The sequence below is a fragment of the Macadamia integrifolia genome, unplaced genomic scaffold (assembly GCF_013358625.1).
Source record: "Macadamia integrifolia cultivar HAES 741 unplaced genomic scaffold, SCU_Mint_v3 scaffold1351, whole genome shotgun sequence".
In the NCBI taxonomy this organism is placed as follows: Eukaryota; Viridiplantae; Streptophyta; class Magnoliopsida; order Proteales; family Proteaceae; genus Macadamia; species Macadamia integrifolia.
This window is the reverse complement of record NW_024868174.1, coordinates 86,004-158,092: the sequence shown is the minus strand read 5'-3', so window position 1 is coordinate 158,092 and position 72,089 is coordinate 86,004. Positions and strand designations below refer to the sequence as shown.

General features: G+C 39.3%; 2 protein-coding genes and 1 long non-coding RNA gene across 6 annotated transcripts in view; 2 read left to right on the top strand and 1 right to left on the bottom strand.

The window, feature by feature from the left end:
- LOC122063559 (N-acetylglucosaminyl-phosphatidylinositol biosynthetic protein gpi1) overlaps positions 1-12,530 on the bottom strand; it is a 20,081-nt gene extending 7,551 nt beyond the window's left edge. The window contains exons 1-8 of one of the 3 annotated variants that reach the window (XM_042627264.1): positions 12,174-12,530; positions 11,634-12,071; positions 8,905-9,297; positions 8,672-8,812; positions 8,466-8,551; positions 8,142-8,363; positions 7,457-7,698; positions 7,204-7,238 (exon numbers count right to left, since the gene is read on the bottom strand). In XM_042627264.1, the coding sequence (XP_042483198.1) occupies positions 7,204-7,238; positions 7,457-7,698; positions 8,142-8,363; positions 8,466-8,551; positions 8,672-8,812; positions 8,905-9,297; positions 11,634-11,807 (1,293 nt within the window). In that variant the 5' untranslated portion in view covers positions 11,808-12,071; positions 12,174-12,530. Of the gene's footprint in view, positions 1-7,203; positions 7,699-8,141; positions 8,364-8,465; positions 8,552-8,671; positions 8,813-8,904; positions 9,298-11,633; positions 12,072-12,173 lie in introns of all 3 variants that reach the window. The other 2 variants (XM_042627262.1, XM_042627263.1) reach the window with 2 other exon arrangements.
- An 8,854-nt stretch (positions 12,531-21,384) lies between these two features.
- LOC122063551 (DDT domain-containing protein PTM-like) lies at positions 21,385-51,265 on the top strand. 2 transcript variants are annotated; one of them, XM_042627256.1, is made up of 10 exons: positions 21,385-23,114; positions 23,213-23,261; positions 23,352-23,830; positions 33,717-34,779; positions 34,891-35,179; positions 35,270-35,394; positions 35,496-35,956; positions 48,064-48,092; positions 49,325-50,065; positions 50,262-51,265. In XM_042627256.1, exons 1-10 carry the CDS (start codon positions 21,592-21,594, stop codon positions 51,200-51,202), a joined length of 5,700 nt encoding a protein of 1,899 aa, XP_042483190.1. In that variant the 5' UTR covers positions 21,385-21,591; the 3' UTR covers positions 51,203-51,265. The 2 variants fall into 2 exon arrangements, with proteins under 2 accessions (XP_042483190.1, XP_042483189.1); XM_042627255.1 differs by having other exon boundaries at positions 23,213-23,830.
- A 4,315-nt stretch (positions 51,266-55,580) lies between these two features.
- LOC122063553 lies at positions 55,581-63,416 on the top strand. The gene is made up of 2 exons (XR_006135386.1): positions 55,581-61,137; positions 61,244-63,416. It is a non-coding gene; the product is annotated as an uncharacterized LOC122063553 (long non-coding RNA).
- The last annotated feature ends 8,673 nt before the right edge of the window (positions 63,417-72,089 follow it).

Below are 72,089 nucleotides of genomic sequence, written 5' to 3'. Positions count from 1 at the left end.
CTGCATAAGAAATGTCTGGGGAGTCAGAGACAAATAAATCAACTTCCCCTACTAACCTCTGGTATTTCCCTGCATCAACAAGGGAATGGCCACAATCCTCTCCTAGCTTATGATTCTGCTCAATAGGAGAACTTGCTAGTTTAGAACCCAGCATTCATGTTTCTTTCAATAGATCTAGAACAAATTTTCTTTGGCATACCTTGATTCCCTTCTTAGACCTTTACATTTTAATACCCAAGAAATATTTCAAGTGTCCTAGATCCTTGATCTCAAACTGTTTCGCCAGATAAGCTTTCAACCTAGTTATCTCCTCATTATCATCTCCAATTACCACAATATCATCAGCATACACAATCAATGTTGTGATGGTGTCATTACCCCTCCGGGTAAATAATGTGTGGTTTGCTTGACTCTAGGAATATCCATTTTTCATAATGGCCTGTCTGAACCTCTCAAACTAAGCCTTTGGTGACTGCTTCAGACCATAAAGTGCCTTCTTGAGGAGACACCTTACCATCGGCTGTCGGAAACTTTAATCCAGGAGGGTGCTGCATATACACTTCCTCCTCTAAATCTCCATTGAGGAAGGCATTATTCACATCTAAACTGATATAAGGGTCAATCTCTGTTTGTTGCCACAGATAAAAGAACTATTATAGAGTTATGTTTGGCCACAGGAGCAAAGGTCTTCTGATAATTAATTCCATACACCTGACTGTACCCTTTGGCCACCAATCTTACATTGTACCTCTCAATAGCACCCTCTGATCGGTACTTGATCGTATAGACCCATCTGCATCCAACTGGGGTTCTCCCCCTGGGAAGGTCAACCAGTTTCCAGGTACAGTTCTTCTCCACCATTTCCTCTGACATGGCTTGTTTCCACTTAGGGTCTGACATAGCCTCAATAAAAGTTTTGGGAATGGAAGCAGAAGAAAGAACAACTGTAAAAGCAACACCTAAAGGAGAGAGAGCATAATAGGGAACAAACTGGGCTATACGATTAGTACAAGCTCTCTTACCCTTACAAGCAGCAATAGGGAGGTCCAACTCCAAATGAGAGGAGATGTTACCTGACTGAGGAGGGAATAGCTCAGGATGTGGATCCAAAGAGGACTCTTGGCAGGTCTTTTTCGTCCTTCTTATGTACACTATAATAGGTGCCTTCTCTGTACAAGGTTCATCCACAATATCAACATCATCCACCTCTTTATGTTTACCAATATCAAAAGAAAAAGGAGTAAGAGGCAATGGGGTAAGAAACAGAATGGCATCAGCAGCCTTTTCACTTTCAGTTCTATTCTCGCCCTGAAGAGGATGCTGATGAGGGGCAAAGTAAGGCACAGACTCGAAGAAGGTGACATCTTTTAAAAGAAATCCCCTGCGAGATGAAGGGTGGTAACACTTGTAGCCTTTGGTGGTGGAAGAATACCCAAGGAAGAGGCATTTGAGAGCCTTAGGATCAAGTTTGGCACGGGCAGATTTGTTAACATGCACAGAAAAAACACAACCAAACACCCTGGGAGGAAAAGTAGAAGCAGAAGACTAAGACAAGACTGCAACTGGGTTTTGAGACCCACAAATTTTGGTAGGCATGCGATTGATGAGGAAAAAGTCTAAGGAACATGTATACCAAATAAAAGACTTCGACCGACTTCTAACAAAGGGCGATTTTTCCTCTCAGCTACCCCATTTTGTTGGGGTGTATCAACACAAGCAAACTGATGGATAATACCATTGTCAGTAAAAAAAGTCTTTCAGACCACCATACATATACTTCCCTCTTTATCAAATCGGACTATCTTGATCTTGGTTTCAAAATGGGTATAGACCATTTGATAGAAGTTTTTGAAGGCATCATAAACATCACTCTTATGTTTCATAAGAATGGTTCAAGTACAACGAGAAAAATCATCAACAAAAGAAACAAAATAACGATAGCCAAACAGGGAGGTAGTGGGACAAGGTCCCCAAACATCAGTATGCACAATATGAAAAGGAACAACAGATCGACTACCATGATAGGGATAAGATGAACGACAATGTTTAGCAAAAGTACATGGTTCACAATATTTGTTATTTCATTTACTTAAGATATTATTCATAAATAAACAAATACCCCCTATTTGAATCCAATAAAAATAGTTTAAAAATCAAATTCCAAAAGGATAAAAAATCAACCCCCCAGTCCAAGAACAAAAACTGGATTTTGGTTATAGGGACGATTTTCAACTTTTAAATGCTAGGGTTTTTTTCAATTATGAAAATTTTATAAATTCTATCATGTTAAAACATTGCTAAAAACCAAAAGTTCGGTAAAATAATATTTTGTTTTGATATTCATAAAATTATTTTCATTCAGGAGATTTTAACAGTATTTGCGCACTTAAAAATAAGTTTGACTAAAGCATAACTTTGTCATTACAACTCAAATTTAAGTAATCTTAGACTTGTTAGAAAACTGATTTTATATTATAACTAATACAAAAAGTCTCATGTAAAAATAAAATCATTTGACCAGTCAAACTTATTATAGAATAAGAGCATTTCTCTAAATGTTGATTTTTTATAACTTAATATGACTTAATGTTAATTTTTTATGATCTGATATGGCTAAATGTTGATTTTTAATGACTTGATGTGGCTTAATCTTGATTTTTTATGATACAAGTTATATATATAACTTACTAAATAATGTTAGAAAATAGGAAAAATAAAAAATAACACTTGTTCGCCTTATTCGCCTTAAGGCGGTCGCCTAAGCGCTTCGACAACCCTCCACCGCCTTGGTTCAACTTGGCGCCGTGACAACTATGATTGGTACTACTCAACCCACCTGATGTAGCTTCCAGAGGTTCCGTGAGATCAGACATAATGTAAGGATACTCCTCAAACAACACCAATGGAGATCCAAACCACGGGGGATACACAAGTCCCAAATATATTATCTTCTCAGAACCCCAAAAAAAAATTCCAACGACTAGTAAACCATGGAAATCTTATAGAAAGACAAGAGAGTCCACTTATAACTATGGGGCTTCATCCGAAAAGCACATACAATCATCATAGAACAAAACACATCCAAACTAATGAAACCAAAAACTCCACTACCAGCTATTTCAGACCCAAAAGAACCAAAATAGAAAAAACGGTGACACCTGGCAACATGCAGTAAATGGAGTTGTGTTCCCACAACACAACTACTCAACAAATGAAACATGGAGGGGTCATACAAGACCCTTGGGTGATTCTATCCAGCTAGGCCACATCCTCAACCAATGTCGAAGGAGAGAGAAAGAGAAGCTAGAAGCTATGGCTGGCGGTAAAGCTTAGAACGGTCCTTCTTCTCTTTGTGAGCTTCAATCAGTCCATGTAGCCCTCAAATCTTCCTTTAAGTGTCTTTAACTTGTTTCTACAACTCCATTAGGTCACCTTCTATACTCTTCTTACATAGTATAGCCTCTAATGGATCCCTTTTCTTCTACGGTTCCAAGAGAGACTCAAAGAATGGAACAAGAGGGCTTAATCAACTCTCAAACCCTTGTATAACCTATGATACCAAGTTAGAAATAAGGACTAGGGTTAGAGATGAAGGAAGAAGAGAGAAGAGAGTAAGGAAGAAGAGGGAGAGGCAATGAGAGAAGAAGAAGAAGAGTGAGAGAAAAACGTGAGGGATTCCTCTTCTCATCTCACCTATATTAGATGCAAATAATACTTTAGGGAATTACATTGATGCAGTACCGACAAGGGTTTACACAAGGAGAACCAAGACCAAGGTCAACCCAAGTGGCTGACTGGGTCGACCCAGATCTGGTCCAAGTCAGCCCAACGATTTGGGTTGCTGATGGGGTTACTAATTAGTTATTTAGTTTCTATTTTGAAGTCCTAAATTAGTTTTTAATTTCAAGCCATTGTTAGTTTCTAATTTTTGTCAAGACTAGTTTCTATTTTTATTCGATTTCAATTTCCAGTTTTTAGTAACTTCTTGTAATCAGTTTTTAGTAACTCAGATTTAGTAACTCTGAGTTACTATTATTTGTAAACCCTCCCCATCATTATAAATAAAGGATATGGCTCTTTTATGAGCCACGATTGTTGACTAATAAGAAACAACTCTCTTATTGCTGCCTCTGGTACCCCTGGCTGTTCCTTGTGTTTGATCAAGGCCTAGGGATTGGTGTTTGATCCAATCGACACTCTGCTGCGAGAAGTCCGAGTGGGTTGCTATTATTTTCTGGTTTTCTTTATTGGATTATCTTCTCCAGCAGAACAGGTAAGTAACTGAACCATTCTGCAGAATTTTTCTGGGTTCTGAATCTCTGTTTTTCCCTATTCTGTTGGGAGTTCTAGCCACCCGATGGCCTTGTGATTCTGGTCGGTTGTTAGGATCAACCAGAGGAGGACTCGAACCAATTTTGGTGCTGATCAGACCAGGGGTTTGTCTGGTTCTGAGTTTTCTTCAATTCTGGCCAATAGTGTTCTCTGCCCAGAATTGATTTCTGTTTTTTTAATGTGTTGAAGTTGACTGCTGCTTTTATTCTCCACTGAACTGGACCTTCTAATCAGTAATTAGATTTGTTATTAGTTCCTTAATAATACTCTACTGAAGTTCCAGAAATTACTGTCAGATCTCAGGACCTGCTGTCAGAATCAAGTTCTGATTTGGTTATCTATTCCTGTGATATTTTGATTCTAATTGGACCTTATTCAAATACTCTATTTCTGTTGCTGAAATTCTATTTGTTGGTGCAAACTCTGCTACCTGAAATTCTAGATTCTGGATCTGATAATTCTGGTTTTTCAAGGGCTGTCGACTGGTTTAAGTTGGACTGTTGTTGTTGTCTACCATTGGGTGGTTATTGGTTGTTCTTTGGTTTAACTTTCCTGCAGTCTTGGGTCTGGTTTGGTTGTCAAATCCATTCCTACATTATACATATTCCTCCCCAAGGGAGGTGAAAGAGAAATAAAAGAAAATAAATATAAGGACAACTTAACATAAGACAGTTCCTAAAGTACCCCTATTACATACATTCTAACATACAGATGCCGATGTCATTAATGGGCCCTGATAGTAACTCAAGTTAAGGGTAACTTCTGGAATAGGCCAGACCTTTAAGAATATGGTAACAAAGTACGGGACAAATCAAACAATCGAGCAGCAGGCCCTCGCCTTAGCACACCACGACAAACAACTTCTTAATTCATTCCATTCAAAATTTCATTTATTTTCTACTCAACTCTAATCTTCCATTGTATTACATAGTCAATATAAAGAAAAAAATCCCTTGCTTAATAATAGGCAACATCTCAAATAAAGAAACTACCAAAACAACTCATATGTGATTCTACCCACCCATATGAAATAAAACAAACTAAAGATTAGTCTATCAGCCCCCCTTGGACTAAAAAACCGGGTTGGGCTGGTTGTGTCTTGGCTTAGGCATCCAAGGAGGGTCGTTCCGGTCAGCTAGGCCATAGCCTCTACATCACTGGATTTTCAGAACGGGTCAGGCTGCTCCAACCACAATAATGCCACTGCATCAACCTCTTCAATTTTTTGGCAGGAAAAATATGATAATAAAACAATTAACCTAAATGTGATTAATGTAGGAGTGAGTTCCAGATAAGAACCAACCCTGCAGTAGGTTCGATATTCCAATAACTGATAGAATCTCCAAGAAACTTGCTCTCCAGAAATTCAGATTTGATGGTGTTGCAGGAAACTAGTAACAGAAATTATAGATGAAAAAATAAACTGAAGAGTAGAGGAGAGGAAGAAGATAGATGGGGAAGGGGCATAGGTTGGGTCAAGTATCTCACTCTTCCCTAGGGCATCTCACCCAAGCTGTCTCTCACAGCACTGCATCTCACAGTTTTCCAGCACAAAGCTTTCCTTTTTTTTTTTTCATTCAATCGTGGGTTGTAGATCAGCCTTCTTCCTTTATTTATAAACTTTAAATTGATTACAAAATTGGGTCCTTCCTTGCATGAAAAGGAAAGTAATGGCTTTACAACTAGATATTATCATATTTGGAAACTAATTACAGATCAAATCAAATCAAATCAAATCAAATCCCACCCTTTTACAAAGATAGAAACCCAATAAATTAGAATTCCTACTTTCTAAAAGTAAAAACTAAAATTAGAAACTAGCTAGATAATATCTTCCTAAATCCTAACTATTATAAGAAAATATGAAAATAGAAACTATACCAATCAAGGATTTCCTAAATCTTTCATCCTAACTCCTCCATTCGAGCTGGCCATGGGGCCCATGAATCAAAAGGGAATCCTCTTCAAGTCTTCTCCACATTAGGAGCTGGCAGTGAGACCCATATTGGTTACTGTCCACATGAACAGTAACTCGTGAACAGCAAAATAAAATCTTTTTTTCCTAAAGTTGATTCTCAGCCCTCTTCTTCTCAGGCTTTGATCTGCATCACTGATCCCACACTAACAATCATTAAAGCCATAACCAACTAACCATCAGCTTCCAAATGATGAAAGTTCAGCAAGGAATCAGTATCCACAAAGAAGACTTCTGATCCCAAGCTTAATTAAACTACAGCACTACTGCCCACAACCACCGGACCTCTTCAAACTGTAGATGAATGGAATACTATACTTACTGTCCTTAATTTCAATATGCTTCTATTCTATGCTTCAGCCAATCATGAAGCTTCTAATGTAGTCACTGCCATGGATTTACTTCAAGTGGTACCTGGAAAGTATAATGCCACTTCACACTTGTGGTGTCACACATGAAGCAGATGATGCTCCTGTATCACAGGTGCATAAAGCATGAGCATATCCACACCCTTTTTTATCCTCTACAAGAATAAAATACAAAAAGGAAAGGGAAAAAAGGGTACCATTGCAAGGAGTATATTGAAACTTTTGGGGTTACACAACCATAGTTTCTAAGGCAGAAATTAAGATGTAACTAAGTGTCTAAATCAAATACAAACCATGATGCTTATGGATGAATTGAGTCTACATGATTAGAATTCCTACCCACTGTGTTTTGCATTCGACGGAAAGTAACATAAATGTGCATTTAATACTTATTGTCAGGATCAGGGCTTGCTAGTTTGAATGGAAGTGCTAAATTTTCATATAAGCAATGGAACAGGATTTCACATAATTATCACTTGGAGCCTTCTGATTTCAACAATCGGCACCAAAAGGAGGAACAAGTGGTACCTGAAAAGGCGCCACAAAGCTGCTAAAGCCTGAATCTGTTTCAAATATAGAAGAGAGATCAGCCAATGAAGAGTTAAAATATGCAATGTTGCAAGCACAATTGTGTCTATAACCAGTGCAGCGGGTATAGTGGCCCCCAAAATGATTCCAGATATAGCAAGTGCTCTGATGAAATAGCTCAAGAAGAAACCCAAAAAGAACCATAGGGTAGACCAAATTTGAATTGTATTAAGTGAAGTCATGCCAAGAACACCTGCTAGCTCCATATTCAGTTTGAAACCTGCTGGGACACCCATCAGCCACACACAACCTGAACGCAACAAATTGTCCGTGATGTCATGTGTAAGGTTTGAAATCCATATGCACATAGCCTCAGCATGGACCAACAACATATAGCCAACCAGATTTCCCAAAAGAATATCAACAACTACACTTGACCACATTGAGTGTTTATGTATAGAAGCTCTCTCTGCACATTCCACATTTGCCTGAGACCTACAAATAAGATTAAATTGGAAGAATGAGGTAAGTCATAAAGCGACCCCTTCACAAAATTAAAGACAGAGTAATATGTGATTAGATCATTACTATCCCACCTACGCCACAAAGGAAGAAGGATCAGCCACGATGCACCATTTAATGCATCATATCAAGGGTATCTCCTAGGCCAAAATTCAACCCAGTCAGATGATTATAATCTCCTGAATTATAAATCCTCTAGCCGCACATAAAGTATTTCAAATCATCTGGCTACTTGAGACATTAATTGGTCATGAACATTTGACAATCCAATCAAATTTTGGCCCAGAAAATTCCATTAACAATGGTAAATATACCACAGTAAGGGATGACTCTATACCATGCAAGTCATGGACCTCATGGTACGTGTTCAACTGGATCATTATGAAACTATATTATGAGAAAAGTTGTGAGATTACCTGAAATCACCAGATTGACCAAAGGTTGACCAATACAGAAGCTGACAGCTGCGGACATGGACATTCTTCTGTGTATGGCTGAATACCCTTGCTAAGATCTTGTAAAGCAATGAATCTGACCCGTAACTCAGAAGGCCATGAAAGAACTGAAGAACTATATAAAATAAAGTGCAGAAAGAAGCTACAAACATGGCTCCAATTTTCCACACAATAGAAACCAGCCTGGACAAGCAAAGGTCAAAGGATAGAGTCTCATCAATACATAAAGGTCAGAAGCAAGAAAAGATAAAAATAAGAAAAATAACGAAGAATGTAATAGAGTACCAGTGGGGTGAAATTTTGCGTCCCATGCATCTCTCAAACAATATTTGTGCAGCATATGCACTATTAATTGCCGAGATAACTGTATCCTGTATTTGAGATTTTTTAAGCTATATAAATAAGTAAATTGGTGGAGAAAGATCAAAAGAATTAGAAACAATAAATTTGGACTTTGCAATCAGAGATGTGTGTCTATAAAATAATTTTACCAAGTCAGTGAGTGGCTGCTTTTGATTTAGTTTGCTGGCCCACTCCGGTCTCTTGAGGGGCAATTTCACTTCCTCCAGTGAACCCCCAGAAGTCAGAGAGAAATTATGCGAGCCAAATGTGGGTGGGTCATAAATTATTATCTGGATTAATTAAAACAAAAGAGAATAGTTCAAACAGAATGAACAATGAAGTTAGAAATGGAGAAGCAGAAGGGCAACTCTGACTTACATACGTGAAGATCAGTGGTAGACACTATTTCCCCCATCCAGTGTATGTGATGCAACTTGGGAATCCAGCAGATATTTTTACAATACAATCCATGGGAGTCAAAAGATAACTGGATCCAATTACCATGTCTAACAGAATGCTGCCTACACTTTTCTAAGAATCCATCCAATTTGTGGCATTGACAGTGCCAGTTTTCAAGCTTTTCTCCACTTAAATCCTGATTCACCTGTGTATCCACTTTTCTGTAATTGGTGGGGTTTGTGTTTTCCTCTGCATCTGTTTGAACACTTCTCAGTGGCACATTTAAGCAACTGGCAGCAGAGTGCCCTAAAATAGTAAATGTTGATTTGTCATGTAGAAATAGAGGCATTTTTGTATTTATCTTCTGGAGAATCCCCTATTTTAAAAAAGCAAAGGAACAAAAAAAAAAAAAAAAGTCAGCAACTACAAGCAACTTTGAAAATGATAAATTCTTTCCAATAGCAGTAGCACACAGACCAAGATACCAGCATTCATATTGAGAAGTTGAAATTCACAAAAGAAGGAAATAAACCAATTTCAAAGGCAGTGAGCGATAGGTTAAGAAGGTGACGAAATCAGATTTGAAACCATTATGGAACTCATTATAAAGAGATTCTATTATAGTAAAACTCTAACAACTCTCTGACCACGCCTTCCTTATTCCATGGAACAGTTCAAACATGAGCAGGATGCCAACATAGAATAATGAGATGGATCCCCCATAAAATGAAGGATGCTTAGGGGCATGAGAGGGGGAACAATGGCTTGGTGGATATTCGGTAGGTTTTCCATGGTTCCATGCTTACATTTTTCGGGGGGCCCAGTGGGTTGTAAACATGCTAACAAAGCTCAAACAGTAGCTCTTCAGAAGGCTTATAGAAATATCAACTGCACTTGGTATTAATCATTAAGACGGAAGATATTCGGATCTCATCCTCTGGATTTTGTGCAGATTGATGAGAACAGAGAGATTGTTAACACTAGACCATATTAGGATGTTGCAGGGGAATTTTTCTTTCCCTGATAATCAAAGAACTTATTGATAGTCTAGGGAAAAGGCTTTTTGTATAATAAACAGGGGTATGAAGCTGAATTTATACATTCTACCTGGTACAGTGAGAAATAGAATTCTCTGCCTGCCGAGGGCATTAAACAAACTCTGAGCACAACCAATCCAAACCAACATGTGGGGTCAGGTAAGAGAATCTCATTTAGTCACTCCATTATATTGACTTATTACCATCCTTTTGCTTAATCTTGAGAGATTGTCTTCATCCATCAAATAAACAATGGAATAGAAACTTTGTTTCACAAACCAGGTTCATGCGCAAACTGCACATCAAGGTGACCTGAGCTTTTAGCGACAATAATCCAGCTAAACCTTCATTGTTTTAACTGTTATAGTTTTCTTGCCAGGTTCTAGGGGGGCTACTCTTCTTTTTTGTCGATCGAGCTGCTCTCCCTCATTCCACTTGTCCAGCCCTCTTCACGAACTTGTACAATTGATGCCACAGAGATGGCCAACTCTATTATTGAAGAAATAGAGAGTTTATTTGCTCTCTGTGGCTCACCATTTTGATCAGCATACATTAACATTCAATATGCACTATACTGGATTACATCTCCAGAGAGGGGACATTGCCTGAGTTGATATGACAAGGAGGGGAGGCAACTTGCAACCACATTGAAGATCTCTTTCAGAGCCAACCAAGGTCCTGAAACACTCTCGCAGATAACTAAGCATAGGAAATAACCAAGTGGGCAGCAAAGTACTAAGGGCCTTTCTCAATAATGTAATAGTGCCTCTGTTCTGTACCTTGTCATTTATATGTTTGTATAGGATAGAAGTAGCTCAGTTTGAGTGTCATTTGAATAAGATAGGTTAAGTTTCATGGGTCCTACGAAACCCATCTAGCTTCCTTACAAATTTTAGTTGTTTCTTTAAGATGAGTTTCTTAATAGGTCAGATTGGTGTTTATGAGTCAATGAGCTTCTTCAGTTCAAGGAGTTAATATATGAAGGCAAACAAAACCCAAAAGAGTTTTCGAAGTTAAAAAAGGATGAACATAAAATAAGGAACTTATGAAAATGCCACATACTTGGGATCAAGCTGTAGGTGTAGATGTTTACTCTTTAAAATATGCATTAAGAAGATGCATATAGATGAGAAATGATGACATTGAAAACAATCACAAGACCCAGTTTTTAATATCCTGGAACTAATATTGACCAATAAAGAAATAAACAACAAAGAACAGGCTTCTAACAACTAGTATTTGAAATCTACCAGCACTAGGCCATCGTACATGAGTGAATTTAGAGAAATTATTCCACTCATCACATTGACTAACAGCAATAAAGGGCAACTTGTTCCTAATTTTCAGTCTTCAATCATAATACCTACAGCATCAACATTAAAATTTACCAACAAAATAAGCTGACATTAAATACTTTGAACTAACTATATTTCACTAACCATTATGGCTTGACATTTGTTATTTTCACCCATCACCTGAAACCATTCGTATCCAATTTCTTCAGATTCTTATACAGTGTGAAGAACAGAAGCACCCATACACATGAAGATGCCAAGCTGAGGCTTGACCAAAGCAATAGCAAAGCATTGGGGAAAGGTGGAATTGAACTCAATTCACCCATCAAGACAATGGAAAGTACAACATAAGCAGAAAAATTCAAATACAGGTTTTGTACCTGAAGACCAGATTGAGGGAAAGAAACTGAAATCTCATCTGGGGAAGCTGCAACGGCTACAACAATGTCGAGAGAAGAGTGTGAAGAATGAAAGAACCACCCGAACAATATGGCGGGATCTGGGTTAGAAGATGAGAGCTGCTTAGGCCACCAAATCCTACATTGCCTTCTCATCTTCACCTCACGACCATTGGCGGTGTCTTATTCCACATTCGAGTCTTGAATTGGGGGAATTCGGAAACAACAATCTCTTTGCAGAGCTTTGTGATCTTTGGACCAATTTCCTATTCTTCATCCATCCAGATCCCATGCCTGAACATTACATCATCTTCTTCTTCAGAAAAAGGATAGTGAGATGAAAGAGGAACAGTTGGGTGACTTGATGAAAACCTCCAAGCGAGGAGAACCACTGCAGTGATCTGCTGAAATCGATGACACCTGCAAGAGAAGTAAATACCAACTAAGAGGTTGCGTGAGAACACAAAACCAATCAGAAGAGAACGGACGTAAGGAAGCAGCCGGAGAATGATCTTATAAGACCTCGAATGGAGGGAGGAACTTGTGCAGAATCCCCAATGGTGATTGATGGTTGTAGAGAGGTACAAAATGTCTCGCTCGCTAGAGAGGCCACCGAGGCGATTTACTCCCTCATCCTTAAACCAATGGAGGCTGTTCTCACTTCTGCAGGTGGTGATTCAGCCGTACCAGAAGAAGCGAAGGATAAAACTTCTGCAAGAGGCCGGAAGGGGCTTTGGGGTCAGGCGTAGGACTTGGGAAGGCAGCTGAAGGAGGGGTAATTTAGGGATTTAAAAGTAAAGGGAAGAGTGGAGAAGCTTTGCGTTTTTTGAGGGAATCAATCTTTTTGAGTACGAAAAATTATGGTTTTCATACGAAGCGTCTTTTCTGGAATAGAATGACTATCAAATGCAGCGTAATAAACTGCCAATTAATACCTAATTGCATGGCCCTTGCATTGCATTGGGGCATTGAGAGTATGCAAAAGGGCATGAACAGGTATGGGATTTTGTATTTCATGTAGGATAGATAATTTCGCAAAAGTCATGCGACCAGGCAGGATCCGTTTTCTTATAAAAAAAAAGTGCAAGAAAACTATATATGTCTAGCGTTCCCACACCAAGGCACAACCAAGTATGAAAATACATAGTGTGCATGAGGGCAATTGGGTCTATTCACACCCCATTGTGTTGGGGCGTGGGGAATGCTAATGGTTTGGATTCTTTTCTCCAGAGCTAAACGGTTTGGATTCTTTTCTCCAAAAAAATTAAATAAATAAATAGTGTGGTGAGTCTAACGACAAAAGGAAGCTATCCATTTGCTTAGGAAACCCTCTTTTCTTTTCTTTTTTGGATGACAGTATAGTTTATTATTTGTATGTGTCATTTTTTTTTTTTGTTGGTACAAGTATGTGTCATATGGAGGCAGGTGGGGAAAAAAATATGGCTACATTGCAAGTATTAAAATCTCCCCCTCACCTTTATTTTATTAGGGCAAGAGAACGCCCCCCTTGGCGTAGATACACATCAGTAGGTGCAACCAATTGGGACGACGCAGAAGAACATCTTCAGCAAGGGGCAGTGCAGTCTTTTCATACCTTTTGTGTTTTGGTGCAATCACATGCTAGATGGTAGCATTCTTTCTTCCTTTTTATTATTTCCCTAATTTATTCTAAAAATATAGGTTCCCACATAGATGATACATATTTTTCTAAACACCTATTTAGTGTGGTGTACATATTCTTCTCCACACTAGCAATATGGGAAAACCTTTGTCATCGAGAAATTTGTTTGGTTTGTTTCTACCTTCTATTGGTTGGTGCTGTTTTTTATTTTATTTTTTAGGAGGGGGGAGTTGAGCGGTTTCCCACAACGCAATTTTACTATTACCCTCTCATATGAGTTTTGTTAATTACTTTCTCTCTCTTACTTGACCATGTGAGCTTCATGTGAATTATACTATACTCCACACCACCATAAAGAACTTCCGAAACGAAGGGGACTAAACAGGAACAAGAGGGATCCACCGAAGAAGACTCTTACCCTTCCCTTTGTTCGGAAGAAAAGGAGGATCCGGTGTGGTGTGGGAGATTTCCTACAATGACTTTGTGGGAGAATCCTCTCCCTTCTTCTTCTCCTCTTTTTTCATGTGAGTAAACAAGGGGAATTTTATATTTCCTAAATTTTCACATTAATACTTCTTTTAAATCACTAATAAGAGCAAACTTCTAAGATTTCCAATTTAAGGTAAAATATGTAAATATTATAGTTACAATGGGGAAGGGGGAGATTAAAGTTTGCTTTATTAAGAGATTTTCAAAAGAAATACTCTTTTTTTTTTTTTAATAGAAAAGAAACATTACTTCATAATAAAGAGAGTACATCTATGTTAGGAGATGGGAGAGTGGGTAGTCATAGAGATCCATGCTAAATGTTTCACAAAAAGCACCACATCTTTGTTAGGCCTGGGCTTGAATAAGATAGAGGGAGGTTCAAAATAAACATTCAAAAAATAGAGGGAGGTTCAAAATAAACATTCAAAAAATAGGAATCATGCTATAAGAACTACTCGATTGAGTATTTAAACAAATAGATTAAGGGATCAACATAAATCTTTTCCAAAAAACAAAAAAGGGATAAAGTTCTCTAAGTATCAAGGCAAGGCACACTCAAACCTCTATGCTTGTCTTTCTAATTTTCACATGAAATGATCTTGTTGCTCTTCTGTATGATACCGTTTTGTTATACCTCATTGGTGTGCTCCTCAAAGCCACTTGCTTAGAGAAACCTCTCCCATAAAAAACGAGAAACTTTGTGTTGGATATATGTGTCAAACAAACCATAATTAGGCATATTAATTTATATTATCATTTTATATGTGATTTGTTGTTCTACAGGTTACACCTTAAAGTGTCTACAATCAGGGACATTGTTGGGGTGTTCATAGGGTTGTAACATTGTATATTTATCAGAATGTGATATGATCATTCATATTGTATGTGTGTTGGGCATGAACGTTTGGAGAGTGTTGAGTGGATCATTGTTAGTTGTGTACATGTAACAATGTTATCTGGTTGTTATTTTTGTCCCCGTATCTAAAAGGTCTCTACCACTGTAGTATACTTTGTACGCATTAATGGTTGATGCATACACAAGCTATATATGTGGGCAAGTGTTTCTGTCTAGGAGTGCCCCTTGTGCCTCGACACAGGGGTCCACAAACCCAAGAGGGCACAATGGTCATTTTGTGCCCCCATGTTTGTGGCGCAGGGGCCGGACAAAAACTTTGTCCATATATATTGACAAACCAAATTCATGATTTGTATATGTGAGTAGAGAAGATACTCAACATGGAATCCACTTTTTGATTAGAAAAAATATTTCAAAACAATTTATAGGCAATGATAGGATTAAATCCAAACTCATAGACAACTATGTAAATTTTTTGCAAGTATCTTTAAATATTATTATTAGAATAATTATATTTTAAACATATTTTATAAAAAAATTAGAGGGAAAATAACTTTGTGAGAGAGTGTGGCTCCTACGCCCAGACACAAAGGACCCCCTTAAAATGTGGAAATGGAACCCATGTTGATGATTCCATGTGCGCACCCATTGGCTCTTGTGTATGTGTTAGAGCCACACTCCCCCATAGGAAATATTTTTCATTTTTGTTGTCCTATCAATGGTTGATATTCTCTATAGTGGCTATTCGACGAATTATGGTTTTTGATGGATGTATACCCAAAATCTGGTATGCCATGTTAAAGCGGAAAGACTTAAATGTAATGTTTTTATCCTAGTCAGAGATTTACATGTTATTTCCAACTATTGTTGTTTTTGTAGTAAATAACACTAATTACTATAGATGAGTTAGACTCACCTTGTGTGAGACAAACTACATCACTGATTCACTATTAGCTAATGGGAAATCCCTCTCTCTCTCTCTCCCCTCTCTCTCTCTCTCTCTCCATTTATTCTCTCTCTTCTCTCATCAAATTTGAGAGCTAGTGATTGTGAAGTTCTAATTCATGAAGAACATCTATGCTACATTGATTTTTTGTCCCTCGTGCAGAATAGCACGTTCAAGTGTTGCAATGCTTTGAAGAACCTATAATTAATGGGTTTTGAGGTAACTCCAACCCTCCACTATATGTATTTGTTCAAATGTGTATTTTACATTCCCTGATATATGGATAAAAATTTATTTTATTGAACATTCTCCACTGACAATTCTTATCATGATTTATGAAAGTTCAATAAATCATTTATTTTAAAGGAAATAAAAATTATGTCACAATTTTAAGTGGATTTGTTTTTTTAATTTGGGAGGAGAGAATTTGATCACATCAAAAAATCAATTTCTAAATAGATATATTGTCTTACAACAATGTATGAAACAAAAATTTTTTTTTTTTATTTTCTCTTTTCTGAAAAAGAGTAGTGAAGTTACTTAGCATTTCCCCTTGTTTTGATTTTTGTTAAACTTAATAATCTAGAAACTGGTATAATACATTTTTAGTGATCATAAGCAATTTTTTGGCTTCAAATTTGAGTTGCCTATTTTCACTCAACTGGATTGACACAGCACATATGACTAATGTTAGGGAAAATGAATTGTACTATTTGGTGAGAGGAGAAAGAGGGAGAGGGATTGAGGGAATGATTGGGTGAAAAACAATGTGAGAGGAGTAATAAAAATATTAGGTTGCTACCTCACAAGCCATGTTTGGTTTGAAGGAGGTTGTTTAGATATTAGGCTAATAAATATAATAAAATTCTCAACTTAACTAACTTAAAAAAAAAAATCAAGTGTGAAAAAGATACCACATAAGGCAGGTAAGATTCATACTTCATCCTCCAACTAGTCCATCTTATACATGAAAAAAAATGGTTTAATTTGTTATCACCATGTTGGTGATAATTTATTTTTGTAATCTTGTATCATTTTTGTCATGTGACAATTTAGAAGGGGATGGGATTTTATGAATGAGAATACCCCACCCAACCTTCTTTATTCATGTACATGCCAAGTTTCGGGTCTAATCATAGACTGCAAAATAAACCATTATAAATTAAAGACTACAAAATTGTGCGCAAGGATTAAAGTATCGGTATCGGTCGCCGTATTGGTCGGTCAAAATTAAGATACGTATCGGAGGGTATCGTATCGTATCGGAGATACGCTAAGATACGCTAAAGATACGCATATAAATGGATAGGGAACACATTTTTATACACTTTTGCATAAAAAAACAGTTAAAAAAAGTTATATATAACATGTAGAATGCATAAATACTTAAGTAGAGGGTATCGTATTGATAGACAAATATATTGAGTTGAAAATGTTCAAAATGATGGGGTATGGTATTGATAGACAAATATATTTTTTTGAGAAAAATCATATTGATAGACAAATATATTAAACCCTCATTTTCTCTTGAAAAAAGTTTGTAAATCCTTATAAATCCAATGATTTCATGTAATAATGATGCACAAAATGTGATTCTAAGTATGTTGAACTAGAGGTGTCAATCAATTCGTGGCCCGAACTGACTAAACCGATCGGGACCGACCGTTTATAGACCGGCCCGGCCCGGACCGTCTATTAAACGTGTCGGGCTTGAGCCCGGCCCGTTTATAAACGGTCGGTCTTGGTTTTGCCACTTGGACCGTCGGGCGCCCGATCGAGATCGACCGTTTAACACCCGATCGAGACCGGCCTATTGTGCACTGGCCTAGCCCGACCCTTTAATGATTGTAGAATACCTATTTTAACCCCCAAATTATAAAGTAAAAACTAAAAAGTAAAAACATGTTCACATTTTAAATAATGGTTATATTTGGTATCATTTATTAATTTATTGTCATTTTTTTGGGCTTGCATGAGTGGGCCGAAATATAAGAGCACATTTTAAGGAGGGCCCGTTTAAAAATTGGTTAAAACCCATTTAACATTAAACATGTCCGTAGCCCAATTAAGGCCCAACTAAAGCCCGATTAAGGTGGCCCGATTATAGCCCGAGGCCGACCGACCGAATATAAAGTGTACCATGCCCTCAATAACTAAGCCCGATTAGTTAAATGGGCGGACACGGTGTAGCCTTTGAAAGTCTTCAAGCCCGATTAAGCCCGACCGAAACCGAACCGACCCGACCGGTTGACACCCCTATGATGAACCTTAGATTTGTAAAAAAACTTGAAAATCTAAGGTTAAAGTTGAAAAAAGTGAGTAAAGATTCAAGAACTTACTATTCAAAATTTTCAACTTTCAAGTTCAAGGTTCTTCTTGGACTATGTTTTTCTCATTCTTTGAACCATTCACTTCGACAATGTTTCTTTCAATCTACCATTTGAGTCTCCAAAAAGGTGTGTGAATCAAAGGGGAAGAAATAAGAGAAATATAGAAAACTATTGGTGAGAGTTTGAAGTGTTTGTTTCAAACAACAAAAGGCACATTCACGGGAATTTTCATATTTTCAGTCGATACATACCGATACGGTACCGATACAGTACGATACGGCTCGATACTGCACGATACGGTCGATACATACCTACCGATACTCTCGGGAATTTCCAGATTTTCAAAAGTTCGTATCGCAGAGTATCGTACGTATCGACACCGATACGATACGGCACGATACGATACGTACGATACGGCGATACGCAAAAGGGGGTCTAAAATTCTATGTAGCGTATCGGTATATATCGTGCCGATGCCTACCGATACGGATATGTATCGGCCGATACGGCACGATACGCACCGATACTTAAAACCATGATTGTGCGTACATAGAATGAGAGACATGGTTTAAATGCATTTATCATCATTTGTGCTTACAACAAGATTTTCTCAAAAAAATGATTTATGTTATGATTTATATCAATTATTTTGTTTCTCATCACTCATAGTAATTGACTTATTATTGAAGTCTTGAAAAGTAAAAGTCATCGTACACTCGTCATTGTTCAAAGTCTAAAACTCCCTTTTCCAATCAGAGAGTCAAATTTGGTTGAAAAAAGATTCTCTCTCACCATGGGATAAGACTATAAGAGAAAAATGGATCTAATGATCTGTTAGTTTTCTTTCATTTTCAAAGTTGATGCATTTTTTTTGGGTGGGTGGGTGGGTGGAGGTGTTACTCTCTCTCACACACCCACACCCACACCCACACCCACACCCACTATAGATGCATGGGATTGTCTAAACTTGCCATGCGATCTCCTCTTGAAATATTTAAACATTTTCATTTATTTAGTAAGAACTAAGAACAATACTTTGCAATAATAATAATAACGAAAAAAGCAATGTTATCCCTTAGTATTTCAGATATTATAAAAAAGAGTATCTTATTTTTTTTGGCAAAAAAAAATATTATCTGATGGAAGACCCAAGAATTTGCAATATGGGAAAAGAGTGACTTGCCAATTGGATACAAACCCTTTTCAGCTCCCCAATTACTGCCATGTGTACAATTCCATTTGATTATATACAACTACTCCTTATCTACGATATTTATGTGGAGTGGGAGTGTGCCCTCTGCCATACACATTGGAGAATGGGAAGGTGAAAATGATCGGTTCACTCTTATGAAATAGAAAATATGAATGTCTTCTCATATATTCTCATTGATCCTCACACACTGAAGAGGAACGCGCAAACTCCCTCCTGCGAAATAAATTTTTTTTTTTTCCCTTAGTAAAGACTTTCATACTTACAAAAGATTCAATTCCAACACCTTTGATCCAAGGATGACTACAACAGTTGATATCCTTTGGCCAAAACCATCACAACCCATAAGCTTAATTTTAATTAAGCATGTCATGGCTATTAGCATTTTTTTAACGTAGGTCAGTAACATTAATCCAATAAGGGAAGCCTATCTTAGAATGCATGATAGTTAAAGTTCATTATTATTTATACACACTTCTGTACACATGCAAGTTCTCAATCTTATCTCAACTAAATGAGATCGACTAGATGTTTATATGCATAGATCTATTTTTTCCAATCAACTTTGTTAAAAGTCATAGTTATTACTAATTCTTAGCCTATACGTGTCTGTCATTGTCATTTCTTGTGTAGTTATTTTAGGCCGCCCCACGTATCACCCTCTTCCTTTTTAATTTTTGTGCAAAACCCACACTAGCCAAATAAAGACCTAGGGACACTTATCCATCTTAACATGACTGTGGGAGATCCAATAGACCTGCACTCTCACATAGCTATTCATTAAAAGCCCTTACTGGTCTATTCGATTTCCCATATTAATTGTGCTTGAAAACCCTAATAATAAATATAATTGACCACATGACAAAATAAATCTAAAAAATATAATAAATGTTAAAGCCTTCTTCAAAACAAATGGACTTATGAAGTACTGGGGACAATAATAATATATTAGAGTTAAATAAAATTGAAATTAACTCTATTATTTGACCAGAGGACATCTCAAATTATTCCCCATCTATCTATTTAATGGGGATGTGCCTCTCGGTTTGGTGCTGGGCTGCTGGCTGTTAATCACGGTACAACATTGGCCTAAATCTTAGGGTGTGGCCAATTGTTTGACTCTTCCCCCATCGAATACTTGACATCATATAGTTATACCCTTGTCCCTTTAATATCGAAACCCTTTGACGCCCTCCTCTTGGGAGTTGGACGCCACCCCATGGCTGTCCTCTTAGATTGCCATCCTAATAACCTATGAGATCTCGATAGGAGTGACCATAATTTTTTTTTTGATATACATTTAATGACTAGAATCATTGTATCATCATTTCACACACACAATGAGAATAAGTATATAGGAAAGTTTTCTATCATACATTGTGCAGTGAACTTTGTCTCTCTTAAAAAAGAAAAGGAAAAATGAATGCTCGCTGGTTGTGTACTCGTGTGGTCCTTGCGCCCAAGCATAGAGGTGGGTGAAATGATGCCTCATCCATGTGAAATCAAAAAAATCCACTATATTGATGCCTATATGAGCCCCCTTATTGGCCCTTGATGGCTCAATAATTTCAATTCAAAATCTTCCAAATATCTATCTCAACGGTAATGAACAGACTACATATAACCATAGATAACTACCATTCTCTTATCCTGCGCACTCCTCCTTCATACCATAATCCATAAATTGGTTTGGTTCATCTTTTCAATATTTCATTAACTCAGAAAATTTATCAAAAAATAAAAAATAGAAAACCTAGAAAAGATCCAAATCTCAGCCTTTTCATTGGCTTTTAGAAAACCAAACCAGAATTTCAAGTTTGGAAAAGATTTGGCTATAAATTGGGTGGATCATATCTGGTTGATCTTACCCGGTTTGACCAGATTCATGTTTATGGAAAGCTAGAAAACATCTTTGGACATCTCCATGCATTTACTCTCTCCTTACCCAAAAATAAAAAGTATTTACTCTCTCCTCCATTTGATTTATTTCCTCCTTTTCTTACAATATGCCAATATGGTTCACACACCCATGAGGCCATGACCCAGCCCAACACCCCCACCAACAACGGTTAATTTTTTCTTATCCTACGCACTCCATGGTCCCCAATAACCCTTTATTTTTTTTTATTTTTAAATAAAGTCCCAATAACCCATATCCTCCAATCAGAAAAGAGGAAATAACCCATATCCTCCAATCAGAAAAGAGGAAAAAAACAGAGCTGACCAGTACCATCAGTACTAGCCCACTCCTTACATTTTCCCTAATTTCCATCTTCTCTAATTCAGGCGGTACGGGTTTCTTACTCTTAATCATGCACACCCCCTGACACCCCCATCTCTCTCCCTTGTCAGAATTTTCCTTCCAAAACTGTAACGGCATAATCCTCTCACAGATTTCACTCCTCATGTCATAAGCGTTATTTTGCAGAGGTGAATCAGTTACCACTCTGTGTCAGAAGGATCACGCTTTTGGATCATCACATGAGGAATGGAGTTCGTGGGTAGGACTTTGAAGAAACGATTTCAAGGGTTTGGGACTTTCTCTGGTGTTGTGGAGTCATATGATTCTGCTTCTGGGCTTTTCAGAATTATTTATGAAGATGGTGATTCTGAGGAGTTAGAGCTTGGTGAGGTTGATTTGATTTTGAAGGGAATCGATGTCGATGAAGCTGATAAACCTGTAGAGAAGAGAAGACGTGGGCGGCCCAAGAAACGGCGTCGGAAAGAGGCTGGAGCTGTAGTTCGTGAAGGTTCAGGTAATTCTGTTGATAGTTTAGTGAATGATCGTTGTTCTAGGGAGGGTTCTGAAGATAACGAGCGTGGGGGATTTTCAGGAATCTTAGATAAGGAATGTGGGTTGAGTGGGAATTTGAAGGAGAGTGTCTCTGCCAACGGTAACCTAAGCGAGAGTGTTTCTGGTTACGGGGTTTTAAGGGAAAGTTTTAATTCTGATGGGTTGAATCCAAATGTTTCTTCTGATGAATTTTTGAAGAAATTTTTTTATTCTGATGAGAATTTAGAGGTAAATGATTCTGTTGGATCTGGGAAAGGAACTCAGAAGGTAAGATTTGCTTTTGATTTGAATAGTGTCTCTCTTGAAGAAACGGAGGTGGAGAATAATATTTCTGAAGGTGATTTGTTAAATAGTACTTCTGTTGAGACAATTGAAGAAAACCAGAGGAAGAAATATTTTGTTGACGGGAATCCTAAAGAAATGACTTCGCATGGAAGTTTGAAGGACGAAGTTTGTGGAGCTACGGAAGAAACCCAAGTGAATTATAGTACTGGCCTTGCGGACCAAGTGATGGGCAATACCTGTTTAGGGATGGATGATGGAGTTCAGAAGGAAGATGCTGGTCTTGGTAGAGAACTGGAGAGGGAGGCTGTTCGAGGTTTAGAATCCACCTCAGTAAAGGGCTGTACTTTTTCCATGCTTCAATTGGAGGAGGACAATTCCCATGCAGGTTCTGCAAACAAGGGGAGTGAAAATGATTTGGGATGCCCAAATAAGGAGGGACCTAGTCAGAAGAAAAGAAAAAGGCTTTCTGAAAATTCAAAGTCTACTGCAGACACTCTGCTGAGAAGGAGTACCCGCAGAGCAAGAGCTTCTTTCGCTTCAACGAATCATGCCTTGAGCACGGAGGGGTTACATGAATTCAATATGCCTGCAGTTAAAAGTGTTTCAGATGGGAATCCTGTTAGCATAGGCTGTATTGGACTTGAGGAGCCAAGCCATCTTCCTCCAAAGCTGGCGCTACCGCCTTCGTCCAAAAATCTGAATTTAGACGAGATTCCTATTCTTGATCTTTTCTCCGTTTACTCCTGTTTGAGGTCATTCAGTACTTCACTATTTTTGAGTCCATTTGACTTGGAAGCTTTTGTAGCAGCTGTAAAATGCAAGTTTGCTAATTCACTAATTGATTTTATTCACTTTTCTATCTTGCAAACTTTGAAATTGCATTTGGAGTTTCTTTCTAAGGAGGGACCTGAATTGGCTTCAAATTGCCTGAGGTATTCATTTTTCTTTCAGTTTCTTTGTCCTTTAAATTTGCAGTTGTATATGAAATTTTAGTGGTTCATGTTATTTTTTGAATTAACTTTGGGTGTAGGGTTCTTAACTGGGAGTTTCTGGACATAATTACATGGCCTGTTTTTCTGGTTGAGTACCTACTAATTCGTGATTCTAGATTAAAACCTGGTTTTGATCTATGTCAATTGAAGCTTATTGATGGTGACTACTATAAACAGCCCGCAGCTCTAAAGGTTGAGATACTTCGGTGTTTATGTGATGATGTCATTGAGGTGGAAGCCATAAGGTTGGAGCTTAATAGAAGAATGCTGTCATCGGAGCTTGATTTGGATGTTGACAGGAATATAAGTTTTGAGGTTTACAAGAAGAAGAAGGACCCAGTTGATGATTTGGGTGGTTCTTGCTTGACTCAGGAGATGGTGGTTAATGAAACCAATGACTGGAATAGTGATGAATGTTGTCTGTGTAAGATGGATGGAAGCTTAATATGCTGTGATGGTTGCCCTGCTGCTTATCATTCAAGATGTGTAGGAATTTTAAAGGATCTTCTGCCAGAGGGTGAATGGTACTGCCCTGAATGTGTGGTAGGCAAACGGGATCTCCAGAGAAAGTCACCAAGATCTCTCCGTGGAGCGGAAATTCTAGGAGTTGATCCTTATGGACGGGTATATTTTGGCAGCTGTGGCTACTTGTTGATGTAAGTCTGCTATCTAGATGCAGATTAAGAATTTCAAACATCTATTCTTGTACCCTTGTTTTTGTTTTGATTTGTTGCTACTGGTTGTTATTAATTTATTTCTTGAGCATAATAGATGCCGCTTTGGTAAGTCTATTTCAGCATCAAAGATAAATAGAGTGTAATTGTTTTTTAAGTAGCTTCTCCTAAGATTAATATTTAGGCTCTTTTAGATTTCCCTGCATGTCATTAACTTCTTAAGCATATTCGTATTTTACTGTTGTAGTTTTTTCAGTCATCTTTTTCTTTTTTATTGGGGTGGGTATTTGTGAAGTATTTATTTATTTCCTGCAGCATTGATGCCATAAGCATATTAATGTACAAGACTGGTAAATATTAATTCAATATCTTGCTGCTTGTCACCCAAAGTACTTATGCAATCACAGTGAACCCTGTGGAGCACGTGCCTAAAAGCACCAAACAATCAACTCAGAATACGGCTTTGGTTTCTTTAATTCATCTATAATTCTTGGATTCTACTTTTTGGGATTCAAGTTACATTCAGATAATCAGTTGACTATGCTATGGAGGCTTCCACTTCTCCACATTAGTGTTGCAGTCTCCAACAATGTTACACTTGCACTCTTGCATTTGGAAAACTGCACTTGCTAGTCAAAATCTGATAGACCCATTAGAGAGGACTTTGATTTATTCTTCTCTTGGGTCTTCCCATCATCTGACCTTGAGAAAACTTTGGTATAGCAATAATAATTGAAACCTTTAAGATAAAGGCCCAAAGAACTGCCTAGCACTTGACCTGTTTAACACCTCCACCAAGCAAGTTTCCTATTTTGAGGGGAAGAGAAAAAGTTAAAACAAATTCCCGTCTCTCAAGATGTTCTTGGAGAGCAATATAACAACAACTCAGCCTTTCCCTAACTAAATGTGTCAGCTACATGGATCCTTGCCCTCTTATCAGCTCAATTTGACTTCATACTTGATACAAGAACTAAGTATTGCATGTCTTTCCTCACTACTTCTCCTAAAGTCATTTTAGGTCTGCCCCTAGCTCTTTTAGATCCTTCAATCTGAATCAAATCACTCCTCTGTACTTCAGCATCCCAAGGCCTTCGTTAAACATGGCCTTGCCACTTAAAATGACTTTCTCGTAACTTATCATGCATCAGAGCTACACCCAACCAGCTCTAATATGATCATTCCTTACTTTTTTTTGTGTGAATAGTAAATGCATTAAAAGAAGGGAGAGAAAATATAGCCCCAAAAGGGAAATTACAAACCCTATTAGGGATACAAAAAAGCCCTTAAAGGGCACCAATTAGGGCCCCCATGGCCACAAAGAACTTTTATAGCCCAGCCCAGATGCCCAACCAGAGGGGAAGGGCAAATCGGTCCTAACAAGGAAGAGAACCACAAACCCTAACTCTAACATCTAACACAATAGTTCCTAGTGGCCAACACGAAGGAGCACCGTCGGAGAAGAGGCAGCCATGGAGGAGGAGCGTTGGCCTTGCGGCATAGTTGTCACTGCATCATGGCGACCCAATGCGGGGGAGGGGTGGCTAATCGATTTGGTGATGAATCACACGATATGGTGTTGCCATGGCGATCGAATCGCCCATGTGTTATATTTTACTTTCCCTATTTTCTAAAGATATTTAGTATGTTACAATATATACATTATACCCTATGACATAAAATGGACATTAAGCAACTTCAAGTCATAAAAAATCAACATAGTCACATTCACATCAAGTCATCAAAAACCAGCATGACTTATTGACATTTAGAGAAATGCTCTTGTTCTATAATAAGTTTGATTGGGCAAATGATTTTACTTTTACATGAGACTTTTTGTATTATGTATAACACAAAACTAGCTTTTCAACAAGTCTTAAGATTACTTAAATTTGAGTTGTTATAACAGATTATGTTCCAAACTTATTTTAAAGTGTGCAAATGCTATTAAATCGTCTGACTGGAAATAATTTTATGGACATCAAAACAAAATATTGTTTTATTGAACTTTTAGTTTTTAGCAATGTATTACCATGATAAAATTTATAAAATTTTCAGAATTGAAAAAAAACTCTAGCATTTGAAAGTTGAAAATCGCCCTACAACAAAATATCCAGTTTTTGTTCTTGGATTGGGGGGTTGACTTTTTTATCTTTTTGGAATTTATTTTTAAACTATTTTTATTAGATTCAAATATGGGGTATTTGCTTATTTATGAATAATATTTTAAGTAAATATAAAAACATTTATTTAAATGATATTTAACATAAATAAGTGCCAAAACATAAGGCGGCATACAATGCAATATGGCGACAGTTGCCTAGGCCCTAGGCAAACCGTATGGCCTTGGCCAAGAGGGTAGCTGGCCTAGTAGACGGGGTCTCCTAAGCAAAATTGGCACCAACCTTTCTAAGGGCAATGGTGGAGTGGCTATTGACCAAGAGCAGCCCGCCAGCTGGTGTCAAAGAGGCTATTGCCGATCGGGACAAAAGTCCAAACCAACAGATTGAAGGCAGGTTGCTGGCAGGCAGACAACGAGGGTTGAGGCAAATGCAACAAGTAGGCGGACAGACCCAGTGAGCTTGGCATCTGGAAGGACGGGCAACCTTGAAAGGGTGATGACCAACGGGATGGCAAGCCAAGTGAGAGTGGCATCCAAAAGGGGATGCAGGCATGGCGAGCAGCTAACGAGAGGCAGAAGTAGAGGAGCAGACGAGCCAGTGGATAGAGCAAACGAGCCTAATGGCAACTAGAAGGGTGGATAGAAGCAGGCCTGATGGGAGAGGCGTCCAGGAGGGCTGTAGGCTTGGCGGGATGGTGACCGGGAACTAGCTAGCCTAGAAGGGCCTGACACTAAGTAATCTACTAGCCAAGCAGGGCAGGCAGCCAGTGGGAAGACGAGTTGAGCAGTTGCAGTAGCCTCAACACCGATCGAGAAGACCAACACTAGCAACCGCGGGTTAAGAAGGGAAAGGGAGTGGAGGATGAAGAAGGGAGAGGGGATTGAGAGATGTAGAGAAGGGGAAGAATAGAGGTGGAGTGATGGAGGGAGAAGAGAAGAGAGAAGAGAGAAGAGAGAAGAGAGAAGAGAGGGAGAGAAGGAGAAAGAGAGAGGGGGAGCAGCCCAGCCTTACACGACCGACAACGAAGGTGGAGGTGGAAGATTAATGTCCTGCAGTTGCGGTTACAGGATGTGTTTGCGATTGTAGTGGTAGTTGATCGGAAGAAAGGAAAGGGAGTGGTGGAGGAAGAAGGGAGATAGAGAGAAGAAGAAAAGGAAGAAGGGAGAGGGGAAGGGGAGATGTAGAGAAGAGGAAGAAGAGCGGTGGAGGAGGGAGTGAGGGAGAAGAGAAGAGAAGAGAAGAGAGAGGGAGAGAAGGCGAAGAGAGAGGAGAGGGGGGAGCAGTGCAGCCTCACATCCATGTTGCTCCAAGCGGCAGCCTCCTTCTTGTTGTTTCTGTTGCTAGGATTTTGCGGGAGAGATTTTTTGGGGAGGATTAGGGGCTTTCAATCATTCCTTACTTTATCCTTCCTAGTTTTACCACTCATCCATTTCAACATCCTCATCTCTAGTACAACAACAATAACAACAACAACAACCTCAACAACAAACTAAGCCTTATCCCAACTTAATGGGGTCGGCTACATGGATCCAACAAAATAAAGTAGGGAAAAACTTAGGTCTAAACAGAAAAAAAGGGGGAATGAAGAGATGCATAAATGAGGGGAGGGAAATGAGATGAGAAGTGAAAATGAAGATTGAAGTAAAGAACAAATGAAAGGGGAAAGTAAGAGGAAAGAGGCATAGCCCAACAAGTCAGGAGAATTTCCGCTAAATGGGATCGGCAACATGGATCCTTGCTCTCCAATAAGCTCTAACGAAGGTCATACTTGGTACAAGACCCAAACTGTGCATGTCATTTCTCACTTCTCCTGTGGTCATTTTAGGCCTGCCCCTAAGCTCTTTTAGCTCCATCAATTGGAATTATATCACTCCTCTTTATTGGGGAGTCCCTAGGCCTTCGTTGAACATGACCATACCATCTCAAACGACTTTCTCGAAGTTTGTCATTGATCGGCCAACTCCCAGATCAGCTCTAATATATTCATTCCTTATTATAACCTTTCTAGTTTTTCCATATATCAATCTTAACATTCTTATCTCTGTTACACAAAGCTTTGCAATATGACACTTCTTAACCACTCAACCTTTTTTGCCCCATACATCATAACCAGTTGTACAACAGTCCTATAGAACTTTCCTTTAATATTTAAAGTGATACGTTGGTCACACTATACTCTGGTCGTGCCTCTCCACTTCATCCATCCCACTTTAATTCTTTGTGAACAATCATCCTCTATGTCATCGTCTTTATTTATAATTGATCCTAGATACCTAAAGGAGTCACTTTGCATTATCTCTCTTTACTCAATCCTCACCATGCCATTAGCCATTATAGTGTTATGAAAATTACACATTATATACTCTATCTTCGTTCTACTAATCTTGAAGCCTCTTGTTTCCAAAGTTAATCTCTATAGTTCTAGTTTAACATTAATTCCTCACTTTGTCTCACCCACCAAAACAAGATCATTAGCGAAGAACATACACCACGGGACCTCGTCTTGGATGTTCTTCGTTAGCTCATCCGAAATAAGTGCAAATAGATAAGGTCTTAAGGTTGATCCTAATGCAACCCAATTGTAATTGGGAATTCCTTGCCTTGACCTCCCACAGATCTCATACTAGTCACCACGCCCTCACATATTCTTTGTTTATCTCCACATATTTACTCGGCACTCCTCTCTTCACTAGGAAATGCTAGATTAAGTTTCTATGGACTATGTTATAGGCTTTTTTCAGGTCAATAAAGACCATATGGAGATCCTTCTTGATATCTCTATACCTTTCCATGAGCCTCCTTAATAAGTTGATAGCTTCTATCATGTGTCTACCTGACATAAAGCTAAATTGGTTAACTGAGATACGAGTCTGTTTTCTCAGGCGGGCTTCAATAACCTTCTCCCAAAGCTTCGTAGTATGCTTATAAGCTTTATGACCTTCCAACAATCTGACATTTCCTTTTTTTCATAATCCTGTTACATAGATTGGTTAATCGATAAACCCCCCAAACCCTAGGGTTTTCCACACTTAAATTGGAATCTCATATGGGCTTGGTGTTTTGCCAGATTTCATCTTTCTTAAGGCTTCTTTAACCTTGCCACACTAACCTTTTGCGCACATCTATGACGTGTGATATCTTGTTGAATAGTGCAAATGTCTGGGTCATTTCTACTCGAATTATCTTTATTTAGTAGGTCACAAATATATTCATACCATCTCTTCACAATGTCCTCATCCCTTACCAACACTCTTTCATCTTCACCTTTGATACACCTCACTTGGTTGGAATCTCTACTCTTCTTTTCTTTCAACATAGCTATCTTATATATAGCCTTTTCCCCTTCTTTCGTGTTTAGATTGATATAGAGATCCTAATATTTCTTCGACCTAGCCATTCCCACAGTCTTCCTTGCTTCGTTTCTAGCATTATAATACCTCTTTTTATCCTTTGTTACTTTAGTCCTTTGTCATGTCTTAAAATATTCTTTCTTAATTTTAATGGCTGCTTGAACCTTATCATCCCACCACCAAGTCTCTCTAGGGGTTGGACACCTACCCTTTGCTTCCCCTAGCACATCTTTGGCAATCCTCTTTATACAAGTCATCATCTCGTTCCACATCTCATTAGTGTCCCCCTCAAAGTCCCACTTCCCTTGTTTGAACGCTATACCATATTATCAGTAAATGCATTTAGGGACTCTCCTTTTAATTTCCACCACTTTATCTTAGGGTATATAGGCTCCCTCCTCCTATGCTTCTGAGCACTGAGGCGCAAATCCATGACCACCAGTCTATTTTGGGTAGTTAGACTCTCCCTAGAGAAAAACTTACAATCCTTACACAACCTTCTGTCTGCCTTCTAGTTAGGAATAAATGTATTTGGCTGGTGTGATTCTTGCTTTTCTAGATAACTAAGTGCTCCTCTTTTTTTCCCCAAAGAAAGTGTTCACAATGGATAGGTCATAAGGACTGCAAAGTCTTAGATTGAGGTCCCTTCTTTGTTCCTGACCCCAACCTCGTATCTTCCATGGATTCCTTCATAATCTTGACAATCTCTCCCAACATGTCCGTTCAAATAACCTCCAATAATAATTGATTCCTCATCTCTGCTACATTGAGTTATTTACATGATGTTTCTTAACTGTTGGCGAAACCTTGCAAATTGGGACTACTTCTAGTTGGTACTACAAGTCTACAACTGACAAGCGGTAAGAGAAACCTAAAGGTTTCCTTTATTGCAACATACTCTATAGCCAACTCGTACCCCTACATTTCGTGTGACTTTCCTATAAAATTTTCATTGTTTTAAAGGAATACATTAATCACACAACAGTCCAGGAGCACCTCTCCAGTTCATCCATCCTATCTTGATTCTTTGTGAAACATTATCCTCTATATCACCTTCTTTATTTATGACTAAGCCCAAATACCTAAAATAATAACTTTACGGAATCTCCCTCTCATCAATTTTCTTCACTTCATTATCAGTCCTTGTGTAACTAAAGTTACAAACCATATACTCTGTCTTTGTTCTACTTATCTTAAAACTTTTTGATTCTAATGTGGATCTCCATAATTCCAACTTGGTGTTAATCATTGCTTTTGTCTCATCCGCCAAAACAATATCATCAACAAAGGGCATAAACTAAAGAACCTTATCTTGAATGTCTCTGGTTAATTCATCCATAATATGCGCAAACAAATAGGGGCTTAAAGCTGATTTTATGTAACCCAATTGTAATTGGGAATGTACTGCCTTGACCCCCAATAGTTCTTACACTAGTCACCACACAATCATACATTTCTTTAATTATTTCTACATATTTACTTGGAACACTTCTATCTTCTCTAGTACTTGCTAGAACATTAATATCATAAAAAAAAAATGTTCTTGCAAAGTGAAAATTGTGAGAAAAATCCTTGCCCAGTGCTAAAGGTGCTAATCAGTTTGAATCAGCTCCTTGGAATGATCAACAAACTCTGTAGAAGTAGAAGTATGCCTGAACTGATCTTATTGAAGAATGGTAAGATAAATTTCTTCGATAGAGTGACAAAAGCAGGCAACTTGTACACTCAGGCCCTGTACAAAACCTTATGGCCATCAAAGCCCTCTACAAAGAGTACATGCTTGAAATCCCGCTCTCCCCTACTTTGACCTCCCAAAAAAGAACTGCCAAAATATGCAATTCGCTATTCATTTACCAAAACAATCCATCTATTCCGTATCCCAATTACTAATTCCTGAAGGCCCTAAACTGATCTTGCACATGTGAGAGTGGTTTTAGTCTGGTCTGAATGACAATCCATTCTCCATGATGCCAATCGCCTCATAAGTCACTCCAACTGCTAAGTTCAAATTTTCCGGTTATCACTACTGTGTGCTTTGCTGTCTGACTGCCCAATGCATCAATTTTATTGAGAGCAAATTTGAAATCTGAGGTAGCTTTGAGATGAAATAGGTTGCGTCAATTTTTTTCTTTAATTTCAGTAGGTAACAAATCTTTTACCTTCTTGTTTGATGCGTGGACAAGGATAAATGTACGAGTATGCAGTCTCCAAAAGACAGTAATTGCATATCCACTTCTAGTTCCCAATTATTGATTCCCAACATTACCTAGAGGTTGATGAAGCCAGGTTGAGCATGCAAGGACTTTAAACTCCTAAAGTTCGAGCTAAAACTGCGATCAAGTAAAAAATGAGGAATCAAGAATTTAAGTATTGGTATCGGATATTGTGTCAGAAGAGTGATTTTAAAAGACGTACTGTATCATATTGGAGAGACACAGGATACGCTAAAGATATGCATGGAAACACTTCAAAAACATATAGATATGTTTAGAATGCATGCAAAATATATATTTTTTGCGAAGCATAATACACCTTTAATAAACCATAGGGATGCTAGGTGGTCAAACCCAATATCCGCCACGTGGCAGATCAGTGAGAGCCCTGGGTATATGTTAAATTTATTTATTTCCAAAGAAGACATATTGATGTAGATAAGTCACTTGGGCTTATTTTATTGCAAATAAGCCTTGAGTTGTGTTATATATGTGTTGGGCCTTCGATCCCATGGGTTTTCTTTGAAATGGACCACTTTAATGGACCTAAAATATGGGTAGAAGGTAGAAAAACGGGATTTAATTCATTAGTTTAGTTAGTTGCTATTTAATTTAATAAAGGCTCATCAGGCCATTGGTCGGTTGTAAAGTCCTATATGGACTATTAGTTAGTTAGTTCTACTCCATGTTGGAGTCATAAAGTCAAGTCCTAGTCCTATTTTGAATTCCTAGTTGTAGTAGGAGTGTCTAGTCCTATTGGGAAACTAGCTCCTAGTTGTAGTAGGAATGTCTAGTCCTATTGGGAAACTAGCTACTAAGTAGTTTGATTACTATTTTGCCCTCTATAAATAGAGGAGCCTATGTACTCATAATTAGGGATTTGAATGAATGAATTATTGAGTGACTCTTTAACTAAAAAAACTGTTGTTGAGAGGTGAGATGCCTAAACCTTTGAGGGGTGTGATACCCAAAACCTGAGGGGTGAGATACCCATTCCTTTATTCTCTTTCACCCTTCTCAACCCTCCATCGATTCTTCTTTTTCTATTTTTATTTTCTGTTTATTGTTATTAGAAGTTCAGATCTGTTAAAGCATACAAAATCAGAATCAGCCAGCCAAAGAGTTCTTATTCTTGAAGCCAATTGACCCTCATTGTTGCCCAAGTTTGAGATCTGATCTACAAATCCTTTGGAGGACTGGTTCTATACTCTAAGAAGATCAATCGATCCTCTCTTGAAGGTTATCTGAAGAAGACAAGTTGATGTTTCTGCAGAATTCTTCACATTCTCTCTCTTAGGTTTGAAAATCAAGAAAATGCGTAACTCCATAACCAGCCGTTAGAAGCCCTTCATATTTGGGGGGTTTTTGTGCCCTCCCTAGGGACTATCTACACCCAAAAGTACAGCTCAATTGGACTCCCATAGACCTGGCCGCACCTTTCTCTCTCCAGCTCTATAGAAGGCCTTTCTCTCTCCTATCGGGTTGGGTTTTGGGCTGGTTTTGCTCCTATATGGGTGTTGTATCCTTGGGGGTTTATTTGATGGTATTATTTCTTTGTTTCTTGCTCCTATTTGTATTGTTTGGGGTTATAAACTGCGGAGTTAGTTACTTGTAATCAACTCCTGCTTTACATATTGTGACCTTTGTTCCTCTTTCTTACTTTGTTATTTGTTTATGTACTGAATTCTGCACATCTTACCTTGATACCTCTGGTTAAAATAAAAATGAGACTATGTCACCTTAGAGCCTTTACGCTTTGGAAGCAAAGTTGGTTAAAAAACTTTCTTTCTGTTATAATTTTTTTTTCCCTGAATCGCCTGTATATATTCTGGAGTTGATACCTTTCTTGTGAGAATTTTCTTAATAACCCTCAAAATGTGTCAAATATGAATGGCCTTGTATCTTCTCTCTTTTGGTTTACAACAACTGGGTTAAAGAAGTCCACAGACATTACAATAGTCTTAGTTCTCTTTCTGGCCAAAATGTGGCTAAGGATGAGCCTAAAGATCATTTTCTAAAAAGGAAAAACTGACACATTTTTATGTGATTCATTTAACTAATGTAGTCTATAGATATATGCATTTTGTTAGTGTTTGGAATTTGTTAGGACTTAGGACAATCATGATGGCCACATCCTGGGCCTACATCATTTGGTGATATGAATATGTGTTGCTTAAATTTGCAGGTTTGATTCATGTGATACAAACTGTTCATACTATTATTACCACAAGAACGATTTGGATGCTGTTATTGAAGTCCTCAAATCATCAGAAAGTCTTTATGGTGAAATAATAAAAGCAATCTCAATGCATTGGGACATATCCATTAATTCAGCTGGAGTTAAAGACCACCCGGGCCTCCAGTCTCTTGCTGCATGTACTGATGCGGAAATGGAGCCTCGAGTCTCTGCCCTCCATTTGTCCTCAACAATGCCAGTTTCAGAGATGGAAGAAACTAAGAAAGAGGCTATTGATGAAAGGAAGCCAAATGAAAATGGTGTTACAACTGATGGCTTTCATCAGCACGTTTCGGAGTCTGTTAGCCCTTTTGATTCAGTAACCACGAACCAGTTTATAGAGATGACAAGTCCATTTGCAAGGTCTGAGGGCTCTTCAGATATTTCGAATGCTGCTGCAGGCATTCAGGTGTCTCAAAAACCTGAAGTAGATTTCTCTGATAAATCTGCTTCAACCAAACAGGAGAGTAATTCTGAATCTACGTTTCCTGAAGGGACGTTAGCTCAAATGCAGTTTGAACCTGGTTGTTATGTTAACTATTACTATTTTGCTCAGATAGCAGCATCTGTTGCTGAAGAGCTAATGTGTAAATCACATGACAACATAAATGATGATGCCAAAAGATCCACTGAGGAAATAATTTCAGCCCAGTTAAAGATCATTTGTAAAAAGTCATCAAGATTTTGTTGGTCAAACATGGAGCGGTTATATTCAAATGGACAGAAAGAAAGTTGTGGTTGGTGCTTCTCTTGCAAAAGTCTATCTGAAAGTGGGAGATGCTTGTTTAACATGAGTTCTCATGATAGTCGTAAAAGTGAGGCAATTGGTCTTTGTTCTAAGATAAACCAGAAAAGCCATCTTATTGATGTCATTTGTCAAATTCTCTTCATTGAAGAACGCTTGCGCGGGCTTCTATCAGGTCCGTGGCAGAATCCCCATCATATTAATCTATGGCGTAAAAGTGTTCTTAAAGCATCTAATGTTGCAGCAGTGAAATGTCAGCTTCTCAATGTAAGGAGTTCATTGAGTTTAGAATAGTAGCTTTTCTTATTTTGTACAAGTGGCTGTTCTTTTTCTCCTTTGCTACTTGTTTGGTTAATTTACCTTAACAAAATTGTACAGCTTGAGTCAAATTTGCGGCGGATTGCACTATCAGGAGAGTGGTTGAAACAGGTGGATTCTGTTGTTCCAATGGGTTCAGCTTCACATGTATTGGCAACTGCAGTAAATGTTTCCTCTAAGCATGGGATCAGAGGAAAACGAGCCAGATTTTTGGATGCTGGTTCCATCTCTTATTCAATTGCTGCTGCCAAATCAGGTATCTTCTGGTGGAGGGGTGGAAAGCTGTCACGCCAAGTTTTCCATTGGAAGGTCTTGCCTCACTCCTTAGCTTCCAAGGGAGGCCGACAAGGTCTGCGTTTATATTTCCACTTTGATGTTCGAGTAGGAGAAGTGGAATCTGAAAAATATAGTGATTCTTTTTTTTTTTTTTAATTTGCAGCTGGCTATAAGAAGATACTGGGAATATATTATGCTGATGGTACAGAGTTAGCTAAGCGAAGTAGATACATTGCTTGGCGAGCTGCTCTGGAGATGTCAACAAGTGTCCCACAGCTTGCTTTACTGGTAATATTGAATGGACCTCATTTTCTCAAATTATCTTCCTATTTAAGTGTTATATCAGAACATTTTGCATCCTTGATCTTTGATTTTCACTATCTTATCAGGTTAGAGAGCTTGATTCATATATTAGATGGGATGAGCTTGAGAACAATCAAGTTCTTTCTCTCTTATCAAAGGAATCTGGAAAATTAATGAGGTCATTCAAGAAGGTGACTGTACGCAGGAAGTGCGTGGAAGCATCACAGGTGAAGTATCTTCTAGATTTTGGCAAGAGAAGAACTATTCCTGAATCTGTCATTAAACATGGAACCATGCTTGAAATATCCTCAAGTGAGAGGAAGAAATATTGGCTGGATGAGTGTCATGTTCCTTTAAATCTCTTGAGAGCTTTTGAAGAAAGAAAACTAGCTCGCATGGCCAATAAGAAGAGTCCAGAAAAGCTTCCTGGTGAGGGTGGCAGACCAATGAAACCCTCCAAGAAAAGGGGACTCTCATACCTTCTATCAAAAGGCGAAATTCCTGAGAACTACCAGTGTGGACATTGTAACAAAGACCTTCCAGTGGGGTACGTCATGATTCTTTTGTGCCAACTATGGTGCCTTTTCAAAATCCCACTTCATGATTTTTTGAAGAAATTATCAAATGTTCCATCCTCTAATTTATTGTTGTTTGTTATATACCTTGAGCTTCTTGTTGCTATGTATATTGATATATCCTTCCAGAACTACAGGATTATGATATCTTTTCAGAACCAGTGGAATGGATGTTTAGCCATTTTTTTAATATTTGTTCTGGTCCCTGGTACATGTGGATCTTTAATATTTCTTCAGTATATTTTCTGGTCTGAAAACCAAACTATATTTCCAGAATATATATATATATATATATAGTAAAACGGAAGCAAAAAGGAATAGAAAAGAAAGTTCTTGGGAGAGGACTGGGAGCAATCACCGAGAATCTCACTTTTAATAAAAAAAATATGGGGTTTCGGCCTTGTTTCACTGAACACCAACCCAATCAGAAAAGGCAAGGTGCAGCTACTATTACAAAATGACAGAGAAGGTGAGTCTTAGTTCAACCTCTCCAACCGTGCAGTGGATCATGAGATTGACAATTTCGTACGAATCGTAACTCCAGGTGACCTGATAACGATCATCACTTCGGAGGAGAAGCAACATGTTTATTCCGTAGTACAGGCCAGATAGGGAGGCAAAGCAAAATTGGCCTGGATCTGGGAATATCCCGCGTCATCCCTCACAATAGTGACCACAAATTTCTCGCCCAAAAGATTACTGCAGATTGTGTTAGGCATTGAGATTCACTTCATGAAGTGGCCCAAGTTCTATGGTAGCCTTGTTTGGATTTGGGCTTTATTTATAGTGGGATAGTTTATTGGACTTTGGTTAGATTGTTTCAAGTATTTATGGGGTTCTGTAATTCGGTGATGTAATAGGCCAACTTACGTGTCCGAAAGTGTATATGGTCCATACGAATTTTAGGTTAATTTTTTTCTCTTCTTTCCAGAATTCATCTTCTCTTTAAACGAGTCATTATTAATTACTTAGTAAGGTTAAGGTAGGATATGGGAAGGTTTAGATTAGATAATCTAATTTTTTTTTTCACTTATTTCTTTCCATTTCTCGAGATTTTTTTTTTTTTTTTTATGAATAAATCAATTCATTACCAAGCTGAGAAAAGAATATACAAGTGGGAAAAGGGGGGTGGAAACAAATCCTCAAAGCTAAACGCTAGAGGAAGCCCAAATTACACAAAGGGGAAAACCCGACCAAAAAGGAAAAGAAGAGCTAATTGAGAAACGTTAAGTGTGTTGGGGGGGGGGGAGGGAGGGGGCGAGGGGGGAGGGGCGAGGGGGGAGGGTGGGGGGATAGGATAGATAACGGGAGACCTCAGGAGACAACAATGAGCCTATTCCTTGGGGAGTCAGTGGTCTTGCTATGGCAGATACATCCCAGCTTGGGGCTAACATTAAAGTAGATGGCCTTCCAAATCCTCTCAAAGGAGCGAGAGTTGGAGGTCCATCTACGGAGATTGTGCTTATCCACAAATGGTTAATGGTAGCACAAAAAGCCAATTTCCTAACCATGTCACAAATGGGGGAACCACCAAAAGTCATATCAACCAAATCCATTCTCTACTGAAAGGGAGGTATTTATGTGGACTATTGAGGACCCTTTTCCAGATTGAGGAAGAAAAGGGACAGGAAAAAAAGAGGTGGTCAGTATCTTCAACACCATTCCAGCAGAGGCAGTAGGAGGGGGAGACTGGAATATGCCGGTGGATAAGAAAAGATTGCGTGTGGAGTTAGTTGGAGAGAGATTGCCAAATAGGGAAGTTATGACAAGGAATGTGACCTTTAAACTAGATTATGTTACGACAGGGGACGAGGGATCCCGTAGAACGAATGTTAATCCCAAGCAGATGCAGAAGAGAACAACCCTGTAGGAGAGAGGAGCCAGGAGATCTTTTCTACTCTAACACGATGGCCAGGGGGAATAGGAGGTAGGGAGAACCAAAGATTTGCCAAAGGGGGAGGGGAGGGAGGGGGAGTCCAGGTACCCTGGGAGATGATGTAGGCAATTGAAGCAGATCTGGGTGCCTAGAAGAGTATAGGATGCAGGGAGAGATCAGGGAGATGAGAATGCTGGAGGGGTGCCAAGGGTCAAGCCAAAGAGCGGTGGAAGATCGATTTTCGATAGAGTAGGAGATGGCATTAATGGCCAGGGGTCTTTTGCCAAGAATGCTTCGCCAAATCCAAGAGGAATTAGGGGAAGGAGAAGCAGACCATAAGGAATCCTTTTTGAGAGTAAATCTAGGAAACCTAAATGCTTTTCTGCTTGGAAGCAATCTTCCAAATGAGCTTGAGGATGCCAACGGAGTTATTTTTGATCTTTTGCACACTGAGACCACTTTTAGATTTGGGAAGGCAGACCTTATCCCAGATTAGGGGCCGGAGGAATTTGGAAGGGTCAGATCCTTTCCTAAGAAAAGAAAAGAGGAGAGATTCAATAGCCTTGGAGGTGGCAGTTGGGAGAGTGAAGATACTCGACCAGTATAGAGACATGGATCGGAGAACTGACTTGATAAAGACCAGTCTCCCAGTATAGGAGAGGAGCTTGCCTTTCCAGAGCTGGAGCCTTTTCCTCATATGGTTAAGGATACGAGAGTAGTGATGGGAAAAAAGCTTGGAGGGGATGAGAGGAAGGCCCAGGTACTTGATAGGAAGAGATCCAAGGGAGAAGCCAGTAATCCGAAGGAGAGAATTACGACTGGAATCAGAAATACCGGAGAGGAAGAGGCTAGACTTAAGAATGTTGATTCTTTGCTAGAGAGAGATTAAAAAAGGTGGAGAGAATAAACAGGAGGGATTTACATTGGGAATAGGGGAAATGAGATGCTGATTTGTAGAGGACTAGATGGATCTAGAAAGGACCTCAAAGGGATGTGCCCATAAGTGATCCGATTACGGTTTTGGAACCTGGATCTGCATTAGTATCCATAATGCGAGTATTGAATGAATCGATCAGTATTGACCCATATCAGGTCATATCAATTGATGGTCCGATACAATACGATAATTGTTTTTAATTAATGAGTGTTGTATCGGTACCTTAAAGATATGGTACATATAGTTAAGCATCGGAAGGTACGTAAAACCTTGTCATCAGTTCGTTTTTCACCTCTACCATAAGAGAAGTTCAAAAGCTCATTTCGTTTCGCAATCCAAAACCAACGAAATACTGAAATTTTGCCCAAACAGTGTATTTTTTATGAGTTTCACTTGGCTATTTTTTGGTTTTTGGGGGGGGGGGGGAGTGGAAATGGCCAAAATCTGCGGAGCAAAATGATCAAAATCTTGACGTAACAATGTATTTTTGTGACCGAAATGAGAGTAATTTCAGTGAAACAGAGCTGATTTTGGGTTTTGCCTCCTGTTTCATCTTAGACATGTTGAAATTAGCGAAATCAGAGAAATTTTGGTGAGTTTTTGAACTATGACCATAAGCTCTACTCTCACTAACAAAAGATCGCACAACGCTCAAATTGAAAGGTGTTGAATAAAACAGATACAACCGTTTCTCCTAATGACTGTCAATCGTCCTCTTCTTAGCCATATCCTAAAATAGGCGATGAATGGGAAGAAAAGTAACCCTACAATTAAGATATTTGGTGATGTGATTGATTGACAAGATTAGTAGTAAAATCGGGAACATGTAAAACTGGATCAAGTGAAATGGATGGTGAGGCTTGAATATTTCCCTTCCTAGATATAAATGAAAGTATGCATTGGCTATCCTAACTTCATCTCTACCCAAACAAAATAATGTAGCAGTTAAAATTACTAGACATATTAGTCATATGATCTGTATCACCAGATTCTATAATCCAGGAAGTAGAGGTTGCAGAAAGAGGCATGTAAGGTGGAGGCTGAGGTACCTGATTGGGAAAATTTGAAAGTGGTAGAAGCAGTGGTAATACTGGCATTCCCAAACCTTGCTAAGACATGTCGAAAAGTCTTAACCTCTTCTCTCGAATGAGAGCCACCATCAGATTGTGATCCAGAAGTAGGTGGGTTCCCAAAAATGATCAGTAATGGTAACTACAAAATGAGCTTTGGCTGCTCCAGTTCGGCTGCCTCTAGCAAGGTTTAAGATCTCGCACTTGCCTCCCATCTCGCTGATCCAAAAAAGAGAGATCTGGCGAGATCTCACCGAGATCATGTATTTTTTCCCCGGTCAAATCAGTGGTTGGTCTCGGTGGCCATATGTTTTTGTAACCCTTTAAACTTGGTATTTAACATATTTATGTCTTCTAAACGGAAACATCAGTTTTTTAAAATCAAACCTATTATGGTACTTTGACTTCGTACCCTATGTAAGTAGTTTCCGACTATTCGGACCCTAGGCTAGCATGCTCTATTCCACAATCCGCATTCCACAATTAACACATGACACAACATAATCTTAGAATTTAAAATATATCATAAATAATTAATTAATTTTTGAACAATTAACATTGATGAATAATAAGTCACATTCATATACTTCAAAAATTTGAAATGACATAAGATAAGCCACATAAACAACATAAGGTTGTATGCATCATTTATTTAAACAGAAAAAAATAATTTAAACAGAAATATATTTTTCTCCGTGAATCCATAGATCAGGGTTTTATATATCACATATAAAAAAACCAATGTAAATCAACAAGTATTGATGAAGTTTCCATGAAAAAATGGGTTTCAGAAGAATATATATATATATATATATTTTTTTTTAATCTAAAATGGTTCTTGAGAAGAAACGTAACTCCAAATGTTGATGAGGAGTTAATATTCTCTACTCTTTAAGCTTCAATGAGTATAGGAATGGGGATCCTCAAGCAAAAGCACCAAAATCCTTGTTCCTTAGTGTTATTTCTTCAAAAAAGTAGAGAGAGAGAGAGAGAGAGAGAGAGATTCGACGAGATCTTTGTGAGATTTCGAGATCTCGGCCGAGTTTTTAGACAATTTATATCTCGTCATGCATCTCGTCTCGCCTTTTTTGAAAAAACGAGATATTAGCTGGCAAGATCTCGCCTAGATTTCAAACCATGACCTCTAGATCCACCAACAATCTGTTTAGGACCTTAGGTGGATGACCATGGAGATCCCAACAAGTTTCCTTGGCATGTTTGGTTTTCCCTCAGTGTTGACATCTGAGACATTTTTAATGTATATTCCAATTCATCCAAGAAACAACTCTACAGGAGGATCGATACATTGATGTCCAGCAGTTAAATCACCTCTTCAAACAGTCTTCAACAGATCGATAAATTTCAGAATAGAATGCTCAGTGGAATTGACATGAGATAAAAAAAAAATTAAAATAGAAGATAGGTAGAAGGATAGATTTGGATTTAGTCTCTCACTCTCTCCCGGGCCTCTCATCCACTCATAGGCATAGCCATCTCACCCTCTCAACTGCATGGTTTGAGGTCTCGGTTTCGCCTAGGCTTGAAATCGAGATTTTGGTGAAACATGGTATATTTTGGCAGGAAAACTCAGAATGGGTTTCGGGGCCATATGGCCAAGTTAGGTCTTGAAACTTGTCGTTCAATATATGTGTGGCCTTCTAAACATAGTGGAAACATTAGATTTGAAGAAAACCCGAATGGTGCTTTGACTTCGGACCCTTGGTTGGTACTTGGTAGTCAATGCTGTATACAAGCTTTACCTAGGCTATTCCACACAATCTTTAGTACTACTAGAACACATATAATTCAAGTAAAATAACTTAGATAAGTATTAGGAATTACAAAACATCAAATTATAAACCATTTAATAAGTTAGGCATCATACATTGCTGAATCACATATATTAGATTTACCCAAGAGTAACATATATTAGAGTAGACAGTAGTATGATACAAGTGGATGACTCACCTTAAGCCTATCCTAGAGTCCTAGGTTTCTAGGATTGAAACAATTAGCTGGCTGGATCATAACCACTATATTGTTGCTGATGATGAATCAAATTTTTCTCTGATTGCATCACAAATGCTGGGTAAGATTTTTTTGTATTTAGAAACAAGTACTCTTGCTCCAAGCTTCTTTGGGTAAGATTTGGCAAAAAGGGGTGCAAATAGGTGATGGGAAAGGGGCAATTTTCTTCAAAAACGGGCCAAAACTAGTTGAGATATCTGAGACTGGGTTGAAACTAGTCAAGATAACCGAGATTTCAGTATTTCACTTAGTAACCGAAATCTCGGTCGAGATGTATTATTTGCATCTCGCATGTTGTTTCATCTTGAGATCTCTTGAAACCAAGATATTGCGGAGATCTTGTACTATGCTCAATTGCATCTCACAACCATTAATGAATTTTTTTTTTTTTTCAAACTCAATTTGACTGGTTATCGACCTATTCCTTTATTTATAAATACATCCTAAATCAATCTTCTAGCAGACCCACTTCCAAATTGGTTAGCAATATTAGGAATCCTAATTACATAAGTGATCTAATAAAAAGAATAGAAACTTTCCTAAAATAATAAAATCTACACAAAAAAATAAAAAATTCCTAAACCAACTCGGTTAGCTTAGGAAGGAAACCTCCACACAAGCTGTCATGGGTCCACCAAATCTGTGTAAATACCTCCTCTTTAGTCTTCACTGTAATGAAGAAAATAGTCCTAGATTATCTCCTTAACTTCTGTCCTGAATTATCTCCTTCTTGCAAGCTGGTTTTGAATCCTTTAGGAGTCCACAACTGTAAGCAACCAACATAAAAAACACCTCCACACAGCTGGAGATAGATCCATATGAGACTTGGAAAGCAATCTTTGGCTGGTTGAAATCTCCAAATAAGTCTGGAAATACTCCCCTCATTACAGGCTGGTTGATAGCTAAATATTTTCCCAAATTTGCTGACTGGATGTATACCCAAATCTGGAGTTAATATCCTTCCCATCGAGGAAGCTTGTTGTCCACAAATTCTGGAAAATAATCCCACACAATCTGGCCATGGGACCTTTTAAAAGTTCACAATTTCAAGCAACCAAATCTCCCACAATTAAGGAAGATCAATAACTATCCTTGGTTCCCATGATATCCAAATTCTGGAAAATAAATTTCCTACGAAAAAGCCTCAAATATGGATGATGGCCTATCTTGGGACAGACTTGATGGCTGATGGACCGGAATTGAACTGAATTATTAAGCCCCAAATATGGGCCAGATGATGACAGATTAAATTACCAAGAAGTAATTAGTCCCGGTAAGATCCATCATAAACTCCAATATGCCGATCAAGTTCAGTTTCAACAGAAAACTCAAATTGGGAAAATAGGGGCTGAATGGAGGAGATTTCGATTACTCACAAACCGCAGCTCCGATGGGGCTGAATTTTGGATCGAATGAAGATCCTATATGATGGAATAAACCATAAAAAAATTGAGCAAATTCTGCCGGCTGGATTGAGAAATATGCTGGTTGCAAGAAAAATCAAAATTTTGGTGGTTCTTGACTAGGGCTAGAAGCGTCGGATGATCCTCAAATTTAGATCAAGTGGTCCTCCTAAGGTCCTCAACAAAACCCTCAAAATCCTGTAGCAATCAAAGACCTGGTTTAGGAGATACGCGCTCAAACATTCGTCCCGGGATAGCCATGTAACTGGATTTGGTAGTTTGGTTGTGTTCTCTTTGTTCAACAAAGGTTGAGAATTTGTTCTCACAATAGTATTGAATAAATAATAGTAGAAAGTAGAGAAAATAAGTATAGAAGTGATTGTAGAAGAAGGGGGGTAGGGGAATGGCTATCTCAACTTGGGCCTCTCACGCACAGCTATCCCATTTGTTGAACATCCGATCTCAGGAATAAGGAGCAGCAATCTGTAAAATTCATTCATTCATTAATTCTCAATGTATTACATCAAATCCTCTTATATAAGGTACAACCTTATAAATTAGAAACAAAACCAAAATAGAAAATAACATGAAACTAGAAACTAACTGATTTTTGCAACTAAATACTAACTTGTTCACTAAGAAACTAACATAAGACCACAAAGGACTCTTCTAGAAGACTAAATCTGACTTTGACTACTTGTTAACAACGAAACACAAAAAAGAGACTAAATCACTGTTCACATGAACAATAACTTCTGGTTTTGAGTTGACTTGATGGGCCAACATTGAGGCTGGCTGGTCTGGTTTGGTGGAACCAGCAGCCCCCTTCTTTTGAGGGCTCAATCTACATCACCAGGTTTGAAGCTGTTTTAGAGCCCAATTGATAGGCTTGACCATCAGATCTTTTTCATCACCACGGCCAGCACCTTGTCTACATCTACCCCACCCACCCCCCCCCCCAAAAAAAAAAAAAAAAAAAAAAGTTCGCCACATTGTGACATTGTGGTCAACACAGATTTCTCAAAGAGGGGGACTTAGATCCAAATCTGTCTTCCTGTTTCTTTACTTTGTATATAGCCACAAACCTCATCTAAGGATGGAAGAGGACTTCTCCCAAGTATCTAAACTCGAATAGGTAAATACTCTGGGTTCGACCCCTAATGAGAAAAAGAATAGGTTCTTCCTTCAAGTATCTTATAAAACTTGGCCTCATCCTCAAGGTTTTACAGGTGATCCATATAATGGTTATATTCCTCCCACAAGCCAACCATCGTGTTTTAAAAATCAGAAATTGACCTTTGCAGAATCCCCATTTGATCAAAAGCCATGACTACACTATCTTTTATTTCTTTTGCAGTTGACTTTCTAATTAGTCTCCGACAATCTTTGGTTTCATAGAAAATAGAAGTTGTCATTACTATAGAATTTTCAATCTCCTACTTTTTGTGAGTGGGATCACTGGTATTTGGGATTTTTACTTCCCAGTTATTTATCCTAATTTTTTTCGGCTTTGCAAGGACAACTTGACTGAGTGAGACCAGTCTAAGTGGTTGGTAATTGGTATTATCCAACTTGACTTATGGATATCTCTGGAGACATATTTTCCATTGTAAACACACTTGGATTTGTAGTGCCGGCTTTGACATGGAGTCCACTGATCCACTGATGTTTGACATAATGAGATATTACTGGAAGCTTGGTCTGGTTGGACACCCAAACTTAGTAGGTAATCCACAGTCTACCCACAGCCAAGATATTTAACTTTCTAGGTAAACTTTCTCCAAGAAGTTAAAATAATTGCAAAAATTGCAGAAGCATCATAAACTAACCAATAACAGTTTATATGTAAGTTGGTATAATCTATCCTTACCACCTAGGCTTGACTGGTAAGCACAGTTTTTTTTTAATTTTTGGGATGATTTAAAAAATTCATTACCAAAACAAAAGAAGATATACAGCCCCTAAGAGGGGAGAGGGGGAGAGAAGGATCAAAACCCACTATGAAGTGGAGGGCCTATTCCTGATGATGGAGCTAGGGAGCTCCCAGGAATTTACAATATGACAGTTTCTAGGGGAGGGGCTACAAGTGGAAGAAAGCCAAGAAACCTTGGTCTTGACATCAAAGGAGATGGAGTCTCAAATCTTATCCATAGAGCGAGAGTTGGAGTTCCATTTCCTATGACTTCTCTCCATCTAGATCTGATTTATGGTTGCACAGAAGGCGAGCTTGCCCACAATATCACAAATAGTTTTTCCTTGAAATGTCATGTCAATCCATATCCATTCTTTATGAAATGGGAGAATTCCTCTGTTGGATGGCCAACACTTGCAGAGGATCCCTTTTCAGATGAAGGATGAGATAGTGCAGGCAAAGAAGAGGTGCTCAACAGTTTCAGTTGCCATGCCACAGAGGGTGCACCTAGGGTCCACAGGGATGCCTCTGAAAGAGAGGAATGAGTGAGTGGGTAATGAGTTTGTGACCACTCTCCTAGTTGTGAAGCTTTGGCGGGGGATGTGATGCTTGAACCAATGAGATTATGCCAAGGGGAAGGCTGACCTTGATTTCTGATAAACTTCCAAGCATCCTTTGAAGAGAAGAGCTTGGAGGAGGAGGGCAGCCAAAGGGTAGTGTCTTGTCTGTACCTTTGCGAATATGAAATGACCGGCAAGGAGCTCCAAATGTCATTGAGCTGGGGAATAGAATGAGTTGGGGGGAACCAATTGCCCGAGGATAAAATATCAGTGACAATAGGTTGCTTGGATAGCCCTGTTCTATAAATAGTTCTGGCACTAATGATATGATGGAGAACCCCTTTGGGATGCTAGGGGTCGAGCCAAAGGTAGGTGGTAGCCCCATCACCAAGCTGGGTGGAGAAGGCAGTAGAGATGGAGGGGCCAATGGCAATGATATTTCTCCAAATCCAAGAAGCATCTTGATGTCATTTCATTGTCCAGAAAGAGTTAGAGCGAAGCATGGTCTTGTAAATCCAGTCAACCTAGATACTCTTCTTTTTTGAGACAATTTTTCAGGCAAGCTTGATGATACCCCTACAAGTTGACATCCTTGATACGTCTCAATCAAGGACCCCTTCAGTTTTGGGGAGACAAACTGCGGCCCAACTGATAGGATGGAGAAACCTCGAGCAATCGCATCCTTTCCAAAGGAAAGAGGCGAAAATGGATTCAATCTTGGAGATGATGGACTTTGGCAACCCATAAATGCCTGACCAATAGATGTAAGTGTTAGAATATTTATATTAAGGGTACATTAGGAACTGTCTTACATTAAGCTATCCTTATATGTAATTTCTTTTATTTCCCTTATTTCTCTTTACCTCCCTTAGGGGGGAATATATAATTTCCTAAAACATTATTTGAATCTAATACTGTTGAGATGAGCAAGAGCTCATTCATGTTTTGCTCTCACTCCCTCTTCTTCTTCTCTCATCTTCTATCCTTTTTCTTCTCTCCTCTCTTCTCTGTTCTTTCCTCATCTCTAACGCTAGTCTTCCTTATTTCTAACTGGAAGATGCTTGGAAGACAGATTTGATAAGCTCCAGGTGCCTAGCAAAGGAGAGAAGCTTTCCTTTCCATAGCTGGAGACGCTTTTTGATGAGGTCAAGCATAGGAGAGCAATGGATTGAGAGCCTGGCAAGAATGAGAGGCAGCCCAGGATACTTAACCGGAAGGAGGCCTAAAGTGAATCCAGTTTGCTCAAGAAGGAAAGCTTTGGAAGTGTCCGAGATCCCAGCCAAGATGCTTAATGGTTTTACAAGAACAGATAAGGGACTACTTGTTGGAGTTACTGTTGTCAGTATATGTGACCTTTGAATCTGATGATACTACTAGAAGAGAAACCTAGGGTGACCTGGAAGGTACCAGCCTACTGTTTGTGTGAAATTAAACCCTGCAACTAGAACCTGGCGATAGAACCTTTCTGCCATAATGGAGCTCCTGCACCCACACCAGGCAAGCTCTCAACTTGACGTTTGGACCACCATTAGAGTACCTTAGGGTGACCTGAAAGGTACAAGTTTCATGCCCTAAAAGCCTCAGTTTGATGAGAGAGAAAATCAGCAACTATAACTAACTGACTGTCTAGTATACTTAAGAGTTAGAGACAGTTGTGGTTCATGGTGGGTGCCTCCATATGGCCTTAGCAGCTCTGTATTTTCACATCCAAGGATCAAAGAGTATAGACCTCAGATGCTCTGGGTATATAGGAACCCTTCTTCTCTGTCAGGTCTCCCACCAAAGAGTGGGAGCTATGAACCTTTACCTGACTCGCAAAACAATAAACCGCTTGGATACCAAGTTCAAACTGTTGTGGTTAGACGCCCTGCAGAGATTAGGTGGTTAGATTCCCTGTGGGTTTGGGGGTTGGGAGAGATCATCCACCCTGTCTCCCCTATATGCTATTCACTCTATTAAAAAAAAAAATAGTAAAAGTACAGTTAAACAGTTATACCCTTGTAAGTTGTAAGCAACACTATTGCCCCTTATGTTCAATTTATATGACTATGCCCAAAATACCCTAACAAACTATTCCAAGTTCCAACAGGGACTTGTATGTTCTGTTAGAATTTTATGTTTTTTCATTGTTAGTTTTATAAGCTCTTGTACCAGATGTGCATAAGTTCAGAAATTCTTGACGAGCTTTTGCATGTTAAGATTGTGCATATCCTTGTTAGATTTTCTGCTCTTATCACTTCCACTGTGATCCATCATGTTGCTTATGTACTAATTCTAATTCTCTGGTTGGCAGGGAAGCTGTAAATTGCCAATTCTGCAATGGTTAGTATATGATATTTTCCTTAATCTGCATCAACTTCCTTATTTGCACGTTTTAGTATTTTGTTTCTCTTTGATCATTTTCTATTGGCATTAGTTGTTTTGCATTATAGAAATTCAGGTGAATTCATGTAGAAATATTTATTTCAGTTTGTGTTTAGGAGTATTTGCATAAGTTTTTCTTTGAGATGGATAATGGTGTCAGGGACCATTTGGTGTCATTCATTCTCACATCTATCTTTGATTCATATTGACATGTTCCCATGTCTTTGTTGCTTCGAGTCCTAGACTTATATTTACGATTTTTGAAAGTTTCTCTTTTTTTATCCTTATACTTGAACAATATGAAATATATAAGATGCTGTGTATATATTGTAGCGAAAAAGGGCTCCTTATTTACAATATGGAGATTCGAGAACCATCTAATGGTAGTCAAAATAGTAAATATTATCTACTAAAAATTGACAAACCCAGAGCACCCTCTGAATTCTATACTTTTTTTTTTTTCAATTTTGAGTTAACAACAAAGTTGTTAATGTAAGATAAGCCTAATGATTCAGAATAGGTCTAGAATAGGTCTTCTGAGTCCAAAATGGAGTGCCTGTCCAATATCTGGACTAAAGACAGATCGTCCCCATACTTGATAAACCCTTGTAGATCTCTTACTCCTAATGAGTGATGTGGTTGCTAGCTTCTCCTTCCAGCCCTCCACAACCAGTGACTTCCTCTGCATTGTACATTTAGAAATAAATCAGTTCCATCGCTTTCTTTGGTGCTGCTTCGATTTTTCAAAGCAAGTATGAAAATTACTAAAAGCTAATGTCTGCCCTTCATTGAAAATTAAAGCCAACTCCTGGTTATCTCCACGGTCTACATCTTTTTACAATGCTGGGCCTTGCATTCACATGCAATTTATTTGGAATATTTTTCATATTCTGGTAAACTTGGGAAATGAAAACTAGTTTGCAGTTAGAAGGCTTCAAATGGAGTACTTTGAGAATGCCCTTTTGTTGGAAAAATTTGATCACTTATATACACTAGTATGTCCTGTTTTCCCATTTTTTTTTAATTATGTTGGTTGTGGTCCTGTGGATAAATAATTGAGGAAGCATGTCACTTATCATTTGTCTGTAGAATAAGATAATCGGTTTCATTGGTAGCATTAGGCTTGTGATTTCTGTTTAGTTGGTTCATCTGTGAACTAACTGTTATATTGTATCACTATCTTCTTTCAGGATTTTTCCATAAAAGACATGTCAGGAAGTCTGATGGGGCCATTACTGCCAACTGCATGTATACATGCCACAAATGTCAGGATGTGGAAGTGAAACACACAAAAGTGAAAATGGCGAAGGGAAAAAAGAAACCACAAAAGAGTAAAAAGGCCCCCAAACATGGACCACCGGAACAGTCACCAGGCAGTAAGAAAGCCACCACAGAGGGAAGGTTGCTACGACCACGAAATGGTAGTAAAGCTACCACAGATGCAAGGTCTGTACAATCCCAAAACAGTAAAAAAGTCTCCAAAGATGGATCTTCTGTAGATTCATGGAATTCTAAAAAAGCCTTGACAGATAGACGTCCAGTGCAGTCAGGGAAAAGCAAAAAGGTCTTGAGAGTTGGACGACCAAAACGTGCTGTCAAGAAAGTGAAATATGCATCGTTGCAAAGTAAAAGGCTTGGTGTACGCAAGAAAGGGAAACGAGCCCAATCTAAAATTGGAATATCCAATAAATCTGTGATAGGCATTTCTTGGCACAAGAGAAAGAGAACACAGGTTTATCATGCTTACTGGCTAAATGGTCTTCGGTTATCTCGTAAAGTGAATGACAAACGTGTAATTCCTTTTAAAGAAAGGAAACTTATTCTTCCATCCAAAAACTCAAGTGCTGCCAATATGCAATACAAATGCTGTCTTTGTAATGGAGGAAGCTATGCATCCACAATAATCTATATTGGTTGTGAAAGCTGTGAAGGTACATGAAGCATGTATTGCTGCCTACTTATTTATTTGTAATTCTTAGGCTTCTCCACACTAGCAGCTGAATTTTCACCATCCATATTTTCCTAGATTAAGGGAAAAGAATTTAATCTTCTAAAGCAATCTTGTCTGACCTAATTCTGCTGATATTCTATTTTCCGATTGTTTTCATTATTTTATCTGTAATGCAGATTGGTTTCATGGAGATGCCTTTGGTCTTACCGAGGAAAAACTTGGAAGTATACTTGGATTTAAGTGTCACAAATGCCGTCAGAGAAATCCACCTCTCTGCCCACATCTGCAAGATACAATCGTTCAACTGCATGATGTTAAAAAAGATGCAGAGATGCAATATAATAAGGATCTATCTGATGTTGGCCTTTTTCTGATTGGGCGAGATGACAAAGTGAAACCACCACCTGGAAATTCTCCATGTTTCTTAGATATGCATGCATCTACACATGAGCTGAAAGCAGATGCAATTGCAGATTCTGATCAGATTATTGGGGTGGATTGTTTGATGGAATCAAAAGAAGTGCATGCATTTTCCAGTAATGACTGGAAAGAAGAGACAATTCCAGATTTTAATGATATGGAGCAGAAAACAGATCCAGATTCTAATCATACTCTTTTGTTGGAGTGTAAAACTGAATCAGAAAAGACAAATATTTTTTCTGATGAATTGCTTGTTAGAGAAGGCCATCCATCTAGCAGATTTGGTGAGAATTTAATAGAAACAGAGGTGGGTTCATTAAGAAATAATAAAGTTGAAACAGTTTTGGTGGAGATGACAGCCAGCTCAGAGATGATGCTGGTGGATGGAATACTTGGTGATTACGGTGAGTTGCCCAAGCAGAAAGTGGATGCTGTTTCAGATTCTAATCAGACTCTCTTATTGGATTGTGAAATTGAATCAGAAAAGCAACATATCGTTTCTGGTGAATTGCTTGTTGGAGAAGGTTATGCATCTTGCAAATCTGATGAAAATGTAATAGCAACAGCAGTGGCATCTTCAGGAAATAATGAGGTGGAAGATGTTTCAGAAGACTCAGAAAAAGTGCTGGTTGCTAGAACATTTGATGACTCCAAAGAGTTGCATAACAAAACAGTTCTGTCATCAATTGACCATTAGATACCAGGGAAAGCATAGTGTAAATTGATTTTTTTTTTCTAAATATTTAACAATTTATCCTGCTGATGCTGTGTCAGCTGCCATACTCTTCAACCAATTGTGGATTTCTAATATAGTTGCAGGGAAGGCAGAAACGGGGCTTTCTAGTGCTTGATTCATTTAAAATTACAATTTAATTTGTTTTTGACAATTAAAAATCATTCTTCCCGTAGATTATGGATTTAAAGAAAGGAGGCCCTTCTTATATATTTCATCATCGCTAAGATGTTGGTCCAATGGTTTGTCATTTGCTGTGTTTGTGCACCTATCTCTATTTGGTGCACTGAGGGCATGACATTTTGGTTTCGGGAGCTCGGCTTGGCAGGTGATTTGGGGCTTTCATTGATCCATGGACACTGACCTTATTCACTGTTTTTCTCAGCAATGTGGTGCTACTTTACTATGATTGAGTATTGCAAATGCATACTCCATCTAATTTAAAGGGGTTCTTTTCCTTGAACTAGGTTGGTAGGTTTGAAATTGGATCTTGGGTTGAGAATCAAGAAAAAACTTTAGATAAGAATAAAATGAAAATCAAATTTTTTTTTTTTTTTTTGGTTCTTCTGTCTTTTTTTCTTTAAATTGAAGAAAAATCTAAATGTAAGAATATGAAGAGAGACAAGAGGTTTTTATCTCTCCAGTTTATCTTTGCTCTCCTCTCTGACTTTCTGTACTTTTTTCACTATTCTTCCTAGGGTTTTTACTAGGATCAATTACCTGTAATTTTCTGTAAGTGCCTCATGTCAGTGATCTTTAAAACTGGGACAAATGCCTGAGATTTAAAAAAAAATTGAGAAATATGCTTGTCCCATGTGTTCCATGCATGTATGCTTCCATGTATTCTTGACTAAATATTTCATGACTTAGTTCATATCTAGTTATCTGCTTGTTGTAAAAGATTCAAAGATCTTTTCTCTGAGGCACTACAGGTTTTGGACGACCTTCAAAGGGCGCTGCTATGAAGGCTGATATAAATGGGTACCGATTAATTACTGCTTATTTTACAGGTAAAATCAAGATTATCTTCCAATCTGTTTCATGCTTCTGAGAAGAGCAACCAAGTGCTTATTTTGGTCTCTTGAAATATTCTTTGTGAACCTATGTGTTTTTGATTATCTGAAACAACTGATATTTCCACATCCAGTTCATATACAATTCGATTTCAAATGCATATTGGTCACAACCTTCTATTTTCTTATACCTTTTCGATATGATCTTGCAGCTTTACAGGTGCTTTCCTATTACTAATAATTGTGGAAGTTCTATAGAAATTGCTGAAAAATCACGTTTATTATACTCTTCATGAAAATCAAAATATCGAATTTATTCTTCATGTAGTCTCTCAAAGTTTTTTGATTTGCAATTTAACTATGTAATTGTGGTGATTTAAAATATCTTTCCTTTTCAATTTCTATCATAGAAGTTTTGGCTTAATGATTCAGGCCCCTTCTCAATAGAGAAATTTCAGTCAGTGGTTAATGTAAATGTACTCCTTTATGGACAAAAGAATCTGAAGTGAAAAAATGAGTTTTTTCAACTCTACTCGGAATCAATCAATGTTCGAGATTTCGGTTGAAACCACTAAAAGCTCATGAATTGTTTCATTTTTGACTTTGGCCAGAAAATGGCTTGTGACTCACTAGGAATGCAATATTCCGACCAAAACTTACTGGTTTCAGTTGAAATCTTGTTAAGTTCGGGTTTTGGTTTCAATTCGAATGTTGTTTCTCAAGCTTTTTAGGTTTGCAATTTTACTATGTAGTTGTGTCGGTTTTGAACATCTTTCCCTTTCAATTTATATCATAGAGGTTTTCGGCTTAATGATTCAGGCCCCTTCTCTATAGAGAAATTTCAGTCGGTTTTTAATGTAAATGTACTCCTTTATTGACAAAAAAACTAAAGGGAAAGAATGATATGTTTCAACTCTTACTTGGAATCAATGTTTACGATTTCAGTGGTTTAGATTTAGGTTGAAACCACTGAAATCTCGTGAATTATATCGGTTTCGACTTTGGTTGAAATGAATTGGCTTGTGACTCATTAGGAATGCAGTATTTCGAACGAAACTTACTGGTTTGGGTTGAAATCTTGGTAAGTTTTGGGTTTCGGACCTTTCTGTTTCGTTTCTACTGAAATGTTATGTTCATGGGATATAAATTACAGATTTCGATTGAAAATGGGTCGTTGTTTCTACCCATTTCGTTGGTTTCGACCAATTTCGACCTCTGGGAGTTAGAAAACAGCAATTTTTTGTGTTTGTTGGCCAAATCAACTGACAATATTAGTAGATCATTTGCTAGAGACTAGTCGAAAACATCTACAATGACGATTTGCTGCATTTGATAGAGATTTTTGAAGATTCAAACTTTGAGGTACCTTTTTTTTTAAAAATAACTAAATATTTATTTTTTGTTTCAATTTTTTTTTGGGTTGAAAAAGAAAATATATAAAACAGGGGAAAGGGGGGAGGGGGATATACAAGAACAAAAGGCTGAAAGATACAACCCTAGGGGGCAGGGGAGGGGAAATCAAAATGCTTTCAGATAAGCCCCAGGAAACAAAAATGCGCCTATTCCTTGGGGAATCGACAACAGACCTGAGGGGAAGGGATCCTAGTTTGGAGGAGACTGTCAAAGTAGATGGCCTTCCAAATCATGTCGAGAGATCTAGAGTTGGAGGATCATCTATGAAGATGATGCTCTATCCAAATATGGGAAATAACAGCTCTGAAAGAAAAGGTTACCAGCATAGTCACTAATAGAATTTCTTGAAATGGTCTTATCCATCCAAAGCCATTCTCTCTGAAGGGGGAGGGAGAATCTCTGGGAAGGCCTGATTTTGGAGAGAACATGTTTCCAAATATAGGAGGAGAAGGGGCAATCGATGAAGAGGTGGCTTATATCTTCAATTCCATTCCAGCAGAGGCAGCAAACAAGGGAGACCAGGATGTGGCGATAGATGAGGAAAGACTAAATAGGGTGGCAATTATATAGAGCTCGCCAGACAGTTAGACTGTGAAGAGGGATGTGGGCTCGAAACCAGACGACATTGTGCTAGGGGATGGGAGGGTTAGAGGATCGAGAGTGGTTCCAAGCCGAATAGGAGGTGAAGCATCCGACTGGGGGGGGGAATGGTTCGATTAGCCAAGGAAGAAGGGGGAGAAGTGGAATTGAGAGATTGACGGATGAAGGAAAGGGAGGGAATGTTTGGTGGGGTTCCAGGAGCCCTTGGAGATGATAGAGGAGATAGCAGAAGATCTGGGGAGACTATAGGAATAGACCGATCGATGGCCCATAAGTAGAGAAAGAACACTTGCTGAGTGCCTTTTATATCAAGCTAGAAGGAAGTATTCAAACCATTGCCGACAATGGGATTTGATGGCAGTTAGGGCTAGAGGTCTAGTAAGAGGGATTTTCTTCCACACCTAAGAGGAGTTGGGTTTGATGCTGCAAGAAGTCTAGAGGGATTCATTACGGAGAAGGTTAGAGACCCAAGATACCTAGATGCTTGGGCATTTTGACCACCTTTCAAAAAAGCTTGAGGATGGCAACAAGATTGATATCTTTGATTCTCCTGATACTAAGACCACCTTCGCGCTTGGAAGGCAGACAAAGGACCAACGAATGAGGTGAAGATATTTGTGTGAATCATAACCTTTACACAAGGAGCAGAAGAGGGATTTGATGGTGGATTTGGGAAGCTGGAAAATACCTGACCAGTAAATATAAGAGGATTCAAGAACTGGTCGGATGAGAACCAGGAGACTCGTATAAGTGAGAAGTTTTCTCTTCCATAGCTGGAGCCTCATACGAATTTGATTGAGCATGGTGGTAGACAGTGAGCCTGGAGGAGATAAGGGGAAGGCTAAGATATATAAGGGGGGGAGAGAGCAATTGGTGAAACCAATGAGCTGGAGGAGATGAGCTTTGTAAGAATCAGAGACACCCGCGAGGAAGAGGTGGGATTTGAGCTAGTTTATGTGAAGGCCAGAGAGGGACTCATAGAGATGGAGAGAGGACATGATGGTAGAAATGGTGACCTCATTAGCTCTGGAGAAGATCAGAAGGTCATCGGCAAAAGCAAGGTGGGTTAAATTGGAAGCTTTGCACTTGGGGATGGGAGAGATGAGATGTTGTCTGTGTGAGATTGAATGGATCTGGAGAGGACCTCCAAAACAAGGCAGAAGAGGAAGGGGGAGAGGGGACATCCTTGACGGATGCCAGTAGAGGAGGTGAGGAATCCAGTTGGAGATCCATTCACAAGAACGGGGAGCTTGGGGGGGGGGAGATATAGTTAAGGATCCAGTTGATAAAAAGGAAGGGGGGAAAAGACATGGAGAGCATGACTTTGGAGATGAAGTCACATCTGATAGAGTTAAAAGCCTTGTGAATGCCAATTCTGAGGAGAGCGGTTGGGGAATGAGATTTCTTGTCAAAACCACGGACAATCTTGTGGCAAAGAATGATATTATCAGATATGTTGCGGCCAGAGATGAAGGCGAACTGGTGGGCATCGACAAGCGAATTGATGACAACCTAGATGCGGTTGGCTAGGATTTTGGCAATGAACTTATAGAGGAGATTGCACAGGGAGATGAGCTAGAAGTTAGACAAGGAGAATGCAACTTCCTTTCTTGGGGATGAGACAGAGGAAGGTATGATTGATGTGGCTAACTTGGGAGAGGTTGAAACATAAGCTCTTAAGGGCTTTGATAATGTGGATCGATCTACGACTTCATAGAATCGGATTTATTTTTCCATTTTCAAATTACTTTTTTATATTTTTTATTTCAAAGTAATTTTTTTTAGATATTTTATTATATTAAATGTTTTTTTTTCTATTTGTAATGCATATTGTAGTTGTTTTCATTGAATTTTATGTGTTCTAGTACTAAATTATCTGTAGCATAGGCTTTATTTGAGAAAGTATATGTTAAAGTGTCTAGGTTCGATGTATCTAGAACTGTGACTCATCCTTATACTAGTTGTAACCCTAATCTCTCATTATAAGTAAAGGTGGACTTTGTCATATTAGACAAGCTAAATTGTTCTCTCATTCTTTCATTTCAACTTGGTATCAAAGCCAAAAAAATCCCTAAATATTTATTCTACCGCCCCACTAGGAGGGTTCCCACCTTCCGCGTTTGATGCTTCAGCCTCCCTTGGTCAACCATGGTCGACTAAACCATGCCCCATGACTAACCACCTAACCTTACTACATGAGCCATTGCTACCTTTCCACCACTTGCCGCTATCCCTAGCATCTCCCACTTACGCCGCCACTACGCCCCTTGTAGTTTTTGCCTTTTGTGGCCCTGCTGCCTTGTGCCGCCCCTTGCGGCCCTATTGCCTTGCACCCCCCTGCAACCTTTGTTGCCTACGTCCCCCCTGCCACCGCTGCTATCGTCATCGCCCCCTACAGCCATCATTGCATATGTTGCCCCTTGTAGCCCTCGCTGCTGGTGCCGCTCTCTGCAGTCCTCTTTGTTCCTTGCAGTGCTGTAATCGCCTCCTGTCCTTATGATCTGTTGATTGCTATGTGCTCTGGTATGCAGTAGTTACCTACCTGATCCATCTTCATCATTTCACACCCATCTTTGTTGACCTCTTCTCCGACTCTTTGGCTGAGGGTGACAAAACAAGCTCCATGTTCAACTCTGGGAGTGGTGAGGCACCTTGTGTTGGGGTTTCTGTCCATCACCCCTCTCCAACTTGGTCCAACAAAGCTGATTGGGTCTAATTATCTACTCTGGTGTCGCACACATGCCTACTGACCATAATGGGTAATCAATTTTTGGGATATTTGATTGATGTCATGCCTTGGCCTCTTGATGGTCCTTCTGGTCCATGATGTGTTGGTTATGTATTTTCTTCTCAATTCTATGGAGTCCATCTTATGCTCTAGCTTTGTTTTGATGAACTTTGCCCAAAAACTCTAGGAGGTTTTCATTAGACATATGCTTAGACTAGCAACTATGCATAGATTTATGAACTTCATCACCACTCACAAGGTCTGTGAGATGTCTCAGAAAAATCTCGCTTTGTCTGCCTACTGCCACCTTGAACTCTCAGTGGCAGCATTTTGATTTTTATCACCCTGTTCCAATGGTTTGTGCACCGGATGCTAAAGCTTTCCAAAAGGATCAGGAAATGAAGTGTCTATGAATTTCTTATTGGCCTCAATCTGGCATGCGATCCATGTCTAGATCCTTGGTCGTGATACGTTTCCTATTTTACCATAGGCCTATAATCTGTTGCAGCATGAGGAGCTCTGTCGTTTTGTTATGATGCCAAATGTGGCTCCTCCACACTTTGCTTTAGTCTCTACTCCTGATAATATTGACTCCTATAGATCTACGCATCCACAAGAGAACCAGTGCCCCCGGTCCCCTGTGGCAATATCATTTGGTTTAAGGGCCACATTCCCGGCCATAGTTTCATTGCTTGGTGTGCAATATCCAATTGCCTTCCTACCCAGTCCTTCTGGATTTCCCGACACATTCAGGTTCAGTCCTCCTGTTGCCTTTACTGGAATGACACTAAAAATGTTGACCATCTTTTTTCTCCTGCCCTTTCTCCACTTCTGTCTGGAAGAAGGTTCTTAGTCGTTGTTGGCCTATGAGAAGAAGACTGCTCCCTCATTAGAGAATGGGTCTGGGTTGATATGACTTATGCTAGTTCTTCCATTTGTGACACTACTGGCAAGCTTGCCTTCTGCCATAAACTATATCTGGATGGAGAGGAATCTACGTAGATGGACTTCCAACTCTCATTCTTTTGACAAGATTTGGAATGCCATCTATTTTGAAGTCTCCTCTAAGATTGGATCTTAGTGCTCCCGCCCTGTCAGAAATACCCCAAGGAACAAGCTTATTGTTGTTACTTGGGGTCTCCCCTCCCACCATCCTATCCCCCAATCCCCCCTTTTGTTCTCCTTGGCTCTTCTAGTCTCCTTTTGGTTGGTCGCCTATGTGCTTAGTTTTGCTCCCCCCTGTAGCTTGTCAGGCTTATTCCTTCTAGGCTCCCTTCCCCCTTTTCCCCCCCTGCATATTCTCTCTTCTCTTGGTAATGAATTTATTTATTCATCCAAAAAAAAAATGTCAATACTGTGGTAAATCTTGTCACACTAAGGAGACTCGTTGCAAGCTACATGGTCATCCCAAGGGAGAGGGTCATGGTGGGAAACAAGGGTCTACCCAGCCCCAAGCTCATCTCTTTGAGACTCCTGATGGTTCTGTTCTTGGCCATCCACCTATAGGCTTGTCTTCATCTATGCGTTTCTCCTCGGATCAACTATAGGCCCTATAGTGCACGATGTTCCACTTGGGGACACCAACCCCTGCACTTGCTACACCTGCTTCCCATCTTGATCATTCGGGTATTCTCCATGTTTCTACTTCCTCTGGTCCCTCTTGGCTCATTTATTAAGGAGCCTCTGAGCAGATGTCTAGGATCATCAGCCTTGTTTTGTTCCTGCCTCCTGGCTCTGAAAAGGATGAAGTCTAGGTTGTCGATGGCTCCTTGTCCTCTATTTCTGGTAGAGGCTCTGTTCAATGCTCACCTACTTTTTCTTTATCTTTCGTTCTTCATGTTCCAAATCTGTGTGATAACCTGCTTTCTACTTACCGTCTTACCGTTGAACTTAATTGTTGTGTCTCATTTTATTTCACCCATTGCCTTTTTCAGGATCTAGTGACGGGTGCAACGATTGGCTATGGGGGATGGGCTCCACCATCTGGAATCAGCCCCCACTGTTGTGCACGGCCCTCTTTCTGCTCACACTCTACTGGGTGATAGTGTCCTTCAACAAGTGCACTGATGGCATTAGCATCTTGGTCATCTTTTATTATTTTCATAGTTAATAAAACATTTTAAATCTTGACACTTTTATTGCGGAACTTGTGAGCTTGTTAAACACACTAGAACTTCTTATTCTATTTCTTTTAATAAAAGTGACCATCCTTTTTCTGTTATTCATTCTGATGTGTTGGGTGCATCTCGTGTGCCACTAGTGATGGTTTCCAATGGTTTATTTCATTTATTGATAATTGTACCCGCATAACCTGGGCCTTTCTTCTTCATCATAGATTTGAGGCGTTGCAGTGCTTCCAGTCTTTCCTCACCATGATCCGGACCTAGTTTGATGCCAAAATTCGGATCCTATGAAGTGACAATGGCACTAAATATATTAATGCTAGCTTTCACCAATATCTTGATAGTTTGGGGATAGTGCTTTGGACCTCTTGTGTTCGCACTTTGGAACGGAATGGTATTCCTAAGCGGAAGAATCGTCATCTTCTGAATGTCACTTGCTCCCTCATGTTTACCATGAAGGTTCCAAAGTCTTATTGGGGTTATGCAGTCCTTACAGGTTCCTATCTCATTAACGGGGTTCCCTTTAGTGTTCTAGAATTCAAAACCCCTGTTAGCTATCTCTAGGACCACTCCCTTGCCTACCATGTCCACCTCAAGTCTATGGTTGTGTCTGTTATGCTTACAGACCTTTGGGCACTCTAAGCTTGATCCTTGCGCCTTCCGTTGCATTTTCCATGCTATGCCTCTACCCAGAATGGCTACAAATGCTATCATCCCCCTCTCGATGGCTCTTTGTTACCATGGTCTTACTTTCTAGGAGTTTAAGCCCTATTTTTAGTCAACTCTTGAGGGGGAGAGTGCTATGTTTGAGCTTCCTTTAAGTTCATTTGTCGTTGACACTACTCGTCTTGAGGGGAGCATGTTTGTCTTGAGGAGGAGCCACCTCTCAAGGAAAGTAGTAAAGGGGGCTTACTTACATATTCTCGTAGGAAGCAGTAGCTTGCATGCGACCTGCCACAACAATCAGTGATCTTAGATCCACCTCCTGTGCCTCAGTCAGGTAATATAGATTCTACCATTGCTACCGATTCTACTGATATTCCCATTGTTGTTAGGAAAGGAATTAGGACATGTACTAAATATCGTATTTTTAACTTTGTTTCCCATGAATCCATGTCTCCGTCCTACTGTGCCTTTGTTTTGACTTTGTCATCTGTTTCTATTTTGCGAGGTTGGAAAGATGTTGGGGCTGATATTAAGTGGAAAGATGCTATGGTGGAGGAGATGCAGGCTCTTTGGAAGAATGGTAATTGGGAGTTGGAACCTTATTCCTTCCTTAAAGGGAAATAAACTTGTGGGGTGTAATTGGGCCTTTACTGTAAAGACCAAGGCGGATGGCACCATTAAGAGGTACAAGGTCAGATTAGTTGCCAAGGGTTTCACTTAGAACTATGGCATCGACTACCAAGAGACCTTTACTCCAGTGGCTAAGATGAACTATGTCCGGGCTTTGCTATCCTATGGTGCCAACCTCGGGTGGAATTTCCAACAGTTAGACGTCAAAAATGCCTTCTTGAATGATGATTTGGAAGAAGTCTATATGGACATATCATCCGGTTTTGAGTCTCTATCCAATGTCGGGAACGTATGCCGGTTACAAAAATCGCTCTATGGTCTAAAGCAGTCTCCTCGGGCTTGGTTTGGTTGGTTTCTCAAGGCTATGCTGCAATTCACTTACAAGCAAAGTCAGGCCGATCATACTTTATTTGTCAGGCGTGAAGGTGGTAAAATTACTGCTCTCATAGTTTGTGGATGATATAGTGATCACAGGGAATGATGGTGCTGAAATTTCCAAGATCAAGGCTCGACTTGCAACAGAGTTTGAAATTAAGAATTTGGGCCCTCTCAAATATTTCCTTGGTATTGAAGTTGCTCGATTTGACAAGGGAATTTTCATCTCACAAAGGAAATATGTCTTAGATCTTCTTAGTGAGAGACATGGTTGTGTAAACCTACAGACTCTCCCATTGAGGCTAATGATCATCTTGGCAGTAATGGTGGAGATCCAGTTGATCGAGAAAGGTATCAACGACTTGTTGGCAAGCTGATTTATCTTTCTCGCACCCGTCTTGACATTGCATATGCTGTACGGATTGTGAGTTGATTCCCCCATGCTTTTTTGCTCTAGGAAAGTGACTCTTGTTCTTGGACAACAACAATACAAGACTCGAAGCCTTTACTGATGCTAATTGGGTAGGCTCTATTGATGATCGTCGGTCTACTTATGGTTATTGCACTTTCCTGGGTGGTACCTGGAGGCTGGAGGAGCAAGAAACAATTTGTGGTCTCAAGGTCCAGTGTTGAGGCTGAGTACCATGCTATGGCTCAGGGGGTTTGCGAGCTTATATTTGGCTTAGGACTCCTTCTCAATGATCTTGGGATTGTTACTTCTGGTCCTGTGTGGCTCTATTGTGACAATAAGGCTGCTAGCATTATTGCTCATAACCCAGTTCAACACGTATGGACCAAGCATATTGAAATTGACCGGCATTTCATCAAGGCGAAGCTGGAACAAGGTTCCATTTGTATTCCATTTGTCACTCAGAGAATCAGCTAGCTGATGCATTCACGAAAGGTTTATATTGTAAGGTTTTATCCTCTACTCTGCAGGTTGCGCATGCATGTTATATATGCACCAACTTGAGGGGGAGTATTAAAGTGTCTAGGTTTGATGTATCTAGACCTGTGACTCATCGTTATGCTAGCTGTAACCCTAATCTCTCATTATAAATAAAGGTGGCCTCTGTCATATTAGACAAGCCGGATCATTCTCTCATTCTTCTATTTCAACTGTATACCACAAGGTACGCTGTTTACTTTCAAACTAGGATACAACACCAAACTAGCATTTGGGCTTGTTTTTTAACAATCTAAAGTTTCCATTATGTTTAGGGATGCTTAATCAAGGTTTTCCTAAAGTTTCAAACCAAACTATGGCCATTTGCCGCCGAAATGGTCAAAACAATCCAACCACTGAAATGAAATATTTTGTGGTCAAAACTGAAATTTTGAACCTTGCTCGGAATTCCTTTCCTTGAACCAGTACATGATGTGGCAAGTTGGGCATGGCTAGGCCATAAAATATGATTTGAAGTGGACCCAGCAAGCATCATTGGCCCAGTGGAACCCAACAATTGTTTTTGGTGTTGCTAGACATTCTAGTAGGTTCTGTACTTCGAGATTTTCAGATGACGACAATAATGGTATATTTTTGGATTTTAGAGAATTGGATAAAATGGACTTTGAAGAGTTGATTGCATGATAGAATCACACATTTAGATATGTCTGGTGATTCTCAGAATCTTGAGAATCGTTATATACAGCAGGAAACTGACTACATTAAAGATGATGAAAAGAGATGGATGGATCTCTTCTAAACATGGTTTGGTAGATTAAGAAGAAAAGAAAGCACTTTGTTGCTCATTAGCTTCCTTCACAGTCATGATTTTGGGCATTTTGTTTCCTTTTTGTCTCTATGTTGCTGTTTATATGACTAGCTCCTTTTCACTTGGTGAACTGTTACCTTAATTTAATAAATTTCATTATTGCCTAAATAATAATAATAATAATGGTAATAAAATTATAAAATCTCAATTTGAAGAATGGGAAACATAAGAAGAAACTTCATCATAACAACAACAACAAAACAAATTTGTATATTCCTGAAGAATACAAGAAGATTGTGTCAAGGGTGGGGGCTTAGTTTCTGACTATGTTTGGGTTTGTTGTAGTCCTTCATTTTTGCAGTGGATTTTATTGTTTTTCTCATAGTTGGAGATTTTGATTTCAACAGTGATGTAGATCAATGGAGAGATCTGCCCAGATTTTTGTCTTCATTAAACCAGCTGTGAAGGCCATTGATTAGCACTGATTTGGGTGATAACCGACAGCTTTCATGGGCCCCACAGCCAGCTTGTAGGTGAAGGGCTTGGAGATAAATCAGGAAACGATTCCAGCCTTGCGTATTGATTATTCATGGGAAAAATAGGTGATATTCCGTAGGGTATCTTTTGGGAAGATTATTTCCCAGATTTGTGGGACCCTTGGCCGGCTGTGCGGAGAATAGCCTTGGAGATCGAATTGTTACTTGCATGAAGACTTTCTTTCCAAAGGGAGATCGAGTTGTCAAAGAGCTTTATCTACTTCCTATTTTATTTCTTTGTAATAGCTATTAGTTAGGATTAGTTTCTAATTCCAGTTTTCCTAATTTAGGCAATAGGAGTTCTAATTTTATTTGGTTTCTATGTTGTAACTGAGAAGGGACTTGATTTGGATTGGGCAGCCCATCTATGGCTAGCTCACATTGGGGATCTCTATTGGAATCAATTTTTATTATAGATACAAGAAGAGGGATAACTCCCTGGACTGAGCATGAGTTTGAAACCTGTCTGTGCTGTCAAAGACAGCTTGGGTGAGATGCCCTCGTGGAGTTCAGTGGGAGGCCTTCTCTACAGTAAGGTTAGACACCTACATGTACTTATCTAATTTTTTTTGTTTTATTCTTCATCGTTTATTTATTGTTCTGTGAGTTAACCTTCAACTAAGAGAATCGAAGGCTTGGTATGTGTTGAAGACATTGCTGTTAGGATCCAACTGAATCCCATCCACAGGTTGGTTAGTATTGATTCTGATCAGCCGAGCCCTTCTTTATTATTTGGTATCAGAGCCTACCATGGCAGCCATGAAGACTGACGTGCACAGCAGGAAGCTTTGTTCAAGAATGATCAAACTCGAGGATAAGGTTTTTTTTTTTTTTGTAAAGGAAGGGCGACTTGATGGATCGATGGCAGAGATCTGTTCAGATTTTTGTCTTCATTAAACCAGCTAAGGAGGCGGATAACCAACAGCTTTCATGGGCCCCATAGCCAGCTTGTATGAAGTGTTTGGAGATAAATCAGGAAATAATTCCAGCCTTGCATATTGATTATTTATGGGAAGATAGGTGATTGTATGGAGTATCTTTTTGGAAGATTATTTCCCAGATTTGTGGGCCCTATGGCCTCCTGTGAAGAGATCAGCCTAGAAAGATCAAATTGTTACTTGTGTGAAGACTTTCTATCCAAGAAAGATCGAATTGTCAAATATCTTTTTCTTCTCCCTATTTTATTTCTTTGTAATGGCTATTAGTTAGAATTAGTTTCTAATTCCAGTTTTCCTGATTTAGACAATAGGAGGAGTTCTAATTTTGTAACGGGAAGTAATATGATTTGGATTGGCAGCCTATCCATAGTTGTCATGGCGCCAAGGCGTTCGAGGGCTGTCTAAGTGCTTAGGCGACATGTCGCCCACCTTAAGGAGAACAAGTCGACCAAATGTTATCTTTTATTTTTTCTATTTTCTAACATTATTTAGTATGCTACATATACCTTGTATCATTAAAAATCACCATTAAGCCACATCAAACAATCAAAAATCAACATTAAGCCACATCAAATCATCAAAAATCAACATTAAGTCACATTAAGTCGTCAAATATCAATATTTAGAGAAATGTTCTTATTCTATAATAAGTTTGAGTGGTCAAATGATTTTATTTTTACATGAAACATTTTATATTAGATGAAACACAAAACCAACTTTCCAACAAGTCTAAGATTTCTAAAATATGAGTTTTAATGACAAAGTTATGTTCTGGTCAAACTTATTTAAAAGTGTGTGAATGCTGTTAAAATTGCCTAAAAGAAAATAGTTTTATGGATATCAAAATAAAAGATTATTTTACCATAATTTTGGTTTTAGCAATGTTTTACCATGATAAGATTTATGAATTTTTTTGAATTGAGAAAAACCTCAGAATTCGAAAATTGAAAATCGTCCATACAACAAAAAATCAGTTTTTGTTCTTGGACTAGGGGGTTGATTTTTTATCCTTTTATAATTTTATATTTAAACTATTTTTATTGGATTCAAATAGGGGGTATTTGCTTATTCGTCGAGTTAGGTGGGAGGCCTTCTCTACAGTAAGAGAGATACCTACATCCTTCTTCTCTAATTGTCTGTTTTATTCTTCATCTTTCATTTATTATCTATGAATTAACCTGCAACTGGGAGACAATCGAAGGCTTGATATTACTGCTGAAGTTGCTGTTGGTATGTTGAAGACGTTGTTCAGATCCAATTGAAGCCCATCCATATTTTGTTATAGTTTCAATCTCTATGATCCTAAAATTCTGTAGGTTGGTTAGTGTTGATTCTGATCAGCCTAACCCTTCTACATTAGACTGGGTCAAAACCAAAATATTTGGCATATCGTTTGAAATTCTTGTACATTTTGGTTGGCCATTTCGGTGGTCAAATGGCCATATTTTTGGTCTGAAATTTCAGGGAAACCTAATTAAACATCTCTAAACATATTTGAACCTTTAAATTGTAAAATACCATACCCAAAATGGTAGTTTTGCTTTGGACACTAGGTTGGTATTATTTATTGTATGTTTCAGTATCTTTTCTCTTATATAACCTATTTTACACATAATTTAGTACTAGAATACACGGCATTTAGTAAAAGCCACTGAAATATATGATGAGAATATAGTAAAACCCTAATTTATATATGTTGTATGTTTCAGTATCTTTTCTCTTATGTAACCTATTTTACACATAATTTAATATTAGAGAAGACAATATTTAATAAAAGCCACTATCTTATATAATAAGAATGAAGAAAAACCATTTATTAGTACATAAGTATAAAAAAAATTGTCATCGTAGAGAATTAATAGTGTTAGCAGGAAGAATGGGAAAATGCATGTGTGTCTTTAACTGATCACACAAGTCCTCTGTTTATAATATAGAATCATGATAGAGTCATGATAGGAATACAAAACAGAAATCGTAAGTAATTACAAGTACACCCCCCATCCAACCGCCCCCACTCTAACTAGGGTTAGTGGAAGTGGGGAAACCGCAATGTGCTCTGCTGCACTTATTCTTATTCTAACACTCCCCCTGATGGGGACATCAAGGTGTACAGTCGAAAGAAGAAGAAGATTCAACCAGGTCCATCTTTGTGGTTGGAGGATTAAACAAGAAAGAAGAAGGAAAGAGAAGAAACAAGAAAGAAGAAGGAAAGAGAGGAGTCGAACCAGCCTTCCAGCGCTGGGTTCGACCCCCCCTTGTCCTCCCAGTCAGTGGATCTTGTGGACCCCACCAAATCTTATTTGATTCTAGTACTTTGCTTTAAATCTAATGATATATGATTGTCTTACACAATTAGGAAACTAGAACATCTTTATATTGGTCTATTAGGTAGTTTTTTATTTCAAGCAATTGATTTTCTGAATATCTTTTTTATTTTTGGAAGTTTATTCTATTTAAGTGTAAGGCCATTGGCCATTGATTAATTAATGCATGTGAATTGAAAAACAGCCAAGAGCAAGGCCCCCCCACCCCTCTCACGATTCTCTCTCTTTCAATCTCGTCTCCTCACTTTCTCTCTCGCCTCTTTCCTCTCCTTAGTCTCTCGGCTCCTTCTTTTCTCTTCTCTCTTCTCTCTTGTCTCGCCTCCCTCTCTTTTTCCATTCTTTTTTTTTTCTGCTACTGTTTTATATTCCTTGAGGCTGAACTGCTACTGCTGTATTTTTTTTCTTTTCCCCTTAATGTTGAACTGTTGTTGCTGATCTCCCCTTTTGATGCTTACTGCTGCTGCTACCCTCGGCTGTTGCTACTCTCGGTTGCTGTTTACTCTCTGCCGGTGCTGATCTCTTTTCAATGAATGGATGACTGCTGGCTGTACCTGCTGTCCGTGAGTTGCTGAGAGCCCCAACATCATTCACCAAGCTACATCGACAATACTGAGGATCTCTATACAACCAGCTGGACTTGTCTTCATCAACTAAAGGTGGACTGCATATCTTTATTTTGGAGGACCTTGATCTCTTCTTTTCTCCTTAGATCTGGACAGCAGCATGGTAAAACATTAAACTAAACCCTCCCCACCTCCATTAATCCCTATTATATATTGCAACCCATTAACATTGAAACCAACCTTTGCCCTTTGTTTATGCCTATTTTTTACCCGTTGTTTTAAGTTGTTTCGTCACTGTTATATCTTAAAAAAAAAAAAACCTTGCTGATTTTCTATTTTAGTTGATTGCTAGAAGACATTGATCATTTGCATATCTAATTTGGGTGTCTAGATTGATTTGTGCTGAACCTAACATTCGTATGTCGTTTGTTCCCTTCTCCTTGTCCCCACTTGAAACTTTAGTAAGAATTTGTGTTTTTCTGTCTAGATTATTATTTGCTTTTGGCTACTTTGTTTGTTAGTCTCATTTTATCTTGTATGCTTAATCTTGTTTGCTGAGTTTTTTTTTGTCCTATCTACCTAAGCCCCTTAAGTTGACCCTACCTAGTTAGTTAATCTTGGAGGAGACCTAGTCACCTAGGAACCCCCTACATCATCTTAGTATCAGAGCATGGTTTTGTCTAGGTTGAGGGTAATTAAGTACTGCTGTCCCTTTTTTACATGTCTTATCTTTTGAGGTCTAATATCCATCACCATTTGTCCGTGGTCGAGTCTGAGTTAAGAAAGCGATACCATAGATTAGAGGACACCCTTTTCTTTTTTAAGTTAGCGGGACCAAATAGCATTAGACATTATTCCCTCCAAAAGCATGTACTTGAGAGGGAGATTTCTGACTTCAAGATTGAAAGGGCTAACTACTTATCTCAATTGGAGATCCTGAGTAGACCTTGAGTCTTTGGTGGCAACCGTACCTTTGGCTGCCCATCTCCTTATGTCCACTCGTAGTGGTAGAGCATACCAGGATATGTCTGACCCTCCTAGCACTGCCACCCAATCGGAGCAACTGTCTGAATTCATGAAAGCCGTTCAAACCATATAGGAAACACAAGCTATCCATCTCCAAGCCCTTACCGATAAATTGGCTGCCCTCAAGACAAGTGCCCAAAACCCTGATGGACGGCAAGGCCGTAACATAATTGGCACTGAACCTAGGGGCAGAGGCCCTAACCATGAGGAAGTAAATGAAAATAACCAGATTGATGGTTATGACCGGATAGGGGATAACTTCCAAGGCCTAAGGCGTGGTAGGGATCAGGGTAGGGGTCGAGGCCCACCGCCAAGACGCCAAACCCAATATGGAGATGATGAGGGCTATGAGCACCATGATAGGGGCTTTGACGTCAGACGAATGATTAAGGTGGATGTCCCTACCTACGATGGTCAGATTGATGCTAGGATCCTTCTGGATTGGATCAAGCAGATGGATAGGTACTTCGATTTCTATGATATGCCAGAGGAAGTCCGCTACCGATTTGCTAAGTTCAAGCTTATTGGAGCTGCCCAGGACTTCTGGGCAGACCTAGAGTACCAGGAGGACCACCTAGGACTTGAGCCAATCACCACCTGGGTAGAGATGCAAGAGCGGCTCAAGAGGGAATTTTTGCCTATCACTTATAGGCTCCAGTTGTTGAATGAGATGAATACCGTGAAGCAAGGGAAGTTGACTGTGACCGAATACATGAGCAAGTTCAATGAATTTAAAATTAGAAGCCGTATTCGGGAGGATGTTGAGCAGACACTATCCAGAGTCCTTACTGGGCTCAACTCCGAAATTCAGTCTCGTATAGCACCCCACCTGGTGCGAGACGCTCCACAGGCCTTCAGGATAGCCCTTGAGGTGGAATCCTCAATGAGAACTTATTCTCAGAGGAAGAGCTTCCAAGCTGGGGAGTCCCAATTTAGAAAACCACCCCAAGGCTCAAATGGATTCCCAAAACCCCCTGCTGCACCACAACGTCAATTTGACAACAAGGGTAAAGGAATTTTGGAAGAAGCACCCAAGAGTAATGGGCAACAACAGTGCTTCAAGTGTCGTGGGTTTGGTCACTTCTTCAGAGAGTGTCCCAATAGGAATCTTTATGTAGGAGAGCAAACCCCTGAGGAAAGTGACAAAGAGGGTTTTCAGGACCATGAGTATGAGGACCATAGGCCAGATGAGACCATATCTGATGAGGACACCGAGGAGGCCGGTGACCTCAAGCTCGGCATTGTGCGTTGCATGGTCTCAAAACCTAAGAATAGCGACGATTGGCGACGAACTAATATTTTCATCACTTACCCATGTCATCAGGGCAAGAACTGCCGCGTTGCCATAGACAGCGGGAGTTGCATGAATGTGGTCGCCAAGAGCGCTGTGCTCGAATGGGCCTCAAACTTGAACCCCACCCCAAGCCTTACAAGGTTGCCTGGGTTGATCAGTTCACCATTCCCGTAAATCTGAGGTGTCTAGTTCCCCTACACTTTGCAGGATATGAGGATCGAGTGTGGTGTGATATCCTAGAGATGGATGTTGCCCACATCATTCTAGGTAGGCCCTGGTTATATGACCGGGATGTCACCAATTACGGGAAGTCTAACACCTGTCTTTGAGTTCAAAGGGAAGAAGATCAGACTGACACCCAGTGCCCTTAGGGAAGTTAGGGTTCCAGAACACAAGGGAAGTACATCCAAACACGCCCCCACCAAAACACTCAACATTTTAAATCAACAACAATTTGAAGGAGAGTGTCACGAGTCAGGGGTGATTTATGCTCTAGTTTCCGTACAGAGTAATACCGATAGGTCACGCTTATTCACTGAGGCTCCTAGAGAAGTGCAACCCTTGTTGAGGAAATTCGAGAGGCTATTCCCTGAGGAACTACCTGATGAGTTACCGCTTATGCGTGACATCTAGCACGCTATTGGCTTGGTTCCAGGATCCTCTCTCCCGAACTTACCCCATTACCGAATGAATCCCAAAGAACACGGCGAACTCAAACGACAAGTGGATGAACTGTTGCAAAAGGGATTCATTAGGGAAAGCCTTAGCCCGTGTGCTGTACTTGCCTTGCTCATGCCAAAGAAAGATGGCACCTGACGTATGTGTGTTGATAGTAGGGCCATCAATAAGATCACCATCAAGTATAGGTTCCCTATCCCTAGGCTTGATGACATGTTGGGTATGATGGCCAACTCTTCGATCTTTTCGAAGATTGATCTCAAGAGCGGGTACCACCAGATTAGGGTTAGGCCTGGAGATGAGTGGAAGACAACCTTCAAGACGAAGGATGGCCTCTTTGAGTGGTTAGTCATGCCTTTTGGCTTGTCAAATGCACCTAGCACCTTTATAAGGGTAATGAATTAAGTGCTTCAACCATTCATTGGCAAGTTCCTTGTGGTTTACTTCGATGACATCCTCATCTATAGTAAGACCCCGTCCTCCCACTTGGATCACTTACAGAAGGTTTTTCATGTGCTCTTACAAGAGAAACTCTTTGTCAACCTCAAGAAGTGCACCTTCATGAGTGATCAAGTCATCTTCCTGGGATTTGTTGTGTCAGCTCAGGGAGTATCTGCTGACCTTGAGAAAGTGAGAGCGATCGTAGAGTGGCCTGAGCCAACTAACATTCATGAGGTACGAAGCTTTTATGGTTTAGCCACTTTCTACAGAAGGTTCATCTACCGGTTTAGTTCCATTATGTCTCCTATCACCGATTGCATGAAAAATGAGTTTCAATGGACTAAGAGTGCTACGAATGCCTTTAATGAGATTAAAAAGCTTATGACTGAAGCTCCAGTCCTGCGCCTCCCAGATTTCTCTAAGGTCTTCGAAGTTAACTGTGATGCATCTGGTATTGGGATAGGTGGTGTCCTAGGACAAGAGGGCCACCCTGTTGCCTATTTTAGTGAGAAGCTTAATGAAGCTAGGTAACGATATTCTACATACGACAAGGAATTCTATGCGGTTGTCCAATCATTGCGCTATTGGCGACATTACCTTTTACCGCAAGAATTCGTACTATTCTCTGACCATCAAGCTCTGAGATACCTTAGTGCCAAAAAGTAACTCAATCAGAGGCATGCCAAGTGGGTTGAGTTGCTCCAAGAGTACACTTTTGTACTCAAGCACAGACCTGGTTTCGAGAATACTGCTACAGACGCACTGAGCCAGGTGAACATGTTCCTCAGTCGCACTAATGCTAGGAGTCGGGCTAGTGTGCTACTCCAAGCAATAAGCGTAGAGGTTTTAGGGTTCGAGCGAGTCAAGGACCAATACCCCACCTGTCCTGATTTTAGTGAGCCGTTCACTTCCTTGAGTGTAAGGCAACCCAGTCAACCGCTCGGACTACCTACTTAGGGAGGGTTTTCTTTTTAAAGGAAGCAAGTTGTGCATTCCCAGGACTTCACTCCGAGATTTCCTAATCTGGGAATTGCATGTTGGGAGTCGCTGGCCACTTCGGTTGCGATAAGACCATCACCCTCGTTGAGGACCGATTCTTTTGGCCAGGACTGAAGAGGGATGTTGCTAGAGTTGTGGGTCAGTGCAGGACATGCCAGAACGCCAAACAACAAAAGCAAAACACGAGTTTGTACACTCCCCTACCCGTTCCCCATTCCCCATTCCCCATTCCCCATTCCCCATTCCCCATTCCCCATTCCCCTTGGCAAGACCTTAGCATGGACTTCGTGCTTGGTCTACTAAGAACTTTGAGAGGCCATGATTCTGTTTATGTGGTTGTTGACCACTTCTCGAAGATGGCCCATTTTATCCCATGCTCTAAGACTTCCGATGCATCCATAGTAGCCAAACTTTTCTTTAATGAGGTTGTCAAGTACCATGGGTTATCCCTCACCATAGTGTCCGATAGGGATGTTAAGTTCACTAGTCATTTTTTGAAGACCCTATGGCGGATGATGGGCACGAAACTCCGTTTCTCCTCAGCTTTCCACCCTCAAACCGATGGCCAAACCGAGGTTGTCAATAAAAGCTTAGGGAATTTATTGCATTGCCTCATAGGAGAACACCTTACCAGTTGGGATCGAGTCCTTAGCCAGGCCGAGTTTGCATATAACAGTTCTAAGAACCGTAACACTGGTCTGTCCCCCTTTGAGATCTGTTCAGGATACCAGCCTCGGGCACCCATAGACCTTATCCCAGTCGTGTTTAGTTCTAAGACCTCCCAGTCAG

Coding starts and splice junctions, on each gene's coding strand:
- LOC122063551 (XM_042627255.1), top strand. CDS start 21,592: ATGGAGTTCGTGGGTAGGACTTTGAAGAAACGATTTCAAGGGTTTGGG. Junction 35,180..35,269: donor TTCCAAGGGAGGCCGACAAG/GTCTGCGTTTAT, acceptor TTTAATTTGCAG/CTGGCTATAAGAAGATACTG. Junction 50,066..50,261: donor TGGTTGTGAAAGCTGTGAAG/GTACATGAAGCA, acceptor TCTGTAATGCAG/ATTGGTTTCATGGAGATGCC.